This window comes from Urocitellus parryii, chromosome 10, assembly GCF_045843805.1.
Source record: "Urocitellus parryii isolate mUroPar1 chromosome 10, mUroPar1.hap1, whole genome shotgun sequence".
NCBI lineage: Eukaryota > Metazoa > Chordata > Mammalia > Rodentia > Sciuridae > Urocitellus > Urocitellus parryii.
In genome coordinates, this window is record NC_135540.1 from 49,756,560 (window position 1) to 49,828,648 (window position 72,089).

Below are 72,089 nucleotides of genomic sequence, written 5' to 3' on the forward strand. Positions count from 1 at the left end.
GGCTTGCCGCTGGTTTTAACCTAGAAATATGAATCCAGGAGGTTAGTTTCTTTCCTTCCTGTTGGAGTTTTGCAGCATTGGGTGTACACAGGACTACCTGTAATGGCCCTTCCCATTTTGAGGTTAGGGAGGATCTTTCCCCTGGGGAAGAAAAGTAGACCCATTCTCCTGGTTTGAGCAGAAAGGAGGCAGTTGAGTTCTCTGGATCTGGAAGCAACAAATCTTGTTGCTTCCATAGCTCAGAGCGTATAAGGTAGAGGAGGGGAAAAGCATATTGGTCGGGGAGGGTCCAAGGCTCTGGTGAGATTCCCAGGGGGTGAAGGGGAAGACCATACATTATCTCAAAGGGGGAGGCAAGGGATGGCTTTAGTAAGGCAAGAGAGAGGAGTTTAATCCAATCTAAATGAGTCTCTAAAGATAGTTTCATTATGATGTCTTGCATTGTGTGGTTGGCTCGCTCAACCTTACCTGAGGTTTGGGGGCGATAGGGACAATGAAAGTGCCATGGGATGGACAATGTCTTTGCCACATTCTGGGTTACTTGAGAGACAAACTCAGGCCCGTTGTCAGATTGGATTGAAGCGGGCATCCCAAACTGAGGGATTATTTCGGTTAGGATGATGTTAGCCACCATGGTAGCTGGCTTATTTGAGGTGGGGAAGGCTTCTACCCAACCCAAGAATGTGTCTATTAAAACTAGTATGTATGTGAAGATTTTTACTCTGGACATCTTGGTAAAGTCGATTTGCCAATCTGCCCTGGGTATGGCCCCTAGCCTGATGACAAGGGAAGGTTCTTGGTTTTAAAGATGTATTGGGATTCACTCTTTTGCATATCTGGCATGAGGCTATGATTTGCTGTATCACTTCTTTATCCTGGGGAGTCAGAGTAAAGAAAGAGTGGAGAAAGGCTTTGAGAGTCTGAGGACTGGTGTGGAAAATGGAGTGGAGGTAAGTAAAGAGGGAGTGTTTTGGTGGGTCTCCGCTATTGGGTAATGTTGGAGAGCACGTGGCGATGAGAGATCCGGTGGGGTCTGAAAGGGCAGCTGACCTGGCTGCCTGATCTGCTTTTGAATTCCCCTGTGTGATGGGGGAGGAGTCATTTTGGTGTGATCTGCAATGGACAACTCCAAGTTTTTAGGAAGCTGGGAGGCTTGTAGTAGCTGGGTGATGTATGTGGAGTTGGTTATAGAGGTTCCCTTTGAGTTCAGGAGACCTCTCTCCTTCCAAATTGCTGTATGAGATAAGAGAATGTGGAAAACATTTGGAATCAGTATAAAATGTAAGATTTTTCCCCACTGCCAATTCACAGGCTCGAGTTGCAGCTACCAGCTCAGCCTGTTGGTTGGTGGTATTTGCAGGCAGGGGATTGGCTTCTATTACTTGCGATAGGGACACTATGGCATATCCAGCTTTTCTGATCCCCTCATGCATAAAGGAGCTGCCATTAGTGAACCAGGTGTAATCAGATTGGTCTAGAGGTCCCTCAGTGATATTAGTTGGGCATGGGAGGAAGTTTTCTAGAATTTCCCTGCACTTATGTGTTGGGGACTGTGTTTGACCTTGAGCCTGAATGGGTAACAGAGTTGCCAGGTTGAGAGGGGTGCAGGTTTGGAAGGTCACAGAAGAGTCTAGAGGAAAGAGACCAAGAGAGAAAGAATTCGACAGGGAGGGAGGGTTTGCAGTCCTTTATGTGTTAGCAAGTCCTTGAGGTGATGAGGAGAGGTGACAGTGATTTGAGCTCCAAAGGTAAGCTTTTGCGATTCTTTTAATAAAACATAGGAGGCCGCTAGGGCGCGGAGACAAGGAGCCCATCCCCAGACAGTTGGATCTAAGTGTATTGAGAGGTATGCCACTGGAGCGAATGTGGGCCCATACATTTGTCCCAGCACCCCCAAGCCTTACCCTTTGTTTTCATGGACATAGAGAGTAAAAGGCCTATTAACATCTGGCAGGTGTAGGGCCAGTGCTTGTAAGAGGGCCTTCTGGAGGGTTCTGAAATGTGGTGCAGCTGAAAGTAACAAGGGCTCATGCTTGTTCCCCTTTGCTAGATCATAGTAAGGTTTGGCAAGTAATGAGTAATTTGGTACCCATGCCCTAAAATAGCCTGCCAGACCCAGGAACGAGAGAATCTCCTCCTTAGTTTTTGGTACTGAAAGGCTTTCAATAAGGCCTTTTCTATCGGTTGTGATAGCTTTCTTCCCTTGGGAAATGTGGAACCCTAAGTAAACAACCTCAGAGAGAGAGAGAACTGCACCTTTTGTGGAGAAACCCTATATCCTCGGTGAGCAAGAAAATTCAGGAGGGTGGCTGTGTCAGACTTTGAGGTTTCTAATGAGGGACTACAGAGGAGGAGGTCATCAACATATTGTAGGAGGGTTGAGTCTGGGCATAGAGGGAAAAAAATCCTCAAGATCTCCAGCGAGAACTTGTCCAAAAATATGCGGGCTGTCTTGAAACCCCTGAGGCAGGACAGTCCAGGTTAACTGTTGGGAATGTCTAGTTTCTGGATCAGTCCAGGTGAAAGTAAATATGTCTTGGGAAGAGATGGATAGTGGAATTGAAAAGAAGTCATCTTTAAGATCAGTAACTGAAAAACAGGTGGAGTTTGCAGGAATGAAGGAAAGGACAGTATAAGGGTTTGGAACCAGGGAATGTATGGGCCTGGTTGAAGAATTTATTAACCTTAAGTCCTGCACCAAACGGTGTGTTCCATTAGGCTTTTTTACTGCTAAAATTGGGGTATTGAATGGAGAGTTTGTGGGATGGAGGAACCCCTTTCTTATTAAGCTCTGAATGATTGGCTTTAGGCCCTTAAGACTGGCAGTTGGCAGCAGGTACTGAGCCTGGTTTGGGAAGTGTTTAGGGTCTTTAAGATGCACTTCCACGGGAGAACAATTTGCAGAGGATGGGGTTTCAGTGTCCCATACAATTGGACCTACTATTTTACAGGGGAGGAGAAATATGTGTTCTGGTGGTCGTTGGGGTCTCCACATAAAGAGGTAAAGTCTCTTCTTCGTCAGGGAGTAAAGCCATGGTGGAGATATGAATAGGGGAGGACAATAAGCATACAGTTATGGAGGCCTTCAAGATGGATAATATATCCCTTCCCAACAAGGGGACCGGACACTGAGGCATAACCAAAAAATGGTGTGATACAGCAGTCAACCAATAAGGAATCTCCACACTTAATGGCTCGCTGGCATTACTTCACAAACCACTCCCTCTGGCAAAATGCTAGGCGCCATCTTGACTTGTTTACAGACTCTAACACTTATAGCTGTATCTTATATATGCAAATAAAACAATAACATATATATATATATATATAACAGATATAGATATGTATTATATATCACATATACATATATATTTATATCTGATGCTAATTATTTCTTATAAGCATTAATAAGTGTTTAAGTCCTTTTAAGGATGCTCTTTCTTTTAAACTCTATATGTGTCTCTGAAAAAAAATGATAATGACTCTATGTCAAAACATTGATGTCTTTAAGCTAGACTCATCTCTTGAGTACAGTGCACTACAAACACTGTGAGAATGAGAGAGAGTTGAAACTGGGCCTCAACTGGCATGTGATTACTTGATTATCAGCTGGGCATAGGGAACTTAGGTTTCATGCTAGAGAGGTCTAAAATGACAGATGAGACAAAGCAGTGCAAATTTAGATTGTGTAGGGATATTGAAAATATGACAATAGAAGTATTGCCTATTCATTCTGCACCTTCAGGAAGCTAAAGAGTTTGGATAAACTGCAGTTGACACTTTAGGAGACGAAGGAGCATGATGTGAATATCCTAGCAATTCTTCTTATAAAAATTATTACAAAAATAATTTCTTTTATAAAAATACATTGGGATTGCAAATTGGTGCAACTATTTGGAAAGCAGTATGGAGATTCCTCGGAAAACTTAGAATAGAAGCATATTTGACCCAGCTACCCACTTCTTGGTTTATACCCAAAGGACTTAAAAAAGCATACTACAGAGACACAGCCACATCAGTGTTTATAGCAGCACAATTCACAATGGTTAAAGTGTGGAACCAAGCTAGATGCCCTTCAGTAGGTGAATGGATAAAGAAAATATGGTACATATACACAATGGGATATTACTCAGCATTAAAAGAGAATAAAATCATGATATTTGCAGGTAAATGGATAGAGTTGGAGAATATCATACCAGTGAAGTAAGACAATCCCCCCAAAACAAATGTCAAATGTTTTCACTGATATGAGGGTGCTGATCCATATGGGGACAGGATGAAAAAAAAAATGGTGTGAAAAGGAGGACTCAGATAAGGAGCAAGTGAGGGGAGGAGTTTGACCTCCTATCCCGACAATAGGAGATTTGGAGGGATAGGTATTTCTCCAAAACTCTCTCAGAACCAAGAATGTGGCCCCGGTGTCTACCAAAAAGTTTATGGGACACCCATCCACTCAGATAACCACCTGGGTTCCTGCTTGGTGATTGAATAGGTCAGGACAGAAGACCCAGGGCCCTGTCAATCCTCGGCTGCTAGGCCCAGCAAGTCACTGGCCGGGTGACTGACCTCAGCTCCCCTCCAGGAATTGGGGCAGTCTGATCCCCAGTGGCCAGGACGTCGGCATCTGGGGCACGTCTGGGTGGTGCCCTGGGGTTCGGGCAAGCCCTAGCCCAATGTCCTTCATTACCACACTTAAAGCAGGGCCCAGGGGGTCCTCATTGTGGGGGTTGTTGTCTCCCCCTTTCCATAGGTTGGAAGGAGCCCTGTAACACCTGGGCCAACATCTGGCATTTTTGGTGTTTTGCTCTTTCATTTCTATTGTGGTAGACCTTGAAGGCCATGACCAACACCTCGGTCTGAGGAGTCAAGGGTCCCCTCTCTAATTTTTTTAGCTTTGCCCGGATGTCAGAGTAGCTTTGTGAGGAAAAATAGGTCATAAGAAGTTGCCTCCCATCTGGGGATTCAGGGTCCAAATTAGTGTATTGAACGAGAGCCTTTGTTAGTCAGTCTAGGAAGGCTGAGGGGTTTTCATTCTCCTCCTGGATGACTTCCTGGAGTTTATCAAAGTTAATAGCCTTTTGTGCTGCTGCCTTTAGGCCAGCTATCAGACAGGTAATAAGGTGGTCCCTGTGTCCCAGGTCTTGGGGGTCATTATAATCCCAACGGAGGTCTTGGTCTGGAACTGCCTGGGCCCCTAAGGGATGGTGGGCATTAGTCTGATGAACCTGGTCTGCATAGGCCCTAGCCTGGTCCCAGACCCTACTCCCTTCCTCAGGGAGAAGAGTATTGGACAGAATCATATAGAGATCATGAAAGGTGAGGCTGTAGGCTTGAGTTAAGTATTGAAACTCTTTAATATAAGAGACAGAGTTTGCAGTGTAAGATCCCAATTTTTTTTCTACTTGAGAAAGGACAAGCATAGAAAAAGGAACATAAACCCTTAAAATCCTGTCCGGCCTGGCGACCTGGCATCAGATCTGCTGGCATCTTGACCTTGCATTTGCCAGCCTCCAAAATGTGAAGATGAGGCTTGTTGTTTAATCCACCAGTGTATAGTGATTTGTTATAGCAGCCTGAACTAAGATGCTTACAAATTGAAGTCTATTTTAAAAATTATTTTGATAATGAGTTCAATATTTTTTATTTGACTTACAATGATTTCAGAAGAGATTAGGAAAGAAATTAATTAAAGAACTAGATCCTTGGGAACAATGATTTTACAAGGCTCATTTTCATTAATGTCATTCCTAGGAGAGAGATGATCACTGAGTTTTCTTCACAACCAGGTTCACCATGGGCAAGAAGGTCCTGCCTTCCCCACAAGGAGATCCTGCAGTCACAGGCTCCATCCTCCATCAATGATGACAGGATTGCCTGTCACATAGGCTGACTGCAGTAATAAACATAAAGAGACACAACAGTTAAACAAGTGTAACACAGGCTTGGAAATTTTTTTCTATGACTGCGAACAGTTGATTCTCATGCTAATAGAAAACCTTACTTACAATTTGAATTTAGGAAAATTGAAATTAAAGTTTGAATGATTTAGAACTGCTGACCTGTGAACTGGAGCTAAATGGCCCCTGTCCAGTATCCAAGAAGATGCTACATCTTAAACAGGATTAGTTGGGTATATGGTTTCAGAATCACAAAGTTAAGTAGTGGTGATATACAGCCATTCCCCAAACCAGGATAAAGCGTAGGTTAAAATACCACATATTCATTCTAATACTCAGAACTATTCAAAACTGGCTTAGTTTTGACTACTAATAGACTTTTCAACGTAAGTGTGTCAGTCATAAAGGGTTCATGTCAATGAATGTCTGTTTTTTAACAGATAATGTATATTTAGTTAACAAAGGATTTTAAAATATAATTTCTGGTTTACGATCACACAATTTTTCACTTTCCAAAGAACTAAAGCTGGAGTGATCCTTGTGGTAGAAGTTCTCCTCCTCCTTTTTTTTCAATACTGTGGATTGAACTCAGGTGTGCTCTACCACTGAGCTATGTCCCCAGCCTTTTTATTTTTATTTTAAGACCAGATCTTGCTTAGTTCCTAAGGCTGCCTTTAAACTAACAATCCTCCTGCCTCAACCTCCCAAGTTGAAAACTAAAAATCTTTTTAACTTAAAATGGATAAGTAAGTCTCCAAGTTGTGTTCTTAGTTTTAAATCAATCTAAATAAATGAAAGAGGTTCTAGAAAGACATTATACTATGAGTATGGAAATTTTAAAAGTTCGATATATGAAAACTGATACCATAAATCAGAAAAACTTGGGGGTTATTAGTCACATTACTAAAGAAATGATCCCTAAGTTGCTTCAAAAAGCAAACTCTAGCAGGGCATGGTGGTACATGCCAGTAATCCCAGGGGCTCAGAGGTTAAGGCAGGAGGATCAAGAGTTCAAAGCCAGTTTCACAATTTAGCAAGGCCCTAAACAACTCAGCAAGATCTTGTCTCTAAATAAAATATAAAAAAAGATTGGGAATGTGGCTCAGTGGTTAAGTTTCCCTAGGTTCAATCCCTGGTACCAAAAAAGAAAAAAGCAAACTCTAATATGAATTGCTTCTAGCTCCTCAACCAAAACAAAGCCATTTTTGTTACACATATTAAGAATATTTGATATTTGGCAACATAAGGATAATATGACTTATCATCAGCAGTATTTTTAAAGCAAATGAGCTCTTCTGAAGATATGGAGTCAGAGGAATCACACAGGCTAATGTGCTTGCTCCCCTAATAATCTGCCTAGCCCTTTCTCTGGCCATTAACAAGGTTTGCTAACAGGTCTGAGAAGTGGTGGCTCCTCTGTCACTAAAACATTTCAATCCTGTATTGGTCACATTCACCAGCCATCTGGTGTACACCATTTTACTGTAAAGAGGAGCTAACTGAAGGGTAAGACACCTCCTTAGTCCCACCCCAACCCCGTCCTCCTCTCTTCCCATTCATCCCAGATCCCTGTTTATGTAATATTCAAAGACATAAAACAAAAGAGGATGTTCTTGTGCTCTATACCTTATAATGTAGTTTTTGTTTTCTCAGCTGTATGTCATTTAAAAATACACACTAGGCATTAAGGATGAAATTGGTTACTAAACAGATGCACAGTAGGAGAGAATTAAGAATTTTCATACACAAAGAAAACTAAGTAATAGGAAAAAAATAGCCAGTAGAATTCTCCCTAACAAATCACCAGTAAAACTAAAAACACCACATATGAATCCTGACTCCCCTGAACACAACTAAATCTGATGAACCCTTAACACTCTTCCCAGTTCTTCAGAGGCTCTTGCAACCCTAGAAGTTCCCCTGACTTATATTTAATCAGGATGTCCCCAATTGTAAGTTTTCCTGTGCTCGGGACGAAACCCAGGGCCTTGTTTGTACTAGGCAAATACTCTAACCAACTACTGACTTATGTCCACAGTCACTATCACCCCTGGTTTAAAAATTTTATTTTGGGACAGAGTCTAAGTTATTGAGGCTGGCCTCAAATTTGCAGTCTTCCTGCCTCTTGAGGAAGCTGGGATTACAGGCATGTACCACCACATCTGACAAATTATCATTTTTGAAAGAAATCCTCCATTTCTTTTGCTATATGATTTTGAGACATTAAGGTTGAATAAGGGAGCCAAGTGTGCTGGTGCATGCCTACAATCCCAGCTACTCAAGAGGCTGAGGCAGGATGGTTACAAGTTTGAGGTCAGCCTTAGTAATTGAGCAAGTCGCTGTCTCAAAATTAAAAAAAAAATTATATATATATATATATATATATATATATATATATATATATATATGGGTGCAGATGTAGTCTCAATAGTAGAGTGTCCCTGGGTTGAATCCCCAGCACCATACACACACAAACACACAGAAGTGGAATGAGGGAATCACTGGCTCTGATCAAATGGCCTTTCCTTAAGTAGACTAAATCAGAACATGCCCCTATCTCGTAAACACAGCACCTCAGCATACATGTGCCAACCTGAACGACTTTAGGTTGATGAGAAAATAGTAGTCAAATGTGATGGAGGGTAATGAGCTTTCTGGGAAGAGGAATGCTTACTTCATCAGAAGCCAGATACACACAGAGCAGGGCTACTTCTTCCGCAGTTGCAAATCTTCCTGTCTTTTGTCTCTTTAGGAAGTCATTCAGTGCCTGGGATCAGAGACCATTCCAGACATCAGTGATGCTGGCTGACATGTGTGCACACCTGCAATTTCTTTAAGGTGTGAAAAGCAAGGAAATCTACAAAGGAACTATGGGTTTGCCACCTTGAAGAACCATCAGCTGGGGTTATGGTGATTCTTTCACCCAAGGTGCTCAAACTATCCATGATACAATGACACCCACAGATACTGTGACACATCAGAAAGCTGATATGAAAGAAGAATTTTTTTTTAATTTTATGGTAAAACATGTAACATGAAATTTACAATTTAACTATTTTAAGTACACGATTCTGTAGTGTTAAAGACATTCCAATTGTCTTACCACCTTCTAATCTCCAGAATGCTTTCCATCTTACTAAAATGAAACTCCATACTTACAAAGTAGTAACTTTTCATTCCCCTCTGCCCTGGCCCCTGGTAACCATTTTCTTTCTCTATGAATTTGTCTACTCTGGGTAAGGAAGAGGACATTTTTTTTAACCAAAATGTTTAAACATATTTAAAATTCTAGTAATACCTCTTCAGGATTTTCTCTGGCTTGTATTCTTTCTTGCAGAGATGGGGTATCAACGGTTCCTAAATCACAGGATGACATTCAGTTTGGTTACTTCTTTAAACCAAAAAAGTTGATAATTAAACTTCAAACTTCCTTTCCATATAATACAATTAGTGACACCCTTCTCCTTTGACTTAAAATGACAATTTCTCCTTGGCTGCCTGATCTCTTGACATGTAACTTCTTTAATAACATTACTATGATTTTTCTCAAACAGACTATGATTATTTGTAACAACCACAATGAGATGTAAATAAAATCATCCAAGCATTTTATCATCCAGTTTGCCTTAATGATCTCAAAAACATTCTTTGCTGATAAGTTTTCTGGAGGGATCCTTAGAACTCCAACACTGCCATCATTCTTGGTGATTTAGGTGGCTATAAATCTTCCTTAAAATTTTGCCTATTTTCATTGATTCTAAATTCCTGTTTTTAACCACTGTTTTAAATTTTTAATAAAAATTATGATTTGAAATGGTTTTACTTTGAAAAAGAAAAATAAGCTAGGCATGGTAGCATGTGTTCCTGTAATCCCAACAGCTCAGGAGACTGAGGCAGGAGGATTGCAAGTTCAAAGTCAACCTCTGCAATTTAGTGAGGCCCTAAGCAACTTCGTGAAACCTTGTCTCAAAATAAAAAGGACTGGGGATGTGGCTCAGTGTTTAAGCACCCTTGGGTTCAATCCTCAGCACCAAAAAAGAAAAGAAAAATAAGAATGAAACTAAAATTTCAAAGTCCACGTAGTTCATGTGTTTCTACAGCAAGCTCTCCAGACTTCTTATTTATTTATTTATTTATTTTTAGGTGTAGATGGACAATGCCTTTATTTTTATGTGGTGCTGAGGATCGAACCCGGGTCCTGCCCGTGCTAGCGAGCGCGCTACCGCTGAGCCACACTCCCAGCCCAAGACTTCTTTGTTAACTCATATAATCTGTAGTTTCTCTTTAGAGGACTTTTTTTTTTTTTTTTTTTTTTGAGACTGTACAGTCCAGTACTCTGGGGAACCATGTGATCTTTTGAGGTTGTAACAAATGTAACAAATGCTTTTACAGTCATACCCTCAGCTTCATCTTTAGAATATGCTCCTGAGAATGCCATAGATCTGATCTTTGCTCTGAAACCATTAATTAAGTTGGGCATGGTTGCATACAGCTGTAATCCTAACCACTACCACTCAGGAGGCTGAGGCAGGAGGATTGCAAGTTCAAGGCCAGCCTCAGCAACTTAGCAAGGCCCTATGCAACTTGACAAGACTTTGTTTAAAAATAAAATTATAATAATTATTTTAAAAAGAGAGCTGGAGATCCTTGGGTTCAATCCCTGGGAGAAAAAAAACAAACAAACAAACAAAAAAAAGAAACCATTTCTTAGTTGTGGTATCATATTTCCATTTTTAATGGAGAGGCTGAGAATCTTCAAAATCAGAAACCCTGACACCTACATGTCAGGTGAGCCCTTTCTTCAGGTTCTTTCTCTCTTCTTACACTTTGTCATAAGCAGACAGCACTTTCAACACGCTGGGTGGAAACTGCCTTAGCTAGATCACCCAGTTCATTAGAAATATGTTCTACCTTCACATTACTGCAGGAACTGAGGTCCGCTTTTGCCCACTTTCCAATGTTTCCCCCCTTGTCAACAGCTTCCTTAATGTCCAAAGTTTTACTATCAGGGGGTACCTTCACTTCCACACTCTCCTCAAAACCCTCAGAGCTTTCAGAGCTTCCTGTCACTGAGGTGGGTGAGCATGGCATCCTACAGGGCTGGTGCTGATGGCGATTAAATGAAAACTGTAGAGCAAGCCAATGCCTGCACATGAATTCAGCTGTCACTGGACTCTGCTGGGTCCATGACACAGACAGACAGACACCCTGTCTACGCATATCTGGTCGGAGATTCGTGACTCACATCATCAGCACCATCCCAGTCACACTCGTTCCTGCTCAGGTTTCTTCTGTGTCTCTGTGAATCACAGACCGTTCCTTGTTCCATAGACTTTGGGAACATTTTTTCCAATCTTATGAAAAATCCAGCTGCTGAAATAACCACATTTTCCAAACCATTTTGCCATTTTTTTCCCTCCACTGGGTAAACAGTACCAAGAATAGCTTACATTCAAGTATCACCAACGTGTACATCAAAACCCAGAGAAACCCTCTCTCCTGTTTTATTCTTTTTCTTAGTGTTATCTATCTTTACATTTCTACTCCAAGAAAAATAAAGCAGCATATCTCAATCACTGAAAATCGGTAGCTGGAAGGATATTTCATAGTTTTCCCTCCTGTAAGTGGTTTTTATCTCAAGATTCAAGCAGAATCTCTTGTGGGACTTTCCAAAAGTCAGGCAGTTCTCCCCCACATCAACTCCGTCCCCAAATTCTGGCATGCCATGCCCTTCAGTTTGGAAAGGTCCCACAGGTATTTTAAAAATAGTCCTCCCAAATCCTCTGACGTCAGCAGACAACTTCTGAAAACTATGATCTTGCGTAGGCAGTGTTTCTTTTTGGAGGACATTAATAATCATTGGGTACCCTCTATTCATTTTGGTTGGTGGAACTAGGTCAAAGCAATATCTATCAAACAGACACATCCACAGTTACTGAAAGTCTCACTTTTCTTCTTCCTTTGTATGAAGGGCCAGAACACTTTTTTTTTTTTTTTTGATAGAGATAGCAAACATTTTTGGCTTTGAGATCCATTTGGTCTTTGCCTTTGCAGCCTGAAAACATAGCAAATTGACTGTGAGTGTGTTCCAATAAAACTTTAAAACCAAACAGGTGGTATCCAGAGTTGGCCTGCAGACCTTAGTTTGCAGGCCCCTTTCTATTGCATAAAGAAGGGTTAAAGTCTCCTTTTGATTTCTGAGTCACCTCATGATTCGGATAGATCCCTATGTTGTGCCAGGCTCCCTTTGCTTTCTCCCTTCTGTCTTATAAACATGGTCACCCTGGTCTGATTCCCAAACATCAGGCCCTAACAAGTTTTGTCTTAGGCACTTGATTGCAAATTGCCCTGCACATGTGGGTGGCTTTTAAATCCTTTGTATCTGTGACTCATTCCTAATGACTAAGGATCTCTTTCCCAACTTACAACTGGAAGACTCTTACCTTAGGAAGACCAGAATCTTTCTTTTGAACTTTTCCCAATGACAGAATACAATGTAACATTTGGTAAATGAACTTACGCAAAACGTCTCTCACGGTGGCAAACAGGATATCAGAAAGGACACATTCATAGCCCTGAAACTGCCGGACTCACCTGGGCACACACAGTTGCACCTGATACCCTGCTGGATGAAGTCTGCAGCCACGGACTTTGTAAGGCCAATCACGGCTGCCTTGGTGGTGCTGTACACACACCTGTTCACCACTCCTGAGGGGCAAGGCAAAGAGGGACAACTGAAGGAATGTCTCTTTTAGAGAGGAAACACAAGGTAGTTTTCTCAATAGTATTTTCCTGCTTCCTCCCACCTCCTTTAAAAAAAAAAAAAAAAGAAATCAGGTTTTCTCCCTTAATAGGCCAGTTGCTGCATCTAGGAAAATAATTTTAGTATAGGCACAATTTAACTGAGACCCAGGTGTTGAGATGCTGCAGTTACTTAATAACCAACAGCAGTCTGCTTCTGTTGTCCATTGGTATAACTCTTAAGCAGATTCTAAAAGAAAAAAAAAAAGTGGAGGAGAAACAAAACCAAACAAAAACCAAGCAATATACACAAGTGTAGGCACTTCTTTACACTCCTCTCTTGAGCATGCTGAGAGTGTGTGTCCTTCAGAAGAAAAGGAACATTACCTCAGCAGTAGCTGTTTCATTTAAAACTCAAATCCACCTGAGCCAGGCTGTGACATTGTCTCCATTTTCCTCTGCCATCCTATTCCTTCCACTTGGCTTCTCATTCAGAAGCCAAGTCAACTGTCTTTGGGAAGCATTCCTCTAACCCATGGGCAGAGTCCCCTCCCCTATAATGTGAGGGCACTTTGCACAAACCTCTTGTTAGAACACTCTCACACTGTAGGGTGGTGTTTGCCTGCCTTTCTCCTCCTTTTGGACTATGAATTTGGGGAGGCAGGTGCTCCCTCTATCATTCTATCATCTTTTGTGATTTTTTGTTTGTTTGTTTTTACTTTTTCTGAGGAATAGAAGTTGATGTTAATGTTTATAACTGCACTTTACCATTTTGCAGAGTAATTTCAGGTACATGGATCTTTCCTTTCTTCTCCCTTTTCTTCATTTTCTTTCTTTCTTTTTCTTTTTTTTTTTTTTTAGACAGGGTCTCACTATGCTGTCCAAATTATGCTCAAACTCAGGAGCCTCCTACATCAGCATCCCAGGTAGCTGGGATTGTAGGTTGTACCATTGTGCCCAACTCAGTATATCATTTTGGATTAATTAACTGATAAATGTTTCCTTCCCCAGGTCAACATTCATCTCCATGTCCATTAGAAAAAATAAAAGGGAAGTGTTAGGGCTGGCCCAAAAATGGCTGTAGTAAGGCTCCTTCGCCAAAACTTCTGATGGGCTATATTCTTCTTCTTCTTCTTCTTCTTCTTCTTCTTCTTCTTCTTCTTCTTCTTCTTATTATTATTATTATTATTATTAAACTTTTTTCTTTTTTTTAAATATTTTTTTAGTTGCAGATTTTTTAGTTGTTTATATTTAATATTGTGCCAGGGATAGAACCCAGTACCTCATGCATGCTAGGCAAGCCCTCTGCCACTGAGCCACAACCCCAGGCCCTATGTTATGTTCTTAGTGTGTAGCCAGGGCTGGGAACTGACTATGTAAGGGTTAGTCAAGGCCAGAAACACTGTGACTCAGTGTATAGACTCAAGGTCACACACATTAACTTGTGAGTATGCACCACTACCCCCCCTGTCCCCTGTTGGCAGTGTGCCTTATTTGTTTGGCCTGCATATAAAAGGGGCCTATGGAAATGGGCTGGGGTGGGGGCGAAAATGGAACTGGGGGCTGAAGCTGAAGATGGGGGCTGGCTAATGGCTATGGCCGCCTCTGTATAAAGGTTGACCAATATGCCTCACATCTTCTTCTACCTGCTGAACCCTGAATCTGTTCCCTGGGACAGAGCCCCTGCAGGACAGGAAGACAAAGAAGATATTTTTATTTAATTTTGTCTATAACAATAGGTCTGATGGTCAAGGAATGTATTACCAACATTTTTAAAAAGCAGTTTTGAAATGATATATGGGTTTTATGACCTCAGCTATGTGTACTCCCAAACCCACAGCTCATAAATGTGTGCGTGTGAGCATCATGAACTCCAGAGGAAGGAAGGCACTCCTACCTTTGATGCTGGAGGCCACAGAGGACATGTTGATAATGTTGCCAGATTTCTGAGCAAGCATCTGCCAAAACAAAACAACTGTGAACGGGGAGATACTCTGTAAGCTCAAAATACTCTGGCTTTAAAATGCTTTAATTTACTTACGGTTTGCGGAACCAATTTAACCGTGGCATTAACTATTTGTGTTAGAAACTGTTAACAGTAAACCCACAACACCCGGCCCACCCATCTGCTGCTGGGAACTGGTGGCCTGTGACACATTCACTGACATCTCTGAGGAGCCTTACCACCTTCCCATAGTGCATGACCAAGGATGAACTCCGAGCCAAATGGAACACGAATGGAAGCCAGTCATTACGGTGTGTTCCTGATGTTAGGACATTATCATTCCATTCAACACACACACATGCACACACACACACACATCTTTTGTGTTGTGGAACTGGGCATTGAGCCAGGGGAGCTCTATCACTGAACTATACCCCAGAAATTTTTATTTTGAGAGAGTTGCACTGAGTTTCCCAAGATGGCCTTGAATGTCCTGCCCCAGCCTCCTGAGTTGCTGGGATTACAGGTACTAGCCCAACACCTATTTGTTGAATACTAACTGTTCCGGTGATTCAGAGATAAATGACACAGCCCTGTCTATAGGGAGCAGTCGATCAGCCAGCCAGCCTGGTGTGGCTGACATAATCAAAGTCTAATGACAGTGAAGAACTCCAGAGATCTAAGGGAAGGGTGGGTGCAGGAGGCACCAATCCAGGCTGCTGGTGGGGGGGTGGGCACTTGGAGGGGAGCTCCTGAGTGGGAGGTATAAGGACAGAATTCCAAAAACTAAAGTATTAGAAAAATAAAAGAGTGTTTCAAGGGAAGGGTATCACATGTACAAACCGGGAGGAGTGGATGGGCCTGGCTGGAACAGAGTGTATTGAAAGAATGAGGGTACAGAGTTCATCAGGGGCTAAACCAAAGAACCTGAGTCAGTGACATGGAAGGGTTTAAAGCAGAGGAGGAGAGGCCGATTCAGATTTAGGATTACAGAGACTACTAGGGGCAGCATTCAGAGACCCGTGAAAGCTGATGTAGTGATTGAGGAAAAGATGGTAAAAGTGGAGTATCAGAAATGTCCAAGGAGCAGAGGTAGCAATCACCAGCTGGGTAGGCAGGACTTGATATGTAGTTACTGCAGTGAAGTGAGTCCCACTCAGGACAGTGTTTCCTAAGGATGCCTCCCTCAGGCTTTCCCCACTAAAATGTAAATTCAACAAGAGGAGGGGCTTTGGCTATTTTGTGCCCTTAGAAAGGTTACACAGTAGACCATCCATAAAATTTGATGAATCAAAATTTCCTCAGGTGCTAGATTAAAAGACAGATTGCTGGGTCCTGTCCCAAACCTAACAGAATCTATAATACACACAGCTGCTATGAATTACAAAAAGGTTTTCAAATGAACGTATGCTTTGTTAGCCATAACATGAATGTTTTTTGAGATTCTAGGAATATGTGTGAGGACATGGGCACCGTGGCTGCTTTGGGGAAAGAAGCAGGAAGCTGAAAGAACTCTTGGCACTAAATTCCCAGTGAAATCAAACGGCAAGGCAGATGGCCAACAAGAATCAGATGGACATCACTACCCTAAGTACGTGTCTGACAACAATGGTGTGACTCTACTTTGTGTACAACCAGAGATACAAAAAACTGTGCTCCATTTGTGTACTATGAACTGAAATGCATTCTGCTGTCGTGTATAACAAACTAGAACAAATGAAAAAAAAAAAAAAGAACAAGGCAGAGATGGTGGAGAGTAAGAGAGCAGCAAAATGTTTGTTCTGCACTACCCCCACATCACTGCTGGGGGTAGTGCAGAACAAAGTAGAGAACTGAAGGAAACCCAGCAGGGTGGTCATATCATGAAAATAAAGTAAAGAAAGGGTTTTTAAAAGGAGGGGTCTTTATACACGATGCAAAGGATCTAGAGAAAAAAAAAATCACTTCTGTCAAGGTGAGTTTCTTTAGCAGTTTTCAGGAAAAAAAGAGGTGTAGGAAAGGGGAAGGCATGTGATAGACAAATCCAGGGTTAGGCTGGCCAAGATGACAGGGTTCTTTATTGTACTTTTTCTACTTCTGGTTTTTGTTTGTTTGTTTTGTTTGTAACTGAGGATTGAACCCAGGGGTGCTGAGCCACTGAGCCACATCCCCAGCCCTTTTTATTTTTTATTTTGAGATAGGGTCTCCCTAAATTGCTTAGGGCTAAGTTGCTAAGGCTGACCTCAAACTTGTGATCCTCCTGCCTCAGGCTCCTGAGTCACTAGGACTACTTTCTGTTTTAACACTTAGCTACTAATTGTACCTAAGAATTGACAATCTAAAATAGCCCCAAGGCATTGTGTGAATGTACTAAAGGGACACCCAGGGAAGCTGTGGTGACCCAACCATGTCAAGGAAGACAGCTAGGAAAAACTAACATTTTGTGTTTCCTTATATGATAAAGGGGGTCATCATGAATTGGGGTTCTCTTAAAGGGATCAGGAATGTTAGTAATGCTTACTGGTATAAACTATCTTACTGGTATATAAACTAAGCCTTAAAGTTGCTCTTTCTCATTCAATTTAGTAACTAATCTATTTATAATACACTGAGAATATATTCAAGCTATTTTATTATATAAAGAAGGCTATTTGTAGGCTCAGTCTCCAGTCTTCTGAAATGCAGTAATTCTTTGGGCAAAACTTAGAAAACAGTCACCTTGGAGGCATTCGTCCTGCCCACTAACACTCATACTATCCATTCCACCCAGGTCCATCAGCCAATTTTGAAGACATTGCTCACTTCTTCTAGGCTATACTCCTTCCCCAATACCAGCTCAGGCCAGGCCCAAATTTTTGCCCTAATGGATCTTCTCCTCTGGTAGAACTTGCATTCTGCATGGACCTCTTCTTACAGTATGTGCACCTTGTGCTCTGTTTTTTGACTGATCTTTCAATCTTGCAGTGTTCTTTCTTTCTTTCTTTCTTTTTTTTTTTTTGTATCTCCACATAAACAAAATTATTCTGCAACTGTTTCTGTGTTTTGACAACCGGATCTTTCCATTCTGCCCAGGCTCGAAATCCTGGCTTCCTCTGGAAAGTTCCAACTGGTATATGTGTGTCATAGTTTATGACAGGGAAGATCCTACATGGTTAGGGCTGGAAGTGATTGCACAATTTCTGGCCCTCAGAAAGAGAGAATGTGTCATCTCCCAAGGCACCTGGCTGATTTGAGACAGAATTGAGACTGTGCTTGGGGACTTCTGATGCAAGTGTTTGAAACTGGTAATTAAGTTAGTCTGAGTCACTTTTAACAACTTGCACTGAATCCTTCTGATTTTACATCCCAATTATAATGACCTCTCAAAGTTTTTTTTTAATAAATGTGTGTTATTGCCTCTTATAGATCATTGTTAAGATTAAAGTTGAGTATGTAAAAATGTAGGGATGCAGCTCAGTGTTGGAGTACTTGCCTTGCAAGTGTGAGAACCTGAGTTCAAACCTTAATACCTGGGGAGGGAAAAACCCAGAGCTTTAAATCATAGACAAGTTTATTAATTTACAAGTTGACCTTGGTATATTTAGAAAGTTAACCTACATGTTTAAATTTCAGCTTCACTATACTCAACACCTATTTGTGAGCACTTTAGCAGTGGGCTCTGTTTTACCAGTGAGTCTCATACATGTCTTACCCACTGGGATGTAATTTCCCCCTTACCATGGGCTCTGCTTCATCCTCATATACTGTGCAAAGGATCTGTCTTCCAAAAATACATGAAAGTTCCAAATAATATTTTATTTATATATATGTATATATAAAATATAATAATATAAACTAGCAGATTTATATTTTCATTCATTCCCTGAGCACACCTAAGATCCCTTATAGGAACTAAACAGATAAAACAAACAAAAAAACCCAAACATCTCCTTCATTATCAAGTTAGTTTCCTTAATCTTGCTGCTAATGTTCACCTGGATCTTTCTTGACATCTGGTTGACTCTTAGAGCAAAGTATCGGCTTTGCTGCGCCCTTAACACAGCTCTTCTCCAGTCCTGGGTTGACTGGCATTCAAAACCCCCAGTCATCCAATTCAGCTGGGATAGGAGGGTCACAGTGTCCCCTCTGCATTTCACCAGGGTTCACTTTACAAACTTGAGCTGAGCCAGTTCTGTACTCAGTCTCTTTCATTGTCTGCTATTAATGGCTTATGAGCTCATTCAAAGTCAGGGCTGCAATGCATCCTACATTTATACCCCCAGAGAACCTAGTAGAATACTTCATACTGAAAAGGGTTTTTGTTTGTTTGTTTTCAATTTATACTGGGCAATGAGTATTCCTTTACTGTTGCTATTGTTTTTGTTTTAATTACCTGCCCAGCTAACTTGTGTAGCAATCAAGTCCACTGTATTTTCAGTCCTTTTACAAGACTTAAATACTAACACTCTTACCAGGAAAGTATTTACACAAAGGAGCAAGGTTTACCCAAACAAGAAGGCTAAACTCTTCTACATATTTTTATAACTGTGCCATATCACAAAACAAATCACTATATCCCCAACAGGTAAGGTGCTCTGTCCTAACATGCCTTCATAATATTCCAGTAAGAAATGCCATTTCTTGCAGCAATTCAACCTTTCAATGCTGGTGGAATGTGTTGTGATTCAATTGTACCTTTATTCAGTCATGCTGCAGGGACAGTGGGCTGCATCCGTTTCATAAGGCTGTCATAAGACAGTGCCAAATATGGGGTGTATAAGGACAGAAATTTATATGTCCTAGTTCCAGAGTGCTTGCTAGAATGATTTCCTTTGAGGCCCACTCTTTGGCATGTAGATTGCCATCTTCTGTCTTGATTTTGGCATCTGTGCTTCTCTGTATCTTTAGTGCCACTTCCCTAAAAGGTTTCTAATGCTTGTTTGTAAAAGTAAATTTAAAATATTAATGAGCTTTATGAAGGCTGGAGAATTCAAAAGAAGTTAACTCAAGAGGAATGTTTGCTTTCTTTCATTTTATTTTTGGTACCAGGGATTGAACCCGGGGGCACTTAAGCACTCAGCCACAACCCCAGCCCTTTTTAAAATATTTTATTTACAGACAGGGTTGGGTCTCACTAAATTCCATAGGCTGGCTTTGAACTTGGGATCCTTCTGCCTCAGCTTTCGGAACCTCTGGGATTACAGGTTTGTGCTCCTGCACACCCTCTCTCATCTCTCTAGTACCCCTGTGGCTCAGCTAAAGCAGAAGCTAAAGGAAAATCTTCAGGGTAGAGAGAGGCAACAGGGTCCATTCATTATCAGTGAGATTCAGGAGGCACTGAATTTTCAGGCTTCAAATTTGGGTTTTAGCCATTGGTTGGTTGTGTGGCCTTGGGAAAGTGACCTAACCTCTCAGTTTTATCCTCCGTTTAGTCAGTGGATGTATGTTATGGTTTGGATGTGAGGTGTCCCCCCCAAACAAGAAGGTTCAGAGGAGAGATGATTGAGTTGTAAGAGTCTTAACCCAATCAGTGGATTAATCCCCTGATAGGGATTAACTGAGTGGTCACTGAAGTGGTAGTGTGCGGCTGGAGGAGGTGGGAATTGGGGCATGGCTTTGGGTATAAATTTGTATCTAGTGAGTGGAGACCTCTCTGTCTACTTTCTGATTACCATGTGAGCTGCTTCCCTCTGCCACACCTTTCTGCCAAGAGGTCCTGCCTCACCTTGAGCCCCAAGGAATGGAGCTGGCCTTCTATGGACTAAGACCTCTGAAAACGTGAGCCCTCAAATAAACTTTTCCTCCTCTACAATTGTGCTGCTTGGGTTTTTTAGTTAACAGCGGTGAAGCAGCTGATTAAAACAATGTGATAGGATAGTAACTATCTCATAAGCTTCTTCACAGTACTCACAACTCCTCCACATATTTTAGGTCTATTTAATTACCTGTTATCCTGTTTCACCCCTCAATAATGAAAGCTTTCTCATAAAAGGGATTTTGTTTGCTGATGGATCTTCTGTGGTTGAAATAGAGCCTGGCATGTAGAAAGTGTTTAATAAATATTCCTTGAATGTATGAACAGGGAGGTTAAGTGAATTAATTGATATCAAATGCCCAGATTTAAATGTTCAGTGCACACTAGTTGTTCTATAGTCACTCCCCAGGCATCCTTCCTAGGTGCCCAGCCTGGAGACTTAGTGTGGTGCTAGCCTGGTGGTGGTGGTGGCCTTACTTTAGGAAGGAATGCCTTGATCATCAGGTACATGCTGCGGACGTTGAGATTCATGGAAAAATCCCAGTCTTTTTCCTCACAGTCCAGGATGGTTCCATGATGAACAAAACTGAAAGAGGGGTTAAATAGTGGTGTCGGTGATGTCATTAAAGGGCTAGGGACAAAGCTCAGCGGTAAAGTGCTTGTCAGTATGCATGGGGCCCCAGTTCAGTCCCTAGCACTGTTCAAAACAATAACAACAACAACAAACTGCTATTAAAATGTATAATTCATTTGTGAATCACTCTTATTGACTTAGACCATTGTTTGCCTTATCAAGACTTTAAATAATTCAAACATAGTATCACTTAGCACTTTGTTAGTTTAGTAAGGATCCCAACAACTTAAACTAGAACGTTTGTTATCTGAGAACAATATTCTTTTTTTTAACAAGGACAGGGTAGGGAAGAAGAGCTTGAGAAGAAGATTTACATTAAACAGGGATGAGAGGTGGGAGGGAAAGGGAGTGAGAAGGGAAATTGCATGGAAATGGAAGGCGATCCTCAGGGTTATACAAAATGTCATATAAGAGGAAAGGAGGGGTAAGACAAGTTAATACAAATGGAAGAAATGATTTACAGTAGAAGGGGTAGAGAGAGAAAAGGGGAGGGGAGGGGAGGGGAGGGGGGATAGTAGAGAATAGGACAGACAGCAGAATACATCAGAATCTAGAAAGGCAATATGTCAATCAATGGAAGGGAAACTGATGTGATACAGCAATCTGTATACGGGGTAAAAGCGGGAGTTCATAATCCACTTGAATCAAACCGTGTAATATGATGTATTAAGAACTATGTAATGTTATGAACGACCAATAAAAAAAAAAAAAAAAAAAGAAAAAGACAAGAGTTTGGGGTCGACAAACCAGAGAAGCTCTATATCAGCTGCACTGGAAACATCAATGCTATTAAAAACAAATAATGAATCTAAGTCATCTACCCCATTCAACTCTATTTTAAGAGCAACAGTGCCCTCAGGTGGTACGAATTGAGTGCTCTCCAGGGAAATCATTGGCAAGAAAACCAAGTGTGAATCAGTGTCTCAGGATAGCAAAGCAACTTGGCTGCTGTTTACTTGCACAGCAGAACAAAACCAAACCCTAAAATACTCTGCTCTCCTGTTCCAGTCACACTTCCTCAGGAAAGCTTCCTAAACACTGGAGTCCTTATTGGTTTTGTTATGTAATCAATTACCAAATATTGTTGGTTGGGATTCCTTTGTGCTGCAGGACTCCCAGTTTGGCCAGATAGGTCAGCCCCTGCCAGCGAGAACCACCAACCACATGCTGTATTTCTGTATCCTCTACACTGCTGAAAATGTAATAAATGCTCAAAAACTAACTTAGCTGTTTTTGTCATGTCTCGAGGTGTATTGTTACATTTTAAAAATAGATAATCAGAAATCACTGTTTCGCTTCCAGACACTGATAACAGCACTGGTACTTCCACCGCACACGACACGGCATTGCACCAGTACCAGTTGTCTTCCATGGTCTGAAACTGCTTTTAGGCCCCAAGTGCGTGTCTCTCTGATTGTCTTACTTGCTGAATCTTACGGGTAACGAAAATGCCGTCTGGAATCTAGTCATACTTCTCAAGGAATGTATCAGGGTCCACAAGGAGTAACTTTGCTATATTATCAAAATTATTATTTTTTAAAGTCATAGAAAACTTTCTGAAAGTGAAATCAAAGAGTTATAAATTACCCAGCAACATTAAAGAGAACATCAATTCTTTCAACCTCACTGGCGAACTGATCGATTTGTTTCTTCTTTGTGACGTCAAGGACACGAGTTTGGATACCTGAAAGTGAAATAAAAGTCAATATTTACTATGTGGCACATATACACAATAGAATATTACTGAGCCATAAAGAAGAATGAAATTATGACATTTGCTGATATATGGATGGAACTAGAGAATATCATGCTAAGTGAAATAAGCCAATCCCCCCAAATCAAAGGCTGAATGCATTCTCTGATATGTGGATGCTAACACACAAAAGAGGCAGAGGATGTTCACTGGATTAGACAAAGGGGAATGAAGGGAAGGGAGCAGGGATGGGAACCGGACAGAACTTTCCTATGCTCATATATGAACACATGACCTGTGTAACTCCACATCATGTACAACCACAGGAATGGGATCCTAATCAGAATAAGACATACTCCATGTATGTGTAATAGGTCAATATACACTCTACTGTCATGTATATCTGAAAAGAACAGATATAAAAAAGAAAGTATAAAACATAAAGTACACTGAGATTATACACACGCATGCACGCGCACACACACACACACGCAAACACACAATACCTACTTACCAATAACCATAAAAATGTTTAATCTTGAAAATTGAGTTGTTTTGAAGCATGGAGAGTGAAGAATGCAGTATCTACCCAGTTAAGGCACACAGGATGGTGGGCTGTCATTACAGGGTCTTAAGAATCTTAAAAATCTCATTAAAATATATAACATCCCCCCCCCAGTACCCCATCCCTCTTCTTTTCCATTTCTAAGTTGAACAATAGGCTCCTTTCTGAGTGATGCCTTTAGGGTGAACACTCATTGAGTCATATAAGACATGTCCTAACCCAGCAGTGAGGACGGAAGTGGTACATTTCAGCCCATTCTTCCCTCAAAGACTGTGTTGCCCTTGGACTGGTTACTAAAACAAATCTGTGTTCTCTAACAAAATCAGCATTTATGTCTCTTTAAAAAAATACATATGGTTTATTTATTATTTTGATATACAAAGAAAAGATTAACAAACAGAGAAAAGGAGGACTGAATTTTTGCTTCAGCTAGACTTCACTTCCAGTATAGCAGCTTTACTTTGATTTCTTGGCATTATAATTCAACATATTTTGATTAAATTGGCTAATTCAAGGACTAATGTGAGCTTGATTCAAGTACACTGAGATTATACACACACACACACACACACACACACACGCAGGCACAATACCTACTTACCAATAACCATAAAAATGTTTAATCTTGAAAATTTAGCTGTTTTGAAGCATGGAGAGTGAAGAATGCAGTATCTGCCCAGTTAAGGCACACAGGATGGTGGGCTGTTCTATTTTACTGAACAGTTGACTTTTTTTTTTTTTAGTTGTTGATGGACCTTTATTGTATTTACTTATTTATATGTGGGGCTGAGAATCAAACCCAGTGCCTCACATGTGTGAGGCAAGCGCTCTACAGCTGAGCTACAACTCCAGGCCCTGAATGGTTGACTTTGAAACGGGTTCTCTGTTCTGATTTCTTTCAGGGTAATTGCAGTGCTCTGAGGTTGGAGTTAGATTGAGTGCCCTGCAGTAAATGTAGTTGCACACCTAAATCAGCTGGGTGATCTCTTAGGGTTTCTCACCACGATACGTGACTTTAGGGCTATGCTATCCCAGGATGGTAGCCACTAGTGAGCTACATGTGGCTTGTGAGCACTTGGAATACAGTTGGTGTGATCTGAAGCATGCATATATGTAAAATACACGTGGATTTTGAAGATTTAATATGAAAATGCTGCGATGTTGGTCAAAGGGTACAACCTTGCAGTTAGGAGTAAATTATGAAGACTAATGTACATAGTTAACACCATGTATTGTTTGCTTGAAATTAGCCAAAGTACCTTAAGTATTTTCATCACACACACACAGAGAGAGAGAGAGAGAGAGAGAGAGAGAAATATGTGAGGTGATGGATATCAAAATATCACTTTGGGGCTGGGGATGTGGCTCACTGGTTAAGCACTTGCCTAGTATACAGGAAGTCCTGGGTTCTATGGGGGAAAAAAATTCCCCAAAGCAGCAGCAACAACAATAAAACCAACCACATCATGTTGTACACCTTGAATACACACAATTTTTGTCAGTTACAGTTACAACTGTTACAACTCAATAAAGCTGAAAAAAACTGATTGAGGCTTGTAATAAAGTTGCAATAGTTCAAATCAAAAGACTAATTATGAAAAAAGAAGGCATAATATTTTGCTAACTTTTAATACTGAGTACATGTTGAGATGATAATATTTTAGATAAATTGGGTTAAATAAATAATAAAATTAATTGCCACCTGTTTTACTGTTTTAAAGTGGCTGCTAGAAAATTTACCAATACACCCGTGGCTCACATCAGGTTACTATTGGACAGGGCTGCTGTAGAGAACAGAAGAGTTGTCGTGAGTAGGTAACCTAACAAGTCTTCACACATAGCTTGGTAATTTGAAACTTAAGTTCTCAACATATTGATACATAAAAAGTTTTAAGTATATATCTTCAAATTTTTTTCCAGTCTTTTTCTCTTTCTTTCTTTCTTTTGGGTAATAAACTCAGGAATGCTTTACTACTGAGCTACATCTTCAGTCCTTTTTAATTTTTCATTTTGAAACAGGGTCTAGCTAGGTTGGGATTCTCCTGCCTTAGCCTCCTGAGTCTCTGGGATTAAGGGTGTGCACTATCACTTGCCCTTTTTCTTTCTTTCTTTTTTTTTAGAAGTGGAATTCAGTTTTGCTTTGTCCTCTCCATGACTACCATGACTTCCTCTATTGAAGACAGGAAGAAAAGTCCCAGCCTTATGCCACAGAATTCAAGTACTCAAGTACTTGTTAGAGGTGGCAAGACACCTGTTTCTCCAGGTTTTGACTCTGAGAGGTGATGCTTTCAGTATCAGGGTAGGGAGGAACTGCTGCCAAACCACTCGGAATGTCTTCTGGATTAGTCAGTGCCCCAATTTGTAAAGTGCTGCTGGTGTTAATATCTGTCAAGCTGTCAAAAGTGTCCACACTTGTAACAAACAGTACAAGAATCCCAAAGCCATTGCAGAAGTCCTTCCCAGCTGAGTCTGGTCATTATTGCAGAGCTGCTTTAACCTCAGAGACGCTGTCCCTCACCTCAAATGAAGCCTCTCAGATGCTCTTCAGGTGATGGACTGTAATTTGGAAACTCATCGGGTGTATCAAGAAGAGCTCAATGGGCTGGGGTTGTGGCTCAGCTTGCCTTGCATGTGTGAGGCACTGGGTTTGATCCTCAGCACCACATAAAAGAATAAATTAATAAAGTTGTTATGTCCAACTACAACTAAAAAAGAAAAAAACGATATGAGGCAACCACATCTTAAAAAAAAAAAAAAAGAATAGCTTTCAAATCCTGTGGATGTCACTCAGCCTGCTACTTGGAGGCTGAGGCAGGAGAATTGCAAACCACAGGCCAGCCTTGCAACTTAGGTAGACCCTGTCTCAAAAACAAAAATTAAAAAGGTCTGGTGATGCAGCTCAGAGGTTCAGCACCCCTGGAGTCAATCCCCAGTACCAGAATATTCTTCTTTTATTATTTGATTTCATTTTTTTTTTCCTGGAAATAGATGGTGTTCTCAGAATTCTTACTCTATGAGCTAATCAAGGAAACATGTCTTCCAAGAAAAAAAAAATGGATGGTCTAACTGCAATATACAATGATCAAGAACCCCAACAACAAGGAAAGTCTAAGAGCTGGGTGCCTGGATATGCACACTAATCCCACCCACTCAGAAACCTGAGGCTGAAGATCTAAGTTCAAGGCCAGCCTGGGTAGGTTAGGGAGACCCTGTCTGAATAAAAAAAAAAAAAAAAAAAAAGCTGGGAATACTGCTGAGTGGCAGGGCACCTCTGGGTTCATGCCCAGTGTGAGGGTGGGGTGGGATGGGGGAGCATACAGGGCAGAAAAGTGGCCTGAATGTGGAGAAGGCCAAAGACGTTCATAGGGACACTCAGGTTCCTTCCGCTCCACAAGAAGATGAGCATTACTGTGAAATGGACCCAGAAAACTAAGCTCACAAACAAATCAGAGTCATTAATTATTCACCAAAAAGGAACAAGAATACAAGATCTTCTGTCCTACTGTGGGAAGAGCCGCTTTCCAGCATTTGATAGTAACAATGTAGAAAAATCATGTGAAATAAGAGATTGAAATCAACTGTTCCCCCAAATACAAAATTGCTGATTAGCCTCCATGTTTGAAAGTGTTTAAAAACTGAGGGTGGAAGCACAACTGATCCCAAGTGCACGTGGCGGTGGACAAAGGCAGCTGGTGGTGGGACCTGCACAGCCCCAGGCTCTGGCTCATCATCTGAGCCTGAGCCCTGCACCCACAGTGCCCCTTCCTCCATTATCCAGGTTTCATTTAAGGACCCAGATTTTTGTGTGTTTTGAGGCCAATGAGCCAGAACCTAAAGAGGCACCAGTGTTGCTGAGCTAAGGAGCTCATTAAGCAATGCCTGGCATATAGGAAGCGCTCTCTCTCTCTCTTTCTTTCTTTTTTTTTTTTTTGGTGTGTGTGAGTGTGTGTGTGTGTGTGTGTGTGTGTGTGTGTGTGTGAGTGTGTGTGTGGTGCAGGGGATTGAATCCAGGGCCTATGCATATGCTAGGCAAGTGCTTTATCACTAAGCTACCTCCCCAGGCCAAGGAGCTCTCTTTGAACCTTCAAAGGTCATTGCTTTGTAATGCCTGACAGACTCTGAACCCCAAGGCCCCGCTGCTCACAGCTTACCTGGGTAGTTTTCCAGTTCCTGAAGTTTGGACTCATTGATGTCGGTGGCTATGACTTTGGCACCTTCATTTGCAAAAGCCTGGCAGACACAAAGTACAAATAACTACCTCGTTTACTCGATTAAAATGCTCAGGGGAATGGAAAACATCTGATCTTTTTTCTTTTTTCTTTTTGTTTTCATGGTTGTTTCCCCTATAAAATACGTGGAATTTCAAACTACCCAGTCTTGCTTCCCTTCCCCCACTCTGATTATTTTTATGTATTTATTTTCATCATTCTTTAGAACAATGTGACATATATTCTGCATGTCTTTTGACTTTTTCTCTTTAATATCAAACAACATAGTATTTAATTTAATTTTTTTTTGTATTGGGGATTAAACCCAAAGGCACTTAACCACTGAGCCACACCCCCAGCCCTTTTTATTTTTTATTTTGAGACAGAGTTTCACTAAGTTGCTTAGAGCCTTGCTAAGTTGCTGAGGCTGGCTTGGAACTTACCATCTTCCTGCTTCAGCTTCCCGAGCTGCTGGGATGATAGGCATGCACGACTGCACCTGGCTAAAATTCTGTTTTTAACACTTCTTTAAAAAATGTTGTTATTCCATTTTTAACTAAATTCCAAATTATAAGAGAAAAGGGGTTGAATTTTCCTCCTGGGAGTATACTAGCACTTTCATAAAGTTCAACCATGCCCCTTACGACACATTATTAGCTCAGGTAGGTGGTATAATGTGGGAGAAGTTGAGGTAAAGCACAAGACAAGGGTAGCCTGACACTTTTATAACTCTGGAGTCCTAATCCTGAATTGACACGATTTCAGAAAGCTATGCACCTCTGTGAGACCCCTGCAGTAAATTTATTATGGTACAGAAACATTTTTGAGGCAGAGAACTACATTTCTCAGCATCCACAGTTATGGGTGATATCCCATATTCTGTGGATGTATTCATTCCTTTATCTGCTTCAGGTAGTGTGACTTTTTTGGTAACTTAGGACAACAGAAAGATAAAGTTGATTTAAAAAACAAAATGCCTGGGGATGTAGCTCAGTGGGAAGAGCACCTGCTCAACATGCTCACGAGTCTGGGATCACTCAGTGCCTGCCCCCCGCAAGCAGAGCAGAATCAAATAACCAGAGTTCAACATTTATATTGGGCCACATAATTCAACACTTCAAAAGTGGGCAAGTAAAGAAGACAGTGACTCACCACAGCAGCTGCCCGGCCGATCCCCTGAGCGGCAGCTGTTAGGATGATGACTTTCCCATCAAGTCGACCCATGAGGAAACCTGTGGTTTAATCTAAAGACAAATGCATTCCATGGCTTACACTGTAGCCCCTGGTCTTGTGCAGGCCGCGACGTCTGGAATGACAGCTCTGTGTGCTGCCGTAAGAATGTGAGGACAGCACCCCTGTTCCAACAGTCCCACCATCCGAATGTCCTGGACACTTTACTCTAGATACCTAGCCTCGTCTCTCAAAATCATTCAGACAACACACTGAGGTGATGACAGGCGATGGACTCCCGATGGAGAGGACACCTCTGACCCTGCTCCTCACTATCCTCCCTGCTACCCCTGCACCCATTGCTATAGCATCGTTTGTGTCCCTACCACCCAGGGCTGCTTCTCGATTTCTCTCCTGTAAACTTCTGTCGAGGTTGCAATATCGATAACTTATGATTTTTTTTTTCTTGTTCGTTGAAAAGATTTCCTGATTGGCCTCAGAGATGAACAAAAGGGCTGGAAAAATCGAATCATGTCCAATGTCCCCATTTTACAGAGGAGGAAACTGGACCTGCCCGTTAATAAAGCCAGTCAGTGGCAGAGCCAGAACTAAACTTGAATTTCTGGCTCTTTTGCTGTGACAACAATCCATCACACCACACTGCGGATCCTCTTTTAAAGATTAAACATGTAACAGTCACACTTGAACACATAGAGTCAGTAATTTCTAAAAGCAAAGAATGAGAAACTCTGACATAAGGGAAATTCATTGTGCCTGAGATATTTGGCTAAACTTGTACTGCACATCATAGGGTGAGAGGAACAGCTAGTGATGAGCTGGGATTGGGGGAGAGTCTAGTGGTGATCAACCATGTTCCTTTTCTTGCTCTGCTCTGTCCTTCAAGTGTACCTCTGACTTCATACCAACTCACAAAGTGGCTGCTGTGGCCCAGACATCACATTTATATTCTAGGAAAAAGAGAAAGGGAGGAGTAAAAACTAAAGCCTTTCAGCAGGGCGTAATGATGCACACCTGGAATCTCAGTCCATCAGGAGGCTGAAGCAGGAGGATTGCAAGTTTAAGGCCAGCTGCAGCAACATAACGGGACCCTGTCTCAAGATAATAAATAAAAAGGGCTGGGATTTGTGGCTCAGTGGTTAAGTGCCCCTGGGTTCAATACTTTGTACCAATACGCTAAAGCCTTTCAGAGAGGCCTCATTTTCTGAGGAATGAAATTAACTAAATTATGCTATGTGCACATATGAATATGTCACAGTGCACCCAACTCTATGTATAATTATAACAGACTAAACAAAAATTAAAAAAAAAAAAAGAAATTGGAAATTTCTTGGAAATTTCCACCTACATTTCATGACTCAGACCTGTACGACTTGGCCACTCTAACAGCAAAGGAGGTGAGCAATTTGAGAATTTTGTTTTCCAGCCATGAGAAAGTGAAAAGCAAGAGGGAGGGTGAGTTGGATGGGTGCCTAGTGAGCCACCTGACTGCACTTCCACAGATGGTCCTCACTGTCACTCGGCTCACTTGCCTGCCTGATAGAGTAGAGGTTGCAGGCCTGGCCCGTACCTGCCGCCCCTGCCCTGTACCCAAGGCACCCTTTCCTTTCATGCCTCCACACCTTGGACCCAACTCCACACGCTAAAGCACCAGTTCTTCCTGTAGGCAGAGGGCTTGAGGATGCATGGAAAGGACACCACATGATCAGAGAGGTATTTCAGAAAGATCACAGCAAAGAACAAGCCTGGGCAGGCGCAGGGCGGTGTGGGTGGGAGGTCCTGCAGTTGGTCTGAGAGGTGCTGGTGAAGAGAGAGACCTGGAGGATGACAAGCATGTCAGAGATGAGACACAGGGCCTGGTCACCAATGAGATGCTGTGATTTGCCTATTGTTGTACAGAGATGAGTGCAAACCTGGGTCTTCTGACTGCAGGTCCAAGAGACGGCCCTGTGGCTCAGGGCACTGACACATGATGCTCGCAAGCCCAGCAGACCTCTTTAAACTCCCACTGTGGCTCCAGGAGCCTGCAGCTCACTCACCCCAGATGGCAGGAGGTGATCAACCAAGAGGAGTTTGTCCTGAGGCCACTTTTCCAGAGGCCATTTGGAGACAAAGGCAGACCCATTTCCAGGAGATAGCACCTTTCTTATGGCTTGACCTGGCCGACTTTCAAGACTGCCTTGCTGAAGGTCTCCCAGACTTTACAGCATTCTGGATGTTTCCATCTCACCTGGCTTTGCTCTTTCTCCTTTCCTTGGTGATCTCATGCCTCCTCAGCCTTACCTAGTTCCCTCTGCATTTTCTGGCACAGGAACATTTCCCCAAATACCATCCACACCTGGGTAAGTATGTCTAGAAGTCAGCCTCTCCGAGGACCAGACCCAGACAACCACACCATCATAACTAGTTCCCATCATAACTAGCTCCAGGGACCAGCTTACAGCTCCCTGCTAAGTGGAACTAAGCTCCACTTAGTTCCCAATTGTTAGGAAACAGAGAAGTGGTTTTTACACTGCCTGACCTACTCTGCGACAATGAGTTTTTTCTTCTTACAAGAGAGATAAAATTTCACATTAAATACAAAAGAAGTTGGAAAAATTCTACATGTACTTTAGAAAGACTCTAGCTGTCTTTATGGTCCTCCAGTCCTAAGCATGGTGTATTGAGAAGCTGTTATTTTACAATACCCTTCTAGGTAATGCAGGGTTCCTGTCACTGTAAAGGAACTCGTCCAAAGTAAAGAATCTCTGACACCCAGAGAAGCACTTAATGAATACCCAGTGAAGCACAAAGCATTCTTTTTTACTCACTTTGAAAACCTCCCCCTACTTGGCCTCCCTGTTGTTCTGAGTCCAGATTTTGGAGCCAAAGCTTTCACATTAGGTAAGTTTCATTCTCAAACTAAAACAGATTTCTTTGGGAGAAATGAGTGCAAACATAGCCAGACATGGTCAAAATGAGGCAACTCCTAGTAAATTCAATGTGAACACTGAGCACATTGGTTTTCTTACTCTAAATATTGGGGTACAATGTTAATTTTGATCAGCAGAGGCAAAAATAGAGCATTTTAAGGATATCTAAATGTTTCCATGAGCCAGACAGAAAAATAATCACTTAGGATAGATACTGTAAAAGTTCTCCATTTCTTTAGCTACTTTGAATAACTTATAAATATGGGAAGTTTTAAACTTGTTAAAAAAGACCTGTCTTTATCCTGATCTAACTGCTGAGATTAATCTCAAAATATGCAATGTACAAAGCAAAGCAACATCTGAGCATTAAATCTTCCCTTCCCACAGTCCAAAGTTTTGTTTTATAAGTATTAGGAAATCTTACTTTAGAGGAATGAGTACTTGGCGTCTCCTCTAGATCCAGGCAGGAAGGAGTAATAGACTTGAGATCTTTGTTCAGAAGCAAGTCAAGCGCTCAATAATGCATGCTGGGATTCGTAGTTCAGATTCCTTCCCAGTACTAGTTCAAGTTCTTTTTTTTTTTTTTTTTTTTTTGAGGAGTTGCATCAGCCATATCTTTTATGTGTGTGTGCTGCCATCTAGTGGACGACAGGTATAACTGTTATCTCCCAGTAGAAGAAGAGTGGAAAATATCTTCACATCTCACTTAGGATGTGAGGTCATTTCCTTCTCAGCCTGTCTCTGACCGTTTTTTGGGCTCCTATCATTCACTGTTGTTAGTCAAGGTTGAACGAACAAGAAATGTCAGGTAAAAGATACCAGAACAACAAAATAGAAGGAATCCTGGTCGTTGGGGGTTCTGTAACTTTCCTAGCCCTTAAAAAAATTGCCTGGTGCTTAAGGTGCATTTTGACTGTTAGTCTGTCATATGGACTTTATGCTAACACTAATACACAGAAAGTGGCCCAATGCAGGCAGCTTGACTGCACAGGGTGGGTGGTGGAACAGGCAGAGCTTGAAGGAGCTGTGGAGGTGCAGAGAGGAAGAACATGTTGGGCAACAGCAAAAAAAAAAAAAAAAAAATCATGACTGGCAGAAAAACAGAGATAGAAATACAAGAAGAAAGGGCTAGTTCCTGTGAGCCCTCTAGCCTAGGATGGCAACTTGTACTTTATCTGCTTGTAACTGAGCAGTGTGGGTGTGTAAGATTTGGGACGCACACTTTGCAAGTGAGTTTACTCAACACTATTCAACTCACTTTCTTCCTGCTTTTTGCTAGAGAACAAAACTCCCAGACTCCTAACCTTCTTTGCTGGTCACTTCGGGCAGATCTGGCTGACATGTGGGCAGAATAGTCTGAGGAGGGCTTCCTTCTTGAGGTGAGGTCTCTTGTGAAAGGCTTTGTCTTTTGTCCCTCCCTTTCTTTTTGCCTGGAATGTGGATATGATGCCTTGGGCCATAGCAGTCACTTTGTGAGTTGGGTTCTGAAGTCAGTGGCACAGGTTAGGGATAGAGCAGCTCTAGGGAAGGAAAGTGGTTCCTTAAACAGGGCCTCAGGGCCACAGCCCCACACTAACTCCTCTGGACTCGATGAGGTAAACACACTTCTGACCACTACTATTTGTTGTTGTTGTTGTTTTGCTTTGATACTCAGAGCTAAGTGAAAATGTCACCATGTTAAGAATAAAAACCGCCAACCAGAAAGACTAGGGCAAATCCCACATCTTTCCTTCCCTAATAGAGTAAGCACTTAAATTTCTATACCTCTGTTTTTTGCATCTATAGAGTAAAGATAGGATAGCACCATCATGGTGCAGATGGAGGACTTGACATGTGCACCTGTCACTGGAGGAGGACCCGGGGAGGGTCACCTTGACTCAGGATGGGTGGGGCTCTTGACAAACACTGTAAAAAAGAATTTAAGTATGTGTCAGATAGAGGCACAGAGATTCATTTAGAAAAGCAAGGATTAGCAAGGGGAAGAGAGGTACAGTCCATCTCGAGAGTGAGAAGCCAACGCTCTGATCTGGGGTCCTAGTATTTACAGAGGGACAGTGGCTAGGGGGCTGTACTCAAGATGAGGTCATGTTGGAATCATGCAGTTTTGTGTCAGTTTTCCTTGTGGTCGCTCATTGTCCTTGACTCACACTGCTGTCTGTGGGTAAGGACCAAAGATGCTGGCTGAGTGGCTTGCAGGTTGCTAGCTTTGCATATGGTTCCTGGGCATTTCCTACATCCCAACAGCTCACGGGCACTTCTCCTTGAGGTCTCAGCATACTTTTTTTCTCTATATAGTCCCAGTTCCTATCTCAACCTCATTAGCACAGTGTTGGCCACAGATATACTTCATAAATACTAAGCGATTATTTTTATGGAGGATATTGTCAGAGAAATGTATTCTTAATGGATAGTACAATTTGTCCTTTTTAATAAAAGCATCTGACTTAGTTTTGTCATATGTTCATGTAAACTATTTGCTAAGACTGTCCTTCCTTGTTCGAATGCAGCTTCTATTGCTGGGTCTAATGATCTGTAATCACATCCAACTGTGCTCCTTGCTGTCAGAGCAATGTCCTTCTTTTGATTTCTGAGGCTTTTGGAAGGGGCTTGATAAGAGTAAGAGAGTTCTCTAACCAAGGTCAACTCCACACTCTTTCCTCAGTGCAGTTTTCATCAGCCTCCCTTTGTCTGGTCATCTTCAACCATAATGTACGTTATAGCAGCCTGACTCGTGCGGTACTGTTAGGCCTTAAGCAAAGCAGGCAGTTTAGGGACGAAATCCCACATTAGGGAGGTTGAGGGAAGCTGTTGCCACTTCAAAGTTGTTCTTTTCATTTCAGCTAAAACTTTGGAAAAGTATGAGGGGCTGGGGCTGTAGCTCTGTGGCAGAGTGCCTGCCTCGCACGTGTGAAGCACTGGGTTTGATCCTCAGCACCACCTAAAAATAAATAAATAAAGATATTATGTCCATCTACATCTAAAAAAAATATTTAATTAAAAAAGCATGAGGAACCAGTCAAGGTTTCTGAGTTGCTCTGACTCATTCTTTTAGGCAAGCTTATAATACTCAACAGAGTCTGCTCCGAAGTTCATGCCCACCATCTTTGCCTTTTAAACATGTGATCTATAACTTTAAACTGAGTATGCTGAAAAATATGCCCATCCCTACATGAATATGTATAGGCTCTGCTAATAAAATCTTCATGATTCCTTTGTTTAGGGAGAACTTTGCTTTGGAAATTACCCAGTGATCTCTTTACATGTGGCAGGAAATAAACCTCCACTCTTACCTCTTGGTGGTACTTTTTGGCTTTGTGCTCACCAAATGTGAACCCATTGCTATTGGTTACATTATTGCAAATACTCCCTTACTCATTTGTGTTGCTAATAGTTGAAATGTCTTCAATGGTCAGAACTATATCATTTACATCCTTACATTACTATAAGCTCAGAGAAAAAGCATGTTAGCTGCTTTTTCAATTTGTGTTCCACATTGGCAATACTTTTCTGTGCCTAAGACTAATAGGTACAGGTGGATGCTCATTAAATATTTGCTGAGTGAATGGTAAGCTTTCAATAAGTTTTCTGCCAAGCTTTCAAGAAAATATTTGTGCTGGTTAATTTCATATTTCAGCTTGATCACATTAGGGAATACACAGATAACCGGCAAAACTTTCTGGGTATCAGAGGCTGTTTTCTGAAGTGATTGTCATGAATGAGTAGAGAATAGAGTTCACCTCCTACAATGTGGGCAAGTGCCATCCAATTGGCTGAAGGCCTGGCTGGAACTAAAAGGCAGAGAAAAGGTGAATATTCTCTTTTTTTCTCTCTCTGTCTTCTGGATTCACATTTCCAGATCAAGCTACCCATAAGTAACCAGAGCTTCTGGTTACTTATAGCAGGGCTGAAATTGCTGAAACACAGGCACTTATCAGGTGATTGGCAGAATTACAATTAGAGGTGAACTCTCAGCTTAAAGGGTATCTAATGGTAAACTGAATAGATTGGGGAAAAATGGTATACTGTAAGTTGGGTGGGGACATATGGGAAGGTCCTGATGAGACCTGGGATATTGAGCTCCTAAATTGTGATGAGTCTTTGTTCCAGTAGAAGTGGCCTCCTGTTATGGTTTAGATATAAGGCGTTCCCCAAAAGCTCCTGTGTTAATGAAGGAATATTTACAGGTAAAGTGATTATATCCGGAGAGCTGTATCCTAATCAGTCCATCCTAGTTTGAATGGATTACTGGGTGGTAACTATAGGCAGGTGTGTTGTTGGCTGTAGGAGGTGGTCACTGAGGCTTGTCCTGGAAGGGTTTATCTTCCCAGTAACCTCGTCTCCTCTCTCTCTCCTTCCTGGCCACCGTGAATAGAGCAGTTCTCCTCTGCCATGATCTTCTACCTCACTTTGGGTCCAGAGCAATAGAATTGCCAACCATGGACTGAAACTCTGAAACTGAGAGACAGAATACACTTTTCCTCTTCTAAGTTGTTCTTATCAGGCATTTTGATCATGGTGACAAAAAACTGACTAACACACTTCCATATCCCCAATTTTAGTAGCCTCCCCATGTGTGATGGTATCAATTTTTCCACCTGTATCAGGGGATTCACTGCTGCAGAAAGAGTCACAGACTCTCCTGAGGCATTTTGTGAAGCAAGGCAATATTGATTCTCCTCAGGACTCACCCTTACTACCCCTCTTTGCTTCTAGACTCAAGTTCCAGCAGGAACATAGCGGTGAAATACAAAGTGTGATGTGTGAGCAAGTATGCTGTCTTCCAAAAGAACTACTTGAGTTTCCAAATTTTTATCAAAAGAAATCATGGGAATATTGTGGGAATGTATATTAAGGGTGTACAATAATTGTGCAAAGAATTGATATGGAGTGGCTTTTGTAGAGAGTCTGCATTTGATGTTTCAGATTGGGGAGTTAAAAAGGGCTCTATCTGACAAGATGTTTGGCTGGTTGCTTGGAATATAGGGAGATTTGAATGCTAGATAATATAAATTCGTTGCTTAAATCCTACTCACCCACACCAGGAGGTCCAAAAGAGAGCCCCAGAATCTTTTTTTAAAATATTTTTTAGTTGTAGATGGACACAATGCCTTTATTTTTATTTATTTATTTATTTTTATGTGGTGCTGAGGATCAAACCCAGTGCCTTACCTGCACTAGGCGAACACTCTACTAGTGAGCCACAACCCGAGTCCCAGGGAGCCCCAGAATCTTTAAAGAGCTCTATGATTGCTCTTCTCTATAGGTTAGATATTACAGTCATGACTGAAGTCACTTAATTGGAAAACTTCAATGAAACAGTAATAATTATACTCTGGGATGCCAGGGCCAAGTAGCAGCACTCAGCCATTAAAGGAAAGGTGGGCTTTGTTATCTCAATGGACATCAGAGTCAAAGTAACAATAAGAATAGTCCAACTTCCATAGACCTATGGGACTGGCTAGTTAATTATGGGGTCTCTAGAATTGAAATTGATAGGAATTCTCCTAAATTCTAACATGAACTATTGAAGTAGAGAATGTCTGGATATAGTGGACAAAAACCTAACTCAAATAATAAAAACAGAGTCACCGCCCTTCAAACACTTCCCATATTTGGGCTCATTTATATAACTTTGAATGAAGGGGAGGATGTGTCTCTTTGAAGAAGGACTCCAGAACACTACTAGAAATTTATATGACTCTTTTCCCTAGCCATAGCAAAAGCGACTTCTGGCCTTATACCAGGATAACTGAACATTGGAGAAAAGGAAAATATCAGACCCTGCAAGATCCCTGGCATTGGCTGTGAACTGATAGTAACCCCAGGAAACCCAGAACTTCACTGTGGCCCTCCAGTCAGAGTAGGAGCTTATGGAGCCTGATGATCGGTGGAGTTTTAACTCAGATCTGTCTCACAATAGGTCCACTAGGCCCTTGACCCATCTTGTGTTTCTTTCCCCCAGTTCCAGAATGCATAATTAGATTGGACATACTTAGCAGCGGGCAGAAGGCCTACCTTGGTTCTTCAACCTGTGAATTAAAGGTTATTATAGTGGGAGAAGTCAAGTGAAAGCAACTAGACCTGGCTCTAGAAAAATGGCAAATCAAAAGCAATATGGCATTATTGGGGGGATTTCAGAGATTAGTGTCCCCGATAAGAACTTGAAAGATGCAGGGCTAGTGATTCCGATATTTCTATTCAAAGTACCTATTTGACGTGTGTAGAAGACAGATGGATCCCGGAGCATGATTATGGATTATTACTGTAAACTTAACCAAGGGATGACTCTAATTGCATCGCATCTACCAGATGTGGTTTTCTTTCTTGAGTAGATTAACACATCTGCTGGTACCATGTAGGCAGATACTGAACTGGAAAATGCCTCCATATCTGTGTGTAAGACACATTGGGAGCAGTTTGCTTTTGGCTGGCAAGAGCAGCAATGTGCCTTCCATCCCATCTCAAGCTTATATCGTTTCTCTAGGTCAGTACTAGACACACTTTAGTTTGTAGGAATCTTAATCTCCTTTCTCTTCCACAAGATATTACACTGGTCCATTACATTAATGACATTATGCTGATTAGAACTAGTGAGCAAGAAGTAGCATATTCTTGGTAAAATATTTGTGTGTCAAAGGGTGGGAAATACATCCAGCTAAAATCCATGGGACTTCTACCTCAGTGAAATTTCTAGGGATCCAGCAGTGTGGAGCTTGTCAAGATAACCCTTCTACATGGATTTATTACATCTGGCCCCTCCTTCAGTTACAGAACAGGCAAAATACCCCCAGTAGGCCTCTTGGGATTTTGGCAACAATAAATTCCTTATTTGGTTGTGTTAGTCCAGCCCATTTATTGAGCAACCTGGAAAAGCTGCTAATCTGAATGAGGCCCAGAACAACAGAAGACTCTGCCCTCTGTTCAGGATGCTATGCTACTGGATAATATGCCCAGCAGATCCAATCATGCTTGAAGTGTCCCTGGCAGACAGGGTACCTTTTTGGAAACCTTGCTAGGCTCATAAAGCGAATTGCAGCACACGCCTTGAAAGCAAGGCTCTGCCTTCATTTGCAGAGAGACAGCTCTTCACCTGTTGCTAGGACTTAACTAGAAACTGAACATGACCTTGGGTCACAAAGTTACTATATGATCTGAACTGCCAATCATGAAATGGGTCAAGCGATAAACTGGGCATGCACGGCTGCTGTTCATCATCAGATATAAGTGGTATATATGTGATATATATGTGATTGGGTCTGAGGAGGTCTTGAAGGCCTAAGTTACATGAAGAAGTGGCCTAAAGGACTAGGGTTTCTACTCCTGCTATACTCCCTTCTCTCTCCCAGCTTGCACCTCTGGCCTCATGGGTTGTACAATTAGTTGAAGAGAAGACTAGGGCCTGGATTGCAGATGGATTTGCATGATGTGGAGGCAACATAGAAACTGCAGCCCTGAGCACTACAGTGTCTTTATGGAACACCCCAGGGGAACAGTGGTAAAGGGGATTTCTTCCAGTGGGCAGAACACAGGGCAGTGAACCGGGTTATGCCCTTTGCTTAGGAGGAGGAATGGCCAGATCTATTTTTACTGACTCATGGGCTGCAGCCAATAGTTTGGATGGATGGTCAGGGATGTACACAGACCATGATTGGAAAGTTAATGACAAAGAAATGTTGGGACGAGCCAGGCGCGGTGGTGCATGCCTATAATCCCAGCTGCTTGGGAGACTGAGGCAGGAGGATCAAGAGTTCAAAGCCAGCCTCAGCAAAAGAGAGGTGCTAAGCAACTCCGTGAGACCCTGTCTCTAAATAAAATACAAAATAGGGCTGGGGATGTGGCTCAGTGGTACAATACACCTGAGTTCAATCCTGGGTAGCCCCCAGCCATCCCCAAAACAAATAAATCTTGGGATAGATGTGAAATATGAAGAACTGCATAGATTTTTCTCTGTTCACACTCAGTGGTACAGAGCTCTTAAAACTTTAAAATTCTCTGAGTGATAGGGATTTGGTACTTGACACCAGCTCCTGATTTGAAGCTCTTAACGTTTTTTGTATGTCCTCAGTGATAGGAGACTCTTTTTTTTTGTTCTAATGATGTGATTCTTGGTGGGCCTCTGGTTAGCCTCAGGCTAGTGCTGGTTGCAAAGGGAAACAATGATGTAAGTAGAAGTTTGGTGATAGAGGGCATCCCTGTCTTGTTCCAGATTTTAGGGGGAATGCCTTCAATTTTTCTCCATTGAGAATGATGCTAGCCTGAGGCTTAGCATAGATAGCTTTTACAATGTTGAGGTAAGTTCCTGTTATCCCTAGTTTTTCTAGTGTTTTGAACATAAAGGGATGCTGTACTTTGTCGAATGCTTTTTCTGCATCTATTGAGATGATCATATGGTTCTTATCTTTAAGTCGATTGATGTGGTGAATAACATTTATTGATTTCCGTATATTGAACCATCCTTGCATCCCAGGGATGAATCCTACTTGATCATGGTGCACAATTTTTTTGATGTGCCTTTGTATCCGATTCGCCAGAATTTTATTGAGGATTTTTGCATCTAGGTTCATCAGAGATATTGGTCTGTAGTTTTCTTTCTTTGAGGTGTCTTTGTCTGGTTTCAGAATCAGGGTGATGTTGGCCTCATAGAATGAATTTGGAGAGCTCCCTCTTTTTCTATTTCCTGAAATAACTTGAAAAGTATTGGTATTAATTCTTCTTTAAAGGTTTTGTAAAACTCCTCTGTATACCCATCCGGTCCTGGGCTTTTCCTGGTTGGAAGTCTTTTGATTGCTTCTTCTACTTCATCTATTGATATTGGTCTGTTTAAGTTGTGAGTATCCTCCTGACTCAGAAGTTTGGAACTTTCAGCTTCAACCATGACCTCCAGGGAGGGGAGAAGGACTGAAGATGGAGTTAATCACCAATGGCCAACCATGTAACTGGTCCTGCCTATATAATGATGCCTCCATAAAAGACCCAGAGGACTGAGTTTGGAGGGCTAGTAGATAGCTGAACATGTGGAGGTTCCTGGAGGGTAGCCTGCCCAGAGAGGGCACAGAAGCTGAGTCCTTTCCCACATACCTTCCCTATGTGTCTCTTATAGGTGGCTTTGATCCATACCCTTTAGGATAAACTATATGTAAATGTTTCCTTGAGTTCTGTGAGCTGCTCTAGTGAGTTAATTGAACCCAAGGAAGGGGTCATGGGAATTTACACCAGTTGGTCAGAAACGCAGGTCACAACCTCTGTTTGCAATTAGCTTCTGAAGTGGAGGACCAGGCAGTGGGACTGAGCTCTCAACCTTCAGGACCTATTACTGCAGGTAGGTAGTATCTCCAGGTAAGTAGTATCAGAATCAAAATGGGAGACATCCAGTTGGTGATCCCTTGCTTGGTTGTTGGTGGGATGAAAACACCATCCTTATATACTTTAGTGACCAGAGGTGACAAAAGTGTTGTGTGTTGTATTGAGAATACAGAATAGGAAGAGTGCTTTGGTTCCTCACCTGCCCCCACAATAGATCTTAGAACATGTGTTTGTGTCCTGTGTGAGGGTTTATTGAAAGGTGAACTCAGCAGAGGAGGACTTCAATAACCACACAGTTACTAATCAGCCTCTTTCTCCAATCACCCCTATCATCAACTAATAGGCCTATGAACAAAGTGGCCAGTTTGGAAGGGAAGTTACGCATGACTCAGTAGCGTGGATTCCACTACCAAGGCTACAGCCACTGCTAAGTGCCCAGAATGCCAGCAGCAGAGATCAACACGGAGCCTCCACTATGTAACTATTTCCTGGGCTGATCAGTTAGCTATCTGGTTGCAGATTGATTACAGAGGACCACTTCCATCATAGAATGGGCAGCATTTTGTCTTTATTGGAATAGACATTTACTCTGGATAAGGACTTATCCTCCCTGCATGCAATGCTTCTGCAAAACTACCACCCATGGACTTATAGCATGTCTTATCCACTGGCATTCCACACAGCATGGTTTCTGACCAAGGAACTTACTTTATAAAGTCTGGCAGTAGGCTCATGCTCATGTACTTAACTCTTCTTACCATATTTCCTACTAAGCTAAAACACTTGGCTTGATGTAAAAGCCTTCCGAAAATTCGTTTTAGCACCAACTAGGTGACAATACCTCGATGGGCTGAGGCAAAGTTCTCCTGAAAGTTGTGAATGCTCTAAATCAGCATCCAATACATAGTATAGTTTCTCTAATAGTCAGGATTCACAAATTCAAGAATCGAGAAGTGGAAATGGAGTAGTACCATCATACCCTTAATGACTTACTAGAAAAAATTTTTGCTTCCTGTTGCCAAGACTTGGTGCTCTCCTGTCCTAGAGGGCTCATTCCTGAGGAATGGTTCTACCAGGTGACATAAAAATTCCATTGAGCTGGAAGTTAAGACTGCAACCCAGCCATTTTAGGATCCTCATGTCTTTAACTCAATAGGCTCATGTCTTTAACTCAATAGGCTAAGAAGGGAGTTGAGATGTGGGTTGGGATAATTGATCCAGACTTCCATAGGGAATCGAACTGCTCTACTACGATGAAGTTAAGAGCGATTATTCCTCAAGTGCAGCTCTTTTAGGATGTGTCTTAGTGTTACCATACCCTGTGATTAAGATGGTAAACAAAAACCCAATCCAGGCATGATTATGAAAGGCCCAGACTAAAAAATGGTTTGGATCACCCTGTTAGGTAAAGATCCATGGGGCTTGCTGAAGGTAAAGAATATATATATATCTATATAATGCGTAGTAGAGGGTAATTATAAATACTAGCTAGCTGACTAGATATAGAAAAATGGCTTTAATTGCTCTTTCATCTCTATTTTGTAGAGTATGCTTACATGTATATACACATCTATTAAGCAAATCTTTTTTCCCCTCTAACTCCTTTATCATGTGACATAAGATGTATTGAGTTTACATCAGTATTTAAGTGTTGTTAATTTTACAATATAGACTTTAAATTATGACCTATCTGGAGAAAGCAAGCAGGGAAAAGAGGAGTTCTCTCTCTGCTGGAGTTGTGACATCATCTTCTCCTGCCTTTGGGTAGCAGAACTCCAAATCCTCCAGCCTTTGGACTTCACACTGGTTTTCTGGCCTTTGGCCTCAGACTGAGGGCTACACCACTGATTTCCCTGCTCTGGATTTTTAACCTGGACTGAGCCACCCTACCAGATTTTTAGATGGCTTATTGTAGGACTTCTCCGCCTCCATTATTATGTGAGCTAGCGTTTCTAGTAAATCTCCTCCCCTCTTTCTCCTTGGAGCACTCTAATACAATGTTTCTTTTGCATAATATATTTTTTTTCATATTAAAGCAAAGATTCTGGTTTCATGGAGGGGCAAAGGTAGAAGCAGAGAAGGCTGTGGACCATGGGGTCCCACAGAGGGCAATCAAGGGTACCTTGAACCAGGTGGTAGCATTGAAATCAGGGAGAAGCCAACGTACTCCATATGTATTTCCGAGGATGCACTAATGTTGTGGATGGCAGTGAAGGAAAGACAAGAATCAAGGTAATGCCTCAGTCTGGAAATCAAGCAGCTGAGAGAACAAAATTTACAGAGATTCAGAAGACTGAACAGGAAAGGTTATAGAGGGAAGCCTGGTGAGGAAGGATGTCAAAAATCCAGAGTTCAACCAAACTGTGCTTACTGTGCTTAAGTCTAAGAGTCACCTAAATGTCTAAGCAGAGAGGTCAAGAAGGTAACTGGATACCTGAGCTCAGGGAAGAGGCCAGCACTGGACAGCTATAGTAGGAAATGATCAGATATGGAGGCAACGAGGCCAAGACTGGGTAAGATCATGAGGAGAGGAAGTAGGTAAAGGAAAGAAGGCAGGACTGAGCCCAGGGGACTCCTACACTCGCCTAGCAGACCTGAGGGAGTCCCAGTGGAAAAGCAGGGTAGATAGAAGCAAGACCAGATTGTCACCAAAACCAACAGTGAAACAAGTAAAAGGAAATTAAATTAGATCTGACAACATCATTAGTGACTAAGACAAGAGCTGCATCCATAGCAGAGCACACAGGCAAAACCCAACAGATGGAAAAGTGAATGAGCTTGTCAATTTATATGAAATGTTCCGTGACATAATTTAATTTTAATTTGATATTAGCTCTTAGAAGGCAGATAAGAGAACAAAGACGGCAAGAGTAAACAAGAAGTTTTGCTCAGGCAAGGAGTACAGATGGAGTGACAGAAGAGAGAAATCATATCAAGGAAGGTGGGTTCTTGTTTTGCTTTGTTAAATTTTTGAGATGGGAAATGTGTCAGCATGATTACAGAAGGATCCAATAGTAAGGGAGAAATCCAAGATGGAGCAAGAATAAAGATGGCTGCGTGAGGGGCTGGGGTTTTGGCTCAGCGGTAGAGCACTCGCCTAGCATGTGGGAGGTGCTGGATTCGATCCTAAATACCACATAAAAATAAATAAAATAAAGGTATAAAAAAAGTTTAAATATAAAAAAGATGGATGCATGAACAAAGTTATTGAAAAGTGAGAGGGGTATTCTAATTCACGTTAAGGATGTGTCTTTCACTATAGCAGAAGACAAAGAATGTGAATGTGAGAATGGAGAGGACTGAAGTTTTGAGCTCTAGAAACAAGAATGTTCCTGAAAGAGGCAATGAGGTCACACTAATCAACAGAAGAGGAAGGGGGACATTATAGGAAGTTTGAAAAAAAATAGAAATCATCTTAGTAAAAAGGAAGCCCAGTAGAGAGAAGGGCAAGATTTCAGACAATGTCCTGTGCCTATTTAAAATCAGGTGTGACAATTTTTAAGTGTAACTAGTCAGCCTGAATGCGTTTTTTTTCTAGCATATTCTGATCTTATATAAGTATGAAGAAGAAAGGCAATTGAGTTCAGCCAGGCTTGTGACAGTCATGGGGAAAAGAGAAGGACAAGGGTGTTGAAGATGTTTGCAAGAGAGTGGTTATGAAATTGGTAGGTGGAAAAAAATGAAGATAGTGAAATTAACACATAGGAAAGACTTCTTCTATTTAGAATGATGGGTTGAACATATCTAGTGACAGGTTCTCTCTAAGTTGCTGAGGGCCTTGCTAAGTTGCTGAGGCTGGCTTTGAACTTGCAATCCTCCTGCCTTAGCCTCCCAAGCTACTGGGGTTACAGGTATGTGCCACTGTTCCCAGCTTGTTTTGGGTGTTAACTTGGCCAGATTGAAGGATGCCTAGAAAATCAGTAAAGCACATTTATGAGTATGTCTGAGGGTTTTCCAGAGAAGACTGCAGACATATGGGTCAGCAAATTGAGTAGGGAAGACCCACTCTGGATGTGGGAAGCACCATCCAATAGGCTCAGGATCCAGATGGACCAAAAAAGCAGAACAAGGGAGAAACTTGGACAAGTGCGTTTGCATGTGCTTGCTTGCTCTCTCGCTCTCTCTTTCTCTCTCTCTCTCTCTCTCTCTCTCTCTCTCTCTCTCCATTTTTCTCTGCTGTTGCACTTTAATATTAGACTCCAAGTTCTTAACCTTTAAACATGGAATTCCAGCAGCCCTCCAAAGGAGGGTTGGACCTTCAGCCTCAGACTGAGATGACATCGTTGGCCTCTCTCTGGTTCTGAGACTTCCGGCTTCCATAACAGCATCTGTTATGGTTTAGATATTAAAGTTAGAAGGTTAAATGATTGGGTTATGACAGCCTTAAACTAATCAGTGCATTATCCACTTGAATGTATTGACTGGGTGGTAAGAGTAGGAGGGTAAGGTGTGGCTAGAGGAGATGGGTCTCTGGGGGCATGTTTTTGGGGTATATATTTTGTCCTTGGAGAACAGAATCCCAATGTCTCTCCCTCTCCCTCTCCTTCTCCCTCTGTCTTATTCCTGAGCTGCCCTCCACTGGGCTCTTCCACTGCCTCACCATAGGCCCAGAGCAATGGAGCCAGTTGTTTGTGGACTGAAACCGTAAACCCCAATTAAACTTTTCCTCCTCTAAAAGTGTTATTTTCAGGTCTTTTGGTCACAGTAGCAAAAAAGCACACAAAACAGCATCTATAAGCTCTCTGGCTCTTCTGCAAATGGCTACTGTGGAACTTTTCAGCCTCTGTGATCATGTGAGCCAATCTAATAAATCCACTCTAAAGATTTCTGTTTCTCTGAAGAAACCTAACTGATAAACCATGATTTGGGATGTTGGGAATATGGCTAAAAACAAGCAAATTTTCAAAGAAATTTATGCCACAAACCCTTAAAAGTTTCTGAAATTAGAATTTAGGTAGCTCTGAACAATGAAAGAGATGCTAGCTGATGCTGAAAATAATATGGCTAGTTGAAAGTCTAAGAAGCAAATGGCCTCCAAAGATCCCTCTCCCTTCCCCCAAGCAGAGACAACGCTTCCTGAACCCCAGGAGAAAAGTGAAGTACTATTCTCTGGGAAGGGAGATAAATTTTAAAAAGTCCCAACTTGGAGACACAAGGCCAGGTGAGTGTAAACCAGAAACTAAAAAGAGGGGTATTCAGGATAAGTCATTTATGCAGTGGTGAATGACCCTTCATCAATCCCATCCTGACTCAGGTCCCAGAATGTGGCACCCAAGCTAATTTTAAATAATAAAACACTCAAGAAAAAAATCTGATAAAAATAATGAAAAAGCTATACTCTCAAACTAAATTTAAAAAGACAAGCAAAGATTAAAAAAAAACCCAAGGTAATCAAGATGTTGGAATTATCTAACAATTTTAAAACCACCATAACAAAAATACTTCAAAGATCAATTACAAAAACATGTGAAACAAACGAAAAAATAGAAATCCGTAGCAAATAAATAGAAATTCTTTGAAAATAAGTAAAGGATATAAAGCAAAATCAAATGGATATTTTATAGCTGAAAAGTTACAATAACCAAAATTAAAAACTCAATAGATAGGCTCAATAGAGGAACAGAAAGAATATAGGAAAGCAGCAATGAACTGGAAGAGAGGACAATAGAAATTCCCCAATCTAAATAACACCAAAAAAATAAAGACTAGGGGGGAAAATGAGCCTCAGGAACCCATGAGACTAAAATATCCATATTGTCAGAGTCACGAAAGGAGAGGAGAAAAGGGTAAGATATTTTTGGAAAAGAAATTATGACTGAAAACCTTTTATATTTGGCAAAAGGCATAAAACTACAAATTTAAGAAAATGACCAAATATTAAAGAACACAAACCCAAAGAAATAGGTGCAGTGGTGCATACCCATAATCCCAACTACTAGGGAGGGTAAGGCAGGAAGATTGCAAGTTCAAGGCTTGCCTGGGTAACTTAATGAGGCCTCATCTCAAGATAAAAAATAAAAAGTGATGGGTTGTAGTTCAGTGGTAAGGCACCTCTGGGTTCAATCTCTAGTACTGCAAATGAAGGAAAAAGGAAATAAGTTTATACCAACTTGTACCATAGTTAAAATTCTAAAAACTATAGAAAACATTTTTTAAAAGTCTTGAAAGCAATCAGACAAAAATGACCTTATCTATATGTTTAAAAAACAAAAAATTCTAATGACAGCAGATTTCTCATCAAACACTATGAAAGTCAGAAGAAAATGACACAATATTTTTCAAGTGCTCAAAGGAAAGAAATGACTACTTAGAAATCTATACTTGGCATAAATATCCTTCAGAAATTAATGGGAAATCAAGACATTCTCAGAGTATGCAGAACTTAGAGAATTTGCCATCAGCCAAGCTAACATTATAAAAATAGCTAAGGAGGCATGGGGTTGATAGAACACTTACTTGGCAGGCACGTGTGAGGCACTGGGTTCGATCCTCAGCCCCACATAAAAATAAAATAAAGGTATTATGTCCACCTACATATATATATATATATATATATATATATATATATATATATATATATTAAAAAGAGAGAGAAACAATGTTTCTATTTTCCACTCAAACTAGTCAAATGACAAGAGCAAAAGACTATGGAGATAGATAGATAGACAGATAGATGGATAATACATAGATAGATACACACATACATATATATACACACTTATATATGAAATTAATTCCTAAAGAAACTAATAGAAAAGTTATATAAAACTTTATACCTAAAAGCACTATAGAATAATTAAAATGGAATTTTTCTGCTGTTGAAGCCCCTATTGTAAACTATGAATGCTACATGATAATGATATGTCAATGTCATTTCATCATTTGTAACAAATGTACCATTTTGCTGGGAGATGTTGATAATGTGTGAATCTACACATATGTATGTGCTGGAGATGTCTTGGAATTCTCTGTACTTTCCAATCAATGCTTCTGTGAACTGAAAATGCTCTAAGAAATTCCATTTTAAAAGAGTGTTCAAGAAACCCACAGGTAGGCAGGACAAAGAAAACAGAGAAATGAAAAACATAATAGAAAACAAAAATAAATAAATAAAACACTTAACCAACTGCATATAAATTGCCGCAGTCTGGCTGGGCACAAATTACCAAGCCGCCACAAGGCACTTGTAGGTTCAGACAGGAACTACTTTATTGCCTGAACTCTCACCGGCACTCCATGCGTGCTCCGGGGGAACTCTCCCGCCCTCAACCGGGCTCCAAGAGAATTCAAAAGTAGTGGGCACCTGAGGCAGCAGGAGCTGCACTATTGCAGGGGTCTATATACAACTGAATACACAGCCTGTTTCAATCCAGCGTCATCCAGTTACAGCAATTATGCATAGCTTAACTTAATTATCATCATCTTAATGGCTCGCTGGTGTCACCTCTCAACCACTCCTTCTGGCAAAATGCTAGGCGCCATCCCGACTAGGCTGTGGCTCTTAACAATAAATAATTAAATGTAAATTGTTTAAATATACTAATCAGAATAGAGATTGGCAGAGTGTATCTAGAAACCTCACTCAACAATATGCTATCTACAAGAAGTTCACTTCAAATACAAAGATTTAATGCAGGTTTTTAAAGGATATGTTATCTATATATATTACAAACATTAATCAAAGAAAGAAGAAGTGATTATATTAAGATCATATAAAGTAGGCTTCAGGATGAAGAAAATTACCAAAAATAGATAATGCCATTACATGACAAAAGAGTCAGTTGACCAAGAAGATATAGCAATCCTAAGTGTATATGTACCAAACAACAGAGATGCAAAATAAAGGAGGAATAGACAAATCTACAATAGTATAGACTAAATAATCCTCTCTCACCAATTGATGGAAAAACTAAATAAAAAATAAGATGTAAAATAACTCAACAACACATCCCATTAACAGAATCTAATCAATATCTATATAACACTCCACCCAAAAATAGAATACATGTCTTTCAAGTGTTTGTGGAGTATATACAAAATTAGACTTTGTTCTTACCACTGAAGTATATCCCCATCCCTTTTTATTTTGAGATGGGACTTCATCAAACATAAAATAAATCAGAGAGTGTGTCTACAACCACAATGTAATCAACTAAAATTTAATAACAGATAACAGAAAAGTCTTCAAAGAAACACTTCCAAATAATGCATGAATCAAAGATGAAGTATTTAGGGAAATCAAAAGACAATTGAATTGATTGAAAATTAAAGTACAACATATCAAACTGTAGGATACATCTAAGCATATCCCTCATTAGAATAGATGCAAAAATTCTTAACATAATATTGGCAAATAAAATTAAGTAGTATATAAAAGGAATTATATACCATGACCAGTGTAATCCACTACAGTATCAAGTTAAAGAAGAAAAATCACATGATCATATTAATCAGTGCAAATCCAATATCCACTCATGAATTAAAAGAAAAACACTCAGTTTCACTTCTTATGCTTTAGGAGTCTTACTGAGGAAATGAGTTTCTGAGCCAGTATAATGGAAAGTTGGGCCTACTTTTTCTTTTAGTAGGTGCAGAGTCTCTGGTCTAACACCTGGGTCCTTGATCCACTTTGAGTTAAGTTTTGTGCAAGGTGAGAAATAGGGTTCAATTTCAATCTAGGGTTCAATTTCAATTTCCACTACATATGAACTTCCAGTTTTACCAGCACAATTTGTTGAAGAGACTGTCTTTTCTTCCCGTGTATTAAACATACACTTGTATGAGATAACTGTATTTATGTGAGTGTCTCTGTGTCTTCTATTCCATTCATCTTCATGTCTGTTTTGCTGCCAACACCAAGCAGTTTTGTTACTATAACTCTGTACTAGGAGTTTAGATCTGATATTGTGATGCTACCTACATCAGTCTTTTCTCACTAAGGATTATTTTGGCTATTCTGGGCCTCTTATTTTTCCAAATGAATTTCATGACTGCATTTTCTATTTTTATGAAGAACATCATTGGGATTTTAGTAGGAATTGCATTAAATCTGTATAGCACTTTTGACAGTATGGCTATTTTGATAATATTAATTCTGCCTATCCCAGAATGGGAGATATTTCCATTTTCTAAGGTCTTCGATTTCTTTCTTTTTTTTTTTTTTTTTAGTGTTCTATAGTTTACAAATGTAGAGGTCTTTCACTGCTTTTGTTAAATTGATTCTCAAGTTTTTTGTTTGTCTGACTAAAGCATATACAGTGGAATATTACTCAGCTATAAAGAATTAACAAGCATTTTAAATTGTATAGTTTTCCTGATTTCTCTTTTGGCTAATTCGTCATTAGTATATAGGAGTGTGCAATAAGTAAAATCAAGAACTGATAAATGAGATGGTATCAAAGCTTCTTCACAGCAAAGGAAATAATCAAGATGTGAAGAGAGAACCTACAGAATGGGAGAAAACCTTTTCCACCTGCATCTCAGGTAGAGCATTAATCTCCAGGATATACAAAAAACTCAAAATACTTAACACCAAAAAATTAAATAACCCAATCAATAAATGGGCAAAGGCACTGAACTGGAACTTTACAGAAGAAGAAATATGAATGGTCAATAAATATATGAAAAAATGTTCAAATCTCTAGCAATTAGACAAATGCAAATTAAAACTATACTGAGATTTTATCACACTATAGTCAGAATGGCAATTATCAAGAATACAAGTAACAGGAGGACTTCTGCCGAACCCTGGTGAGAAAGGCCTACCTGAGTCTTGGGTGAGGGTCTCCCGGGGTTCTTTGGGGCCAGAGGAATCCCAAAACCATGAACCACCCACATAAGCTTTGAGACATTTTCTAGATTTCTTCCTGGAAGCCCTGCAACTACCCTAAAATTGAATGGATTGCAGAACAGACCTATGTATTCTGGACCATCAATGGAGCCAACAATTCAAAATTCAGATATTTTCTTTGCAAAAAAGCTTAGCCAACATTTTTTGGTATCCAAAAAGGTGACATTGTGATTGCAAAAAGCCCAAGTGATCCAAAATCAAATATTTGTAAAAAAGTAATTGGTTTAGAAGGAGACAAAATCCTCACCACTAGTCCATCAGATTTCTTTAAAAGCCATATTTATGTGCCAACAGGTCATGTTTGGTTAGAAGGTGACAATTTACAGAATTCTACAGATTCCAGGTATTATGGACCGATTCCATATGGACTAATAAGAGGATGAATCTTCTTTAAGATCTGGCCTCTAAGTGATTTTGGATTTCTATGTGACAGCCCAAATGGCCACAGATTTTCTGATGATTATCAAGCATTATTACTTTTAACTTGATTATTGTTTCCTGTTCAAGTGAATTTATTCCTGCAATTGAAACCATGTACTTACCAATAAACTATTTGCTGTTCAGTTTTAGTTATTTGTTAAATGTAAAGAAATACTCATTCTGCAAACTCTTGAGTTCAAAATATTTGTGTAAAAATAAATATAACCCAAGATCAGTGTTCCATCTAAATTTTATGTTAGATATAAAATATTTGCAGAGGGACCTGAATGACTATATCTCACTTGCAAATTTTTGTCTTTTATAAGTAAAATGAAAATAATCTATTCTTCTTGAAAGTGCCTTATACTTCAGCTATAGTCAGTAAGTCAGAATAGTAACTATTCTTATTTATATGTTCAATCTGACAACCTCAGGAGTTCATTCTAAGTAAAAAGCTGCTAAGTTATATGCTTGACTCACTCATTTGAAGTTAAGTAAAAAAGTTTTGGGCTGGGGATGTGGCTCAAGTGGTAGTGCGCTCTCCTGGCGTGCGTGCGGCCCGGGGTTTGATCCTCAGCACCACATACAAAGATGTTGTGTCCGCCGAAAACTAAAAAATATATATTAAAATTCTCTCTCTCTCTCTCTCTCTCTCTCTCTCTCTCTCTCTCATCTCTCTCTCTCTCTCTCTCTCTCTCTCTCTCTTTAAAAAAAAAGTTTTGGTGATCCCATAAATTATTCTATGAAGTTCTTTAAATGAGTTCTAATTTAGACTATACACAGAATATTAAATATATAGGGGGAAAAAGGAATGCAAGCAACAATAAATGTTGGCGAGGATGTGGGGAAAAAGGACTGCTGGTGGGAATGCAAACTGGCTCAACCACTATGGAAAGCCATATGGAAATTCCTTAGAAAACTTGGAATGGAACCACCATTTGACCCAATTATCCCTCTCCTCGGTTTGTACCCAAAGGACTGAAAATCAGCATATTACAGTGATGCAGCCACATCAATGTTTATAGCAGCTCAATTCATAATAACCAAGCTATGGAACCAACCTAGATGCCCTTCAACAGATGAATGGATAAATAAAATGTGGTACATATACACGTTATGGTTTGGATGTGAGGTGCTCCCCAAAAACTCAAGTGTGAGACACTGCAAGAAGGATTGGAGGAGAAATCATTGGGTTATAGCATTAACCTAATCAGTGAATTGATCCCTGAGGAGATTAACTGAGAGGTAACTGGAGGCAGGTGGGGTTTGTCTGGAGGAAGTTGTTTATTGATGGCAGGGCTATGGGGTATATATTTTGTATCTGGACAGTGGAGTCTGTCTGTCTCTCTCTCCCACCTTCCTGATCATCACATGAGCTGCTTCCCCCTGCCACACTCTTCTACCATGGTGTTCTGCCTCACCACAAGCCCCAAAGAATGGAGCTGGCCTTCTATGGACTAAGACCTCTGAAACCTTGAGCCCCTAAATAAACCTTTCCTCCTTTACAGTTGTTCTTGTTGGATCCTTTAGCAACAGCAGTGAAAAATCTGACTAAAGCATACACAGTGGAACATTACTCAGCCATAAAGAATTAAATTATGGCATTTGCCTGTAAATGGATGGAACTGGAGACTATCATACTAAGTGAAATAAGCCAGTCCCAAAAACCCAAAGACAGAATGTTCTCTCTGCTACATGAATGCTAACCCACAACAAGGGGGATAAGGAGGAGAATTATAGAAGTTTATTGGATTAAACAAAGGGGGGATGAAGGGAAGAAAGGGGGGATAGGAATAGAAAAGACAGTAAAATGCATCAGACATAACTTTTCTTTGCTCATAAATGAATACATAACCAGTGTAACTCCACATTATGTACAACCACAAGAATGGGATCCTAATTGGAATGGGTTGTACTCCATGTATTATATGTCAAAATAACTCCTGTCATGTATGTCTAAAAACAACAAATTAAAAAAAGGAAACAAGATACACTAAAAAAAATAGTAATACAGGAGAACTTTCTAAACTTCATAAAGAACATACACACCCGAAAACCTCCAGCTCACAGCATAGTTAATGGTAAGATACAAATGCTTTCCCCATAAAAGGAGTAACAGGGCACTGATTTCTGTTCTTGCCACTCTTAGTAAACAGAATGATAAAAGTTCTATCCAGACCGATAAAGCAAGAAAACGGAGTAAAATACAAATAATTAGAAAAGAAGAAATAAATCTCTTCCTGTTTTCAGATGATATGATGATCTGCATAGAAAATCCCAAGGAATCTCAAAAAAAATTTTTAAGAATTAATAAATGAGTTCCACAAGATTACACGATATGATAAACATAGAAAATTTTAATTGTACATTCTATATTCCACCAATGAATGTTTGGAACTCAAATTAAAAAATATAATACCATTTTTCTAGGTTTGATCCTCAACACCACATAAAAATAAATAAATTGAATAAAGGTATTATGAAATATATATATATATATATATATATATATATATATATATATAATACCATTTCTAATCTCTCAAGTAAATTAAATAGGTATAAATCTAAGGAAATATGAATAGGATTTATATACTGAAAACTCCACCAGGCAGACAAATGACATCAACGAAGATCTAAATAGATGGGGAAACATACCATGTTTAAGGATTGAGAAACTCAGTGTAGTAAATATGTCAATTCTTTCTAAATTTACCTATACTTTAATGCAATTCCTACCAAAGTTCCAATAAGAATTTATGCTAAAATTTATATAGAACACAAAGAAATTAAAATAACTAAAAATATTTGTAAGAAAAAAAAGTGAGAGGTACTGGTCTAAGTTCAAAATTTATTACATAACTGCACTAATCAAGACTGTACCCAGAGAGAACATAAATGGCATTGTTCTTGGTATGGTGAATTTAAGAAGAAAGATCACACACATGATATTCTACTTGGAATTGGCCAACATTTTTAAATACTGTAAGTATAGAATCCCCAAAGGTGTTTCAACATTGTAATAAGCTTTAGGTTAGTCTATGTAATATGATAAACCTAAATAAAAATCAAAACACTGAGTCTCTCAGTGTTTTGAATCTGAAGTTGTCTTTTAATCTGAAGTCAACTGTCTGGTTTTGCATTTTCTCTTAATAAAATGATTCACTGTGTTTGGTTTTAGGGGAAAAAATAGAACGCATAAAATGCCATAGAAATGGAAAAGCTAGATGTTCTGAAAATATCCAAACGAATTAATGTGCTGATTTTAAGAGAGAAGACAAAAACAATTAGAATTAGAAATTTTGATTAGATTTACTAGATAGAACTGAAATTTCTACTCCTAATAAGATGGTAAACTACATAGTAAGCAAGAAACTGAGAATAAATTGTACTAGTCGTATTTTATATGTTTTTCCCTGACAACACTGGCAAAGATTTACAGTTTTTAAAAAAATGCAGAAGAAGCCAGGTGCGATGGCACAAGCTGTAATCCCAGCAGCTCGGAAAGCTGAGACAAGAGGATCATGAGTTCAAATCCAGCCTCAGCAATGACAAGGCACTAAGCAACTGAGTGAGACCCTGTCTCTAAATAAAATACAAAATAGGGCTGGGGATGTGGCTCAGTGGTTGAGTGTCCCTGAGTTCAATCCCTGGTATCTAATCAATCAATCAATCAAAATTTTAAAAAATATTTTAAAATACAGAAGAGCATTCATCTTTAATTACTACAAGTCTGAAGGTGAAAAGACCTCTGGTAGAGAACCATCAACTTCCTAAAAACAAATGGGACTTGAATTTAACTGGTGGAAGACAATTCTGGCATCCCTATTGCAGTGTAATACAAGGACCAGAGGCCTAGGGAAAACCAAGAAATGGGTCACATGCATTCACAGGTTGCTGAAGAAGGCAGGTGGGCTTCAGTGCAATAATAAGAACTTGGGCACAACCTGCAGAGCAGAGACCCTCACACGTGAGCATCCATCAGTCACCTGGTAGGCCTGAGGCAGCCGAGATGTCTGGGCCCCCTGCTCAGAGTATCAGATTCATAGGTTTGGGGAGGGGCTAAGAGTCTGCATTTCCAACAAGCTCCTGGATGCTGCTGATATTGCTGGTCCAGGCACCAAACTTAAAAAACCACTGAACTAGAGGAACTTAACACATTCGTTTAGCAATTACTTATAGAAATTATCACAAGATAGTATCTGTCTCCCAATGTGCTAATATGCTTCCCTTCATCAGAAACAACGTGTTTTCCGTCTTAGAACTCTATAACCAATTATACTGAACGTCAGCTGAGTTTTGGGGATACATCTATATTCCAATCCCTCGGTGGTTTCTATTCTTACTCAAAGAAGCGTCCATTTCCAAGAAGAAGACAGAGTGCAATGAATCAATAAATGACTGTAGGGCAGACCCCAGCTGAACAGTTAGGCTCCCTTGTAGAGACTTCCAGCCAGCTGTTTTCGTGTGTAGCCATAGAATGAAAATCTAGAGGACAGTCTGCCCAAAGGAAGACAACGCAGAGAAAAAAATGTGCAGAAATAGAGAGAGACTGAGTTCACTGACATCTCTGAGCCCCTGAATCCAGCATACCTGAAGCTAACTACCCCCAGGCCTATCAGTTCTGTGAGATCATACATGGATGTTTGGTCCTGAGTCAAGTTGAGTTGGGTTTTCTGTCCCTTAAAACTGAATGAGCTCTTTGGGAACATTTATAAACCCCAGGTCTTAGCAGACAGCACTCACTGGTCTGGTCCTGATTCCCCCTGTTCTTGCTTTAATTAGTTTCTTTCAAAGAATTCAAATAAATTAGGGGGCTGGGGGTTGAAAGGATGTATGTGGAGTGGTGAGGAAGAGGAAAGGACCAGGAGCCCAGGACCAGAGAGTCTGGTTGTTAGCACAAAAGACCAGGCCAAATGCAAACTTCATGGATCATCTTGGCCTTTTATTTAGGAATGGGATTGCACTCATGGGAATGGACCCACTCTCCTGTTGCAAAATAAGCCACTGAACAATAGAGGGGACTGGGCTTATACACCGAGAGGTGACTTAACTAATGAGCGTGTCAGCTTGCACACTCAGGAATTTGGGGTCTGCTTTACTGGGCAAAATGGGAGGGGGTCTGGGGTCACTGGTCAATATCTGGGATTTATCTCACTGGACCAGATGGAGGGCCTGGGGTCAGTGGTTGGTATCTGGAAAGGATTTATTTAGGGAAGGATCAATGCTTTGGCCTCTTCTCAGAGACTGCCTTTATAGATTTGATGGAAACCTCCTCCCCTGGGTTTGTCTTATCCCCAGAAAAGAATGTATTGGGAAAGGATCAGTGCCACCAAGGTGTGGCTTTCTTTCTCACTCCCCTTTTCCCAGGCCTCACATTTTTTTTTGGGGGGGGTGTCATTTTCCATATCTAATAACAGTCAAGTCAGGTCCCAACGGCATTAAGGGGGGACCACCGGAGAAAGTGATTTCCACTCTGCCACTCCACAATCACAGCACTCGGCTCCAGTCAGGTAGCTTCTGTCTGTCACAGCAACCCCATGCCATCTCTCTGCCTCTGGTCCCTGCCTCCTCAGAACTTCACCAACCCAGGGCCCCTCTTGGCTCCCACTCTTCCTCAGGGTTCTTCTTTACACAGTTGTTCAGCTCCCATCCTGGCTCCTCACAGCCTCTTTGTCTTGGTATTTCCTAGTCCAAGGTCCTGAGAGAGACTCTGATTGGCCCAGCTCCTCTTTGTGGGCAGGGCAACCTCCCAGGTTGCTGAGGACCCACCACTTGGCTGCCCTGAGATTAGTAAGCACTTTCTATTGAGTGAACTACAAGGAGAGTTCTTTTTTTTTTTTTTTTCCAAGAAGGGGCTGTGAGCAAAAACAAAAACAAAAACAACAACAAAAAAAAACTCTACATCTGGCTTGTTTCTCCCAGTACAAAAAAAAAAAAAAATGCATGTTTTTCTTTCTGCCTAGAGATCCTTTTCTTTCCTCTCCCTTTCTCTGCTGAAAAGGGCCACCTCAAAAGTCATCTCTTCCAGGAAGAGAGTGTTACATTCCCCCTTCACAGTGCTTCCTCTGTCGAAGCACCAACCATCTGGTGCCATCACTGTGCATTTGGGGCAATGTTTCAGTATTTTAATTGATGCAATTTCTGCAGGATTTCCCAATACCTCAAAGCTCCCCCCATTTTGAGAAGCTATACTTTGAGAACATGGGAAATCATAAGTGCCTTATTCTTGGCTCTGGTGTTTCTAAAATCCATTTGGGGAAGACAAACCTAGATTTCAGAGTTTGCTTATATGTATGGAGAAAGAAAAACTGCCCCTGATGTTTGGAAATGAATGCTACCAGCCTGGCCCTGGTTTTGGAGGATGTGGCCTGGCACTTATAAGAAGGCAGCCTGTTAAACGTAACTAATTTCACAGAACATCAACAGTAGATGATCTGTGATGGATCATGATGATCAGACAAACACGAGACCACTTCATAGGCACGTCTGAACAAAGAACATGATTGTTGCCAAAACCACAAAAATACCCAACATGTCCCTCTCCAAGGTAATACCAGTAACTGCTGCTTCTTTACCAGCTATTGCTTTAGCCTCTACCTACTCATTCCTCCTTCTAGATCAAAGATGCAAGATAATCACAGAATTACCCTACTTCCTGACAGTAACAATCTAGAGCAATACCCCATTTCCTTAAGCCCTTTCCAAAACCTCTTAACACAAGCCCAAATCCTGTAGGTTCTTTCTAACTCTTACTAACAATATCCCAATTCCCTGTGGTATATGCTCCTACTCACTGCAATGAGTTACAAACCCAATTAGTTCAACTACAAATGCATTCCCCTTGGTCTTATCTGTGGAGGGTGGGGTGGATTGACATTCTGAACCGTGAAGATGTCAAGGCACAGTTTATGCTAAAAATAAAAAGATGTAAAGGAGGGGTCAGTGGTGCATACCTGTAATCTCAGGTAGGCTTGGGAACATGAGGCAGGAGAATCATAAATTCAAGGCCAGCCTCAAAAATGTAGTGAGGCCCTTAGCAACTTAACAAGACCCTGTCTCAAAATATTTTTTTGAAAGAGAACTGAGGATGTGGTTCAGTGGTAAACTACCCCTGGGTTCAAACCCCAGAACAAAAAAAAAAAAAAAAAATTAAAGAATTCATGTGGTCATGCAAAGTTAATTTTATTCCAATTCCCAAACACAGTAGATCATATAATATCTTGAATATTCTACAGTTCAGGAAATTGAGACAAAGGGAATAGGAGATAAAAGAAAAATACACTGGCATTATGCTACTGAAAAATAAGTACACCCTACAAGAATATTGGGTTGACAGGTTGATATAAGACAGTATTGCAGTAAGTATGAAGGAAGAAATTTGAACCCTGATGGTTCCCTGAAAGAGTAGCCCTGCCATTTACATTCCCATCTACCCCATCTACCTCCACCCACCCTCATGCATTCAGAGTCTTTTGGAAGTAGGGTATGTAAGAGAATTCCCATATAGGTGTGAGGCTGAGAGGTAAAGAGCATCTGTAATCAACCCCTAGGTGGTGCTCAGCACTGGGCCAAACCATGGAATCTCCCTAAGCCCAGTAATGTGTAAGGAAGCAAAGTCGAGGGCTGGGGTTGTGGCTCAGTGGTAGAGCACTTTCCTAGCATGTGTGAGGCCCTGGGTTTGGTTCTCAGCACCGCATATAAGAAATAAAAAAGGTCCATTGACAACTTTAAAAATATTCAAAGAAAAAAGTTTTTTAAAAAGCAAAGTCGAAAATAGCCACCAGGAGTTCCCAGAGGAAGGCCCAAAGCTTCCTCCCAGAGTTCTCAAGCTTCTGAGCACAGTGCACAGAACAGCCAACTGTCTGGGACAAACCTTGTGGTTAGGACAGACACAGCTGCATTCTACATGGATCAGCCCTTAGGGACCAGATGGACATGAAGTGCTCAGTGGAGGCCAGATGGAAGACAATCTCTCCATTCCCTGATGTCTTGGCATTTGGATACCCACCCCACCCCCAGAACTCAATTGCATTCCCATGGAAGGGGAGGGGGCAGGAAATCTGAACAGACCATCTATATTGTTTGAAAACATTCACTTCCCATAAGAATAAGAGCTCAAAATAGAAATTGATTTCCATTCTAGAGACAAGAAATTGGTCTCACTTCTGGGCACCTGAATTTGTGTAATTTCTGTTGTCATTCACCCTAGGGTACAGATCTCTCAACTCTATTGACTGAGAGTTACGACCACACCATCTGTCTGGCTTTTTCACTGTGCCCTAAGTTCCTGGAATATTGGAACCCTATATTATTTGCCACAGGTCAATAAGTGCCTACCACAGTGTGGGTTTTGCAAGGTGTCCTGAATCAGTCATTAACCAGCTGCACAGCCTTAGGCAAATTTTTTTAATTGCCTTGAGATTCCATTTTCTCATGTTAAAATAAGGGAATCTACTGATAAACATAAGGCATATTTTTTGCACTAATTATAGCAAAGACTAGTATTACATTGGTAATATGTATGAATTGTAGACTATTTTTTAAAAATGAAGGGTTTTTTTTATGTTATAGCTATACACTAATCAGAACTAGGTTAACTACATTCAACTACTCCTTTAATCCAAAAGACTCAGAGTAGTCCTTAGGGAACCTAATTTAATGACTAGATAAGGCAAATTTGTAATTAGTGTATCAACTGCTTATATGGAATTAAGTCTTTCCAAAGTGCTGGAAGGTTCTTGAAACAGTTTATCTTAAGTAGACCAAGTATTCTCAAACGTGGCTCATCATCAGAAACATATGGAGAACTTTATAATCAGAGATACCTGGACTCACCATGGAGATTTCTGATTCCCTGGGTCCTGGTTGGCTCTGGAGTCTACATGTTTAAAAACCTTCCTGGGAAATTCCAGTGATTAGCCAGGTATGAGAATCAATGCATTAGAAAACAAAATTAAATAAACCATGGAAACTCCAACCCTATTGGAATTATCATGGATGCCAAATTAGTTTCTCTCTCCTTTTCATATTAGAACATTATTTTTCTTTTCTAATTTGATACATTAGTGGTAAAGGGCCATAGTGTTGGAGAGCTTCTTTAAAATAAACTGCAAGGTTGAGGGCAGACTGGGAGGAGGGATGTTCTGTTCAAATGAAACAAGTTTATCCATGAATTGATCACTGTTGAACCTGGGACTAAGAATGGGTTCTATTTTGTTTCTATTATTTTATCTTACTTTGGTATATGATTAGAAGTTTTTAAAAAATAGAACTGAGGCATGTAAATAATAACTAAAGCCTCCTGTTTCTCCCTTCCCACACTCTTGTTCCCCAGTAATAAATGTTATTGGGAGTTGGTTATATTACCTTCCAGATATTTTTCTGTATATTCCATTTAAATCTCCATTTATTTATTCCACATAGGTGCCAACCTCATGACAGATCCTGTAATGAAATTGGTTTAGAAAATGTGACTAGAAATTTTTCCTGGGGAAATCACTGTAAACCCCCTACCCACCTTCTTTCTGTTTCCTTCACACCCACAACTACTGTTTCACTCCAACCAAAAACAGAAGCTGGCAATAGTTTTCTGAGACCATCTTAACCCACCAAAACTCCACTTGCAATACATTTTCCAGAACCTGCTTGGATTAGTGTTCCTTGACACTAGATTGCATTTTATCTAGGGATACATCTGCACAGTGGGTATACATCTAAATTTATGCATGCATACACATATATGCATACTTACATGCATATACAGTGACAACGAGAGAGAGAGAGAGAGAGAGAGAGAGAGAGAGAGAGAGAGAGAGAGAGAGAGAGAGAGAGACAGCAAATGCCTCCAAATACCTAGGTCATTACCTGAATTTCTCATTTGTAATCCAGATATATTCAGCTCCATGTACTCACAGGCAGAGATACACTTCAATGTGTATTTCCTAGCATGAGCACACACACATATGCAAACACATATATAAATCTTTTTTTGACCCTATAGTATACGTAGTTTGAAAAGTTTGTTAGAAGAACCAGCCTGGTAATAATTCACTGCACCTCATGTATAATAAGCAGCAATGCTCTGGCCTTTATGATGAATTGCCAGAGTAACACAGGGACATCTTGTTTGCATTTCAATGCACCAAGTGTCAGATTCTTATTTCATTACTAGCCGGCATATTAGTGGACGGTTTTTAATTTCTTTTTTCCCCCCCTTTAGCAAAGCTCCATGGAGACCTCTCACTCTTGCCGCTTGCATTGGGAGCAAGGTTGCATTATTTTTAAATGCTATAGTGTCTGGGTCTCACTCGAAATGTTGCTGAATTAACAAAATAAATGATAGCCTACCACCGGCAATTCTATCTGGTTTTTTCTCAAAACACAAAATTTTCACTTGCTTTTATTGAACTCATTCTATAAAAAGGAGATTATGAGAAGATTTGTGGCATCTTCTTTGTATTTTAACTTGGAGACCATTCTCTGTTTTTAATGTTTTGTTTTTCTTTTACTCAGATTCATATTGTTCCTTTTGTAGAACAATATGTGAAACTACAAGGAAATATTCTCAGAGAAAATTTGGTTCCGAATTACCAACTGGAATCTGCAGAATTGCAGCCAGCTGAAGGGCTGCAGGATGCTTAGACCTGCCATGAAGCCCCCCAGGCTGCCCCACACTGGAAGGCATCAGACCAAAATGCTGATTCCACACAAGTGAGAGCACATCTTTTTTTCTAATTTCTCTAAAAATTTGAAGGGAAAAAACACACACACACACAGATTTCTGATCCCACATCCCAGACCTTCTAATTCAGTAGATCTATAATGAGGTCTGAGAATCTGCATCTAACAAGATCCCAGGTGATAGTGATGGTGACACTCAGGAAAAAAACACACGCCAGGGTGGGAGTCTAAGCCAAGCTCTGTCACTTATCTTCTGTGTGGTGCTAGGAAAGTTATTTTACCTTTCTGAGTTTTAGATTCCTCAATCAAATGGAGATCATAATAGCACCTTCCTGTAGGTTAATTGTAAGGTAAAATGAATATATGTATGTGTGTGTGCGTGAGTGTGTTTGTGTGTGTGTGTGTGTGGCACAATTCTAGGCATGTAATAGATATTCAAGAAATATTAGCTCCTAGACAGGTGTAGTGGTGCACACCTAACATCCCAGCCACTCAGGAGTCTGAGGCAGGAAGATAGCAAGTTGGAGGCCAACCTGGCAACTTAGCAAGACCCTGTCTCAAAATAAAAAATAAAAAGGGCTGGGGACGTAGCTCAGTAGTAGAGCACTTACCCAGCACACACAAGGCTCTCGGTTCAACCCCCAGTACTGCTAAATAAATAAATATTATTTCCCCTTCTCACAGAAAGGAGATGAGGTAATAAAGTCCCACACCTCACAAAGTGCAGGAGTTCCTCTTCCATCCTGCCTGCCATGGTCATTAGGCACCTACCTGTTTAGTCACCTCCAAATGTGAGCTTTCTACTGTAGGGAAATCCATCCCTGTGTGGTAAGTTCTCCTTGCTAGAAAGTTGTGCTGAGTTGGATCCTATATCCCTGAAATTCCTTGTTCCTGCCCTCCAGAGTCACAAAGAATAAAATTTTCTCTGGTTTCAATTTTTTTTGATTCAGAATATCCTATAGACCTATCAACCTGATGAGTGGGCTTCTACAGGGGCAGATCTTGACCTGCTTGGTACACTTGTTGTGTTTATTAGTGACTTTAATGATGGATTCTTTCACTTATTCATTCTGTCACTGAGCATAGTATGTTCCTAGAACTCTCCTAAAGATGAGGCTGGAAAGATGAATAGACGCTGGATTATAGCAGCTCAGGTGGGTCAGTCTAAGAAGCCTAGGTTTTTCCTCTAGGTGGTGAGAAGACTCACTAGTTTTAAAACAGAGAGTGAATGGTCAGATATGTATAAGCAATGATCAAATGTGTATAAAGATCACATTGATAAGAGTTTGACGAATACATGGATGATAGGTGTGGTGGCACACACCTGTAACCCCAGCAGCTCGGGAGGCTGAGACAGGAAGATAGCAAGCTCAAAGCCAGCCTCAGTAAATTAGCAAGGAACTAGGCAACTCAGTGAGACCCTGTGTCTAAATAAAATATTAAAAGGGACTGGGGAAGGGTTCGATGGTAAAACGCCCCTGGGTTCAATTCCTGGTACCAAGGGGAAAAAAAATGAAGAATACAGGGACTGTGGTGAGACTCACTCCAAAGAGACCAGTGAAAAGATTGTAGAGAAGAGGAAACAAACAGGAGAGAGATCAAGCAGTCAGAAAGAATAGAATGTGGTCATCAGCTGTGTGTGAAAAATAGGAAAGCAAGGGGTCTTGGATGATGTCCAGGGCCTTGGCAACTGAATACACGGGATTAACATTTACTGAGAAAGGTAGTACTTGATGCAGACCAGGCTTCCTAGGAAAAAAAAGGGTCCAGTTTGGGCACCTTGAGTTTCAAGCACTTCTGGTACTCTGTAGGTAATGTGATACATGGGTATGAATTCTCAGAAGTGAGATGGATGCAGACTTAGATGTGAGTGTCAATGGCTGATAGATTTCAGTCAAAATTATAGGAATGATCAAAAACATTCAGGGTAAAGGAGGAAAGAAGAGGTCAGGACAAACGTTTAAGGAACAACAACATCTGAGGGACAAACGAAATTGAAGGAACCCACCAAGGACAGTCAGAGATAGAGGGGACACAGCCGTAGTAAAGAAAGCAAAGAAGAAAACCAAGAAGAGATTCATGGCTGACAGTATCCAATACCACCAAATGAGCACTTCCAGAAAGATGCTCATTGGATATAGTGATGCAGTGAGGATCTTGGTAGAAAAGGGTCTGTGGGGTGATTGTGGAGAAGACCAGGTGATTGCACCCTTGTAAAAAACAGGTAGAAAGAAATAAAGTGGAAATGATAAAATTACACTCTCTCCAAAGAACTTGGAAGGAATAAAAAGAAAGGTAAATGGGATGAGGTCAGGGAAGGATATTTTGTTAATATCAGAGAAAAATTGTGTATGCCTTACTGTGGGTGGCAACAAGTAGTCATGGCCAACACTTCTTACATGAATCACCTATGTGTTTATGGGTGAAATTCTGTGCCTGACAGATGTGAATGTAAAGAGGGTCACGGCTGAATACTTGATGTCAGTCACAGCAAAGTCAAGAATAATAAAGAGTTGATCTGGAGCAGTGGAGGGTAGAAATTTGGCTTGATTCTCAAACTATGCTGATATTTTGGTAAAATGAAGAGTAGTCATTTTAAGGCTACTTCCAAACTCAGGCCCGCTGTGCCCCCAAGAAATGTCCTCATGCCTCCTCAAGAATACTTAAGCCTAGAGAAGGAAGATGGAAGATGATTGCTATATTAGGCGATGGGCATCTGCCTCATTACTTCACCATAGGCATGCCATGAAGGTAGAAGCAGCTTCTCTCCAAAGTATTCAGCCATGACCCTCTTCACATTTATTCTCTCTCCCCCCATCCCCTCCTCACCTCCACTAATAACCTTCTCCCTGGATCCAGTATTGGCCTCCTTTACAGTCGAGGGATAGGAGGTTCTGGCCCACCACCCCCCATAGGACACCACAGCAGCAAGAGCAGGCATAGCCCTACAAGAGATCGTAAGGATGTCCACTGCCTTAACTACACCTCTGTCCTTACGTCCTCTACAGCTCAATGCATCCTACACTGTGTTCCTTAATGATTATTTATTGAATTAAAATGCACTTAGAAGTACTCTCCTTTAACAAACAGTATTTTTATCCAGTTCTCCAGGACAGAGGAATTCTTACCATCCTGGGATTCCCAGAATATTCACCTCATGAGAGAGGGCCATAATCAGACCTTCAGTAAAGCAGACCCAGCTCCCAACAATACAGGGTGGCAGGCTTTGCCCACTGTGAACAGATAAATTCTCACGTAGATGCCTGAGGTCTTGTGAGTGATAGAGCCAGGATTTGAGCTCAGCCACTCTGGCCCTAAAACCTGTGCTCTTTGAGACTCATCGACTATGCTGTCTTTACCTACCCACATAAATGGCACAAGGAAGAGAACATCCTGTCCCCAAAGCTCTCCTCTACCTGGCAAACATTGTGCCCTGTTCTTGAACAAGCTTTTGAAATGATAGTCATCAAAAGACCCACTGAATCTCTTAGGGCTGTGACTAGGTGAGACGAGAGGCTGACCCTGCACCTACCTATATGACACCAGGAATGAGTGGCACCTTAATTTTTGTACCCTCCAAGTCCTGTTACCTCATCCTAGTCACAGACCTGGCTTTTCTTAAGGATTGCCTTTTGATATTCTAAAAAAAATACTATTCAGGGATATATAAAATATCTATAAACTTATTTCAACTCTATAGTTCTGTGTATGAACATAGATTCTGGAAGGGTTTTCATATTGAAGAAGGTTATTTCTGGGTTGAGTGATTGAAATGCATCTTGGGACAAAGTTGATAAACAGATAATTAATTCAAGAAGTTATTTCTAGAAACCAAGAAGAATGGAACAGGGAAGGAGAAAAAGTCAATAGGAGGACGCTATCAAGTTGAGCATCACCATGAGCAAATGGTGGTCCATCGAGCCAGTTTCTCCTGAGGAAATGAACAGAAGTTTTCTCAGAATTATTCCCCTCTCCCAATGATTACCATGGAGTTTTATGTATCTGAGGGCTTCCATCCCCACTGATTGAGTTGTCAGTGTTGGGCTGTGTGAGTGCCAAGCAGGCTTCCACTGGCATCCCATGTCATGGTGTCACAGAAGGTCAAGTAACTTAAGTCAATGTGCTATTAACGTAAGAAGGTCAAATCCTGTAAAAAGTCATTTGCCATAGCTGAGGCTGGGACAAGGCTCAAACAGAATATAAAGTGTCCAGTATGGAGTAATTTTCACTTTTATCATACTCTTTAATTTGTTGGAATGTTTTGTAATCAGCATGTGTCACATTTATAAAGATACTATATAACCTTCATTTTAAATAAACACCTATTTTCAATAAAAGATTCCTTTGCCAAAAACTCCACAATTCTTGCCAAGCCAATGTCTACTAGTAACTGACCTTACTGTCACAGTTGCAGGACCAACTGTGTGGCATGCTGGAAATTAGGGGTCCTTTGTAGGTAGAAGAACCATCTGTGGACTTTTGTTGCAAAAAAACTTGAATCCCCTTCCTGGTGTACAAGTGCCCTTCCCCCCACATATACACATGGAGGCAACTTCCATGGCTTTACATAAAATTTAAGTCCACCAACATTCCTAAGTTTGTTTCTCCAATCCAGACTTCACCTCAGAGCTCCAGACTCTGTATCCACAACTGCTAGCCTGACATTGTCCTTATATATCTGAAAGTTATTTCAAAATTGATATGTTAAATACTACACAACTCAGTTTCTTCACAAAACTATTCCCCCTCTTGGTCATCTCCATTGTTCTTAGTTGATCTGTGCTCCTCCAAAAACTCACGTGCTGAATTTCTAACCCTCGAAACCTCAAAATGTGACCTTATTTGGAGATAGAATCTTTAAAGACAAACTTAAGTAAGACCCTTTCAGTAGACCCTAATCTGTTAAGACTAGTGTCTTACAAAAAGAAAAAATTGGACACTGACATATACAGAAGAAAGACAATGAGAAGACCCAGGGAGAAGCTGCTCATCGGCAAGGCAAGGAGAGAGAGACAAGGAACACATTCTTCCATTATATCCTTCATGGGGAATACACCCATTCCAACACATTGATCTTCAACTTCTGGTGTGCAGAACTATGAGAAAAAATAACATGTTGTATAAGCCACCTACTTTTTCACTGCATCTCTAGAAAACGAATACACCATATAAACAACTCATAGAACCCCACCAACATCTAGTAGCTAAAAGCCAGAAAACTGGGAGTCATTCCTGAGACATCTTACCCATCCCACCGCCAACTCATAGCCAAGTGTGTGTGTCAATCCACAAAGCACATCTCAATCTGTCCACCTCTCTCCTCCTCCATTGCTACCTCATGGCCATTATCTGTTGACTAGAACCACCTCAGCTATCTGATAATCAGGCATGTTGTTATTAGTCCCCTGCAGCACAGCAGATGTGGACTTGCTAGTGGAACTTTGTCATTGCCTGACATTGGGTAGTCAGGGGAGGAGTGGTTAGGGGAAGGTGATGAATTGGCTGGGGTCACAATTCCTGCAGGTCCTTCCTATTCCAACTGCTGAGCTGGCCTCTGACTTCTGACCTCTTCTGCCCTCCTCAGGCTTGCTCTGACTCAATCCCTGCCTCCACCTTTAAACTTAATCTCACAGTGCTGACTTTAGATGCAGGGCTTTCAAGGCCTTGTTCCCAATTGGGATCTTCCTTGCCTATCTGTGCACCTATGGCTCCCTCCTGCCCTAGACTGTTCAGACTCTTAACACCTGAGGGGCCTAAGTCTCCCCTCCTCAGGCTCCCCCTGCAGCATAGCTCCCCAGTCTATGCAAGACCCACCCTTGCTTTTGGTCATTCCCCAAAACCTACAAGAGAAAGTCCAAACCCCCTACCGTGCAACATGGCACCCAACTGCCTGGCCCCCTTGCCTCTGCAGCCCTCCTCTCCTGAACACTCTAGCAGCCTACTTACCTACCAGACCACTCCATCTCATACCTCCATGGTTTGTCCATGCTGTTCCCTCTGCCATGATTGCCTCTCCCCCATCTTTAGTCCTGGATACTCTAGCAGGCTCTTTGAGACTCAAATCAGATAGTCACCTCCCTCCAGAACCTATTTATCACCCTTCCACACCTACCAGTCTCCAATACCTCTCCTCCTGCTCCTGTAATACTTTCTCTCCCTATACTCCACCCATTATATATGCTTTATTTCTCTATTTCATCAGTAAACTGTGAGTTCTTGGAGGGCATGGACCACCTTTTATTGACTTCTGTATCTTTAGACCTAGCATCATTGCTCACACACAGAAGATGTCAATTAAGTGTTGAGCCAAACTGTTCTGGTTCCCAGACCCACTGCACCCTAGGTCCCAGGCACAAGCTCACAGCGGGGTGCCATATTTCACTCTCTCCACAGCAGGGGATCTGGCTGCTGCTTTTCCTGAACTGAGTCACATGGTCAAAGCTCTAAATGAAGTACACAGGTGGTAGAGCCTAGATGGCTTTTTTTAAGTTTCTTAGGAAAAGGAAATTGTGAAATGTCCCACTGGGGCCATGAAGCAATCTCTCCCAGTCCAGACTTGTGCCCAAAGCCAGCTGCTTGGGCCAGGAGATAACGGGGGCCCCATGCTGAGCTGCCACCAGCAGACTCAGAAAAAGTAACAAATTGACAACATTCAGGAAGAAGATTCCTCATTTCCAGTAGTATCATCTATACCCTGTGGCATAAAAGCAACTCCTGCCTTATTAACGTCTTTTACATTTTTTTAGTGCTGAATCTAAGGTGAAAGGGAGGAGGGGAAGAGGGAATGTCTGTACCAGAGTCCTTTAGGAACCAGGAAAATGCCGTGGCACAGATGAATTGTAGACCCAGAAATAGCATTTTGGGGATGAAATGTATAATGTTCACTTTTTTAAAAAAAATGTTTAATACAGCCCAAATGACATCACATCAGGTCAGACAGAGCAGGAGGAAGGAAGAAAAATACTGAGCATGAGAAGAAATTAATACAGACAGGCACTTCCTAAAAATGGATTCCATACTGCATACACTGAAGACCAGAAAGAAAGATCTTCATCATAAAAAAAAGCATCTCCTCCCACCACAGCTAAATACCAGCTGGGCTCATTTAGGCTTTTGAGCACTTCAAATACTGATATCAAAACTTGAAGGAAAAATGACATTGATTGAGTCTAGTTAGGCTCTCTTCCTGATCATATTCACTACATCCAGTCCAATTCATCCTCACAGAACCATGCCAAGTAACCTGCAAAGCTCCTTGCCCAGAACTGCCAGTTCCCTCGCTCCCCACCTCCCCAAAACATCAGCAGTCCTGTGTGTCACCAAATTCTAGAAATCTAGAGGTTAACATGTGCCCATTAGAATTCTCAGAACTGCAAGTAACAGAAGCCCACTCCATCGAGCCTAAGCAGAGAAAGGGAATTATGTTTATTTATTTCAAGGCCACTAAGCTGTATCACAAAGCCCAAGAGGAAAAATGCAGCCTTTCTCAAGAAAGAATTCAAAACGTGGAACTAGAAAGTCACCATGATTTTGATTCCAGCTATCCTCTCTGACCCTCTTTGCATATCTGCTTCACTGTCCTGTCACTGCAGACTGGCATTTCTTGATCTTCAGTCCACAGGACAGGGGGCATTACCCAGAGTTCCTGAGACACCATGTTGCTACACAAATAAATGAAATAATTGAGGTACACTGGCATTTATTTCAGAATTCCCAGAGCAGGGAATCTGACCCTCCCAGCCTGTGAAAGTTTATCGTCTCTGTTCCACCCAGCTGCAGCTAAGGGAACACACTCCTTGCAGTGTCAACGGCGCTGCTCAGGGCCTCCCTGGAGCACCCAGAAGCAGTTCCCAGGATAGCAGGTGTTCCTGTGCTGTCCGAGGTCCTGAACCAACACTGTATAGAGCACCATTATGCCTCTCCCAGCCCTAGCAGTGCTGAGTCCTGTTCAACCTCTCCCAGGAAATCTGAACCAAGTGAGGAAGGAGAAGGTGAAAAGAATGCAAGAGGTGTAGATAGACCGACAGACAGATAGGTAGATGGAGAGATAACGTGCAGGGACATCAAGGGATTGCCAAGGAATTACTTTTAAATAATGATTTATCAAGAAGGAAGCTACAACCATGGAAGAAATTGTAAAGGGAACTGCAACATTATAATGGAAAAACAATTAACACACCTGACCTGAAGGACAAAGATGACGGAAATGCAGTGTTCTCATTCACTGGTTTATAATTCCTTTTATTTTTCTTTTTCTATCTTGATGGGAAATTCTTGACTTTTATAATTCCATGTAACAAACCTATCTTAATATGTATAGCATTGCTCTGTTTATTCTTTAGGCCCTTTATATTTTTATTTAATTAACATATTTATGTAGATTCGTGGCATAAAACATGATGTCTTAAAATACATACATGTTGTGGGATGGCTAAATTTAGATAATTAACATGCATTGCTTCATATACTAATCATTTTGTGGTAAGAACACATAAAAATCTACTCTTGGCAATTTCAAGGATACATTATTCTTAAATTTAGTTGCAATGTTGTACAATAGCTCTCTTGAGTTCATCACTCCTATTGAAATTTTCTATCCTTTTACTAATATCTCCACAATCTCTTCTACCCAGCCTCTAGCAACCATTATTCTACTCTCTCTAAATTTGGATTTTCTAGATTCCACATATAAGTGAGGTCAAGCAGTATTTGTCTTTCCGCTGCTTTACACCTAAGGACTCCTCACACTTTTATTTAATTTTATTGTTAAACCATAGAAGAATGCAATTTTCATAGGTTAAAACTGCCAAATATTAGAAAATTTCAAAATAATGCATATACATATTTTTAAATAGATCTATAGACTTAAAACATCGGTTCTTGGAACCCTGACCTCTGTACCCCTGAATCACACTCCACAGAGGGAAACATTTTCATTGTTTAAACCGTTTCTTCTGATTCCTTATTTCTAAATAATAATAATAATAATAATATGTTCTTATTTCTTGAGATTTCTGTTTTATACTTTATATATGAACTTGCTTCTGGGGCGGGGGGACATGAACCATCTCAATGTCACCAAGCACGCTGGATATTGTCTGTGTTTCAGACAATATCTCAACTGGGGCTCTCTAGACCTGCTAACTTTTCTATCCAGGAACCTCTATTCCTTCCATCCTGGGAATTCCCATTCTTTCCTATGTTTCCCTTTCCTCACATTGTCTTCATGCTCTCTTTCTTGGTTTGCAATCTCATTTGTGGAACACACACTCCGTAGCTTTCTGAATATCAGGCAAAAGAAATATTTGTTTAAAAACACATATGTTTTCAAAAGTCATTCTACCTTCACACTTGATCAATGGTTTGGTAGAACATAAAATTCTAGGTCAATATTAACTTCTCCTAGAATTATGAAGGCATTACTCATTGTCTTCCAGCTTCTGAGGCTGTGGATTAGTTCCATGGCCATTCTGATATCTGATTATCTACATGTACAGGCTTATTCTCTGTAGAAGGTTTAGGGCTCTTCTCCACATCCCTGGTGTTCTAAAATTACATGAAGATGATAGATGAGAGAGAGCCAAACCCCATTAATTCATTGTTGGGGCTTAAATTCAGAAATTCCTGTCCTGTATTTCTGAAAATTTCTCTTGTATTATTTCTGTGATAGTTTTCTATCCTCAGTGTTCTCTCTTCTGAGCTTCTATCAGTCAACTGTTGACATTTTGGACTCATTCTTCAGTTTTCTTATCTTTTTTCCACTATTTTCTGTCTCTAGCTTTTTTGTTCTACTTCTTAGGGATTATATTCCACATTTTCTTCCTCAATGCTATCTCCCATCACATTTATTGAATATATCATTTTATTATATTTTAAATTCTCAGAAGCACTTCTGTGCTGTATCATCTTTTATCTCTGCAAAGGTACCTTATATAATATTATCTCTCTGAGGCTATGTAGTTTTAGGGTTGTTTGTTTTGTTTTGAAGTTTTCTTATATATTTCCTGTTGGCATTTCCTTAGAGTTACTTTGTATTATTTGCTTGTTCTGATCACTGTCTTTTCAATAGGAGACTTTTCTCAAGTGCCTGATGATCTTTGGTTCTTTGGTTTTCTATCTAAAAGTGAAGTCCAAAATGTTCTTGTGCCAGGTTAGAGTTTTTTGGTTGATGGGTTTTACAGCAGAGGATCATATGGTGACACAGCCACTTTGTGCGTGGGGTTTCCAATAGCAGTACCTGAAGGTCTGTTCTTTCTTGTACTCTTTGTCCTTGAGATGTTACACCTTTTTATTCCTTCTATGATTTTAGTGAAATATGAGTAGGAAAAAGAAATCAG

The 72,089-nt window shown here is 40.7% G+C and overlaps 1 protein-coding gene and 1 pseudogene across 2 annotated transcripts; both read right to left on the minus strand.

The window, feature by feature from the left end:
• Nucleotides 1-5,378: 5,378 nt before the first annotated feature.
• On the minus strand, nucleotides 5,379-32,008 carry Bdh2 (3-hydroxybutyrate dehydrogenase 2). 2 transcript variants are annotated; one of them, XM_026398118.2, is made up of 11 exons: nucleotides 31,921-31,990; nucleotides 30,207-30,401; nucleotides 28,549-28,640; nucleotides 27,340-27,418; nucleotides 22,518-22,614; nucleotides 20,774-20,882; nucleotides 14,536-14,596; nucleotides 12,492-12,605; nucleotides 9,196-9,254; nucleotides 8,572-8,664; nucleotides 5,379-5,890 (listed from the first exon to the last, which is right to left on the minus strand). In XM_026398118.2, the coding sequence occupies exons 3-11, from the start codon at nucleotides 28,618-28,620 to the stop codon at nucleotides 5,837-5,839; spliced, it is 738 nt and encodes a 245-aa protein (XP_026253903.1). In that variant the 5' UTR covers nucleotides 28,621-28,640; nucleotides 30,207-30,401; nucleotides 31,921-31,990; the 3' UTR covers nucleotides 5,379-5,836. The 2 variants fall into 2 exon arrangements, with proteins under 2 accessions (XP_026253903.1, XP_026253902.1); XM_026398117.2 differs by lacking the exon at nucleotides 30,207-30,401 and having other exon boundaries at nucleotides 31,921-32,008.
• On the minus strand, nucleotides 25,687-26,743 carry LOC144257301 (derlin-2-like; annotated as a pseudogene).
• Nucleotides 32,009-72,089: the final 40,081 nt, after the last annotated feature.

Excerpts from the sequence above, each read along its gene's own strand:
- Bdh2 (XM_026398117.2), bottom strand. The coding sequence starts at position 28,620 with ATGGGTCGACTTGATGGGAAAGTCATCATCCTAACAGCTGCCGCTCAG. Across the intron at positions 22,615-27,339 it reads GGAACTGGAAAACTACCCAG|GTATCCAAACTCGTGTCCTT; the intron begins GTAAGCTGTGAG and ends TTTCACTTTCAG. Across the intron at positions 5,891-8,571 it reads TGTATCTGGCTTCTGATGAA|TCAGCCTATGTGACAGGCAA; the intron begins GTAAGCATTCCT and ends TTATTACTGCAG.